We start from the raw sequence: 72,089 nt of genomic DNA on the forward strand, positions 1-72,089 counted from the left end.
TAAGCTTCACCAAACAATTCCTGGTTCTAATAATTCATTATCTATCTCATCCCCCACTATCTTCATGCAGTTCCCTATCATAACACTGTACAGAAGGGTCCCTATGCATTTTTAGGCATAAGAATCATTTAACCCACCACTGAAGTACAATCACCTCTGGGATGGATATTGGCAGCTGAGGGCACAGAAACAGCCCAACAGTTTTGCAGAAAAGCCACAAATCTCTTCCAGAAAAAATGTAGAAAGACCACAACTTAACATACAAACAAACCTATTGTAAATCCAGAATTTTTTTTAAAAAAACGCAATTAGTTTAAGAAAACGTAAAACATACAAACAAACAAACCCCAACACACCAGTAATATGTAGGGAAGTAATACATAGGGATCCAGAAAGGTTAGAAATAAGATCAGAAAGAATAAAACAAGATTCAGTTTGGAAAACTTCAGGCTAATATATCTGTGTTTGGGGAGTGGGAGTAGTCTAAAATACAGATCTTCCATGAGCAAGAGAAACCTGCAGAGCAGGGATGCTGGTGCAAGTATAGCTCTGTAGATAATAGCAGATAGTGGACAGCATGTAAACTCTGAGTTTGCAGTACAATCAGCAGTAAAAACAAAACAACCCTCCAATACTGCATTGGGTTGCACAGGCAGAAACATTGTATCCCGGGACAAGGCAGCAGTTCTGTAAGGGTCTGTAAGCAAAAGGACATTTTGTTTGTTTTTTAATTCTAGACAACCAAATAGCATTGCTACTTGTGGAGGGAGTTGAGAAAAGAACAGCAAAAAATAACTGGGGGTTGGTAGGATTGATTTGTGTGACGAGATTAAAGGAGCGAAGCGTGTGCTGTTTGGCTGAGAGGTGATCAGAAGGGAACATGAGAGCCTGTTGGGGTTGTAAACCCCCAGAAAGGAGAGGAGTCATTTCGGGTGATATCTCTGGGAGTAATGGGATAAAATGAGCTATGGCAAATGGAGAGGAGAAGCTGCTAGTATGGGATCTAATAGTCTGAGGGGATAGTTTGCAAAGAGAAGTGGTGGAAGTCCAGTTGGAAACGGGACATTTGAAAGTGAACAGGACAGGGCACTAGTGAGTATAGGGAACAACCCTTGATTATTTATATACTCACACAAAAGTGCAGGGCTCTTTTATGCTCATCTCCTCATCTTTCACTTCTTCTTTAGGTTTTTAAAAAGAAACCCTTGGTAATGCTGCTAGGAACCAGATTTAACCCTTCCATCACTTCCAAAGTTTCTTCAACCTTTCTGTAAAATGGTGGCTTCCAGAGTTCTATCCTCTATCCTTGTACTAAAGAAAGGCTTGTTCTCTTGTCCGTTTGCTCCAGACTGATTAAATTCAAGTGCATCAGGTTGCATGCGGAAGGCTAGAAGGCATTGGTATTAGAGGGAGTTTCAATAGTGTGGCCTATAGCACAGTACCAGCTAATGCCACACTGGGACAATTGCTCAGCACAGTCCGTGGGACCTGTGCCACCATGTGAAACAATATTACTTCCTTGCAGCCACTGAAATTAACTGCCCCAAACAAAATCTCTTTAGGCTATAGACATCCAGCAGCAATGAAAGCAGCCTGCAGGCACAAAACCACAAAATCTCTCTCTCTCTCTCTGCCTGCCTGCAATGTCAATAACAGCAGAGAAGCTGGAAACTGGCCATGTTTTATCTGAAACATTCCTTCTTTTTCCCTTTCGTCACCTTGCCCTCCACTCCCAAGTTAAGTGGGTGAGAAGAACGAAGCGGATGGAGGTTGATGGAGTTCAGGGGGAGGAGGCTGCTCAGACTCCTTCCTCCTGGTGTTCTCTCTCCTCTATATGGTAGCTCAGCTGCAGGAAGGCAGGATTAGACACATATATTGAGCATCTTTGGCATTGCTATCTCCCTTGTGGCAGACGTGCCCTACGCTCTTCTGGAGGGCAGGCTGCAGCAGCACCTCCTGTGGAAACACTCGGGTTTTCAAGATTTATAAATCCATTGTAGGGGGGGATCGGTTTTGGTCCAAGATGTGGCAGAAGAAGCCTTCAATCGGGATGCGGGAGCAATTGTTTTAATTGACTCGAATGCCAGATTGGCAGCATTCAAGGCTGAATTCTTTTATCTATCCACATAGCATCTACCGAACAGGCAGTGACACGAGACGCTTCCCCACCAGTCGCAGCCAGCGTGCCTGTACATTCATCTGAAAGGTTCGTCTCTGTGTATGAGAAGGGTGCTCAGTCTCCATCTCCCTTCAATCCTTGACCGTTTGCTTCAGACTGTCAATACTGCCAGTTAGTTCCCAGAAAGATGGTGTGTGCGTTGAGGGGGGGGGGGGCATTCTTTTGGTTTCATGGACAATTGTCCCCTTTGAAGGTGAGACCATCCAAATTCATAGTGAAGAATGGGCAGATGATGAGAATTTTGACCACCGTAGGGGTTTAAATGGTGACCTTGAGGCAAAAGACTGAGCATTGTCCAAACGTCTGTGAGAATCTTTCCGTTCACTTCACCGGGCTTCAGGTCCAACAGCATCACATTGTCAGTCTCATGAACCAACTTTCTTAATAGGCGTACTCTTAAAAAAACATGAGCAAACACAGGAATCAGTAAATAAAATGAATTAAAATTGGGTGTCAGGTGTGTATTTATACGCTGGAAAAGGTCCACACGAGCTCATCTGGTTTCTCACCTGCCTCACATGTGCTATAAAAGGAGATCTGAACATGTCTCTGGAAACAGTGGAGACAAGTGTGTCAACTAAAAGTCTAAATTTGTGTTTAACTCACCACTGAGGTTAAAATTATCCTGGCAAAATTTATGTTTATTCTGAACGCGAGAGTAGATCTCTTGCATAAACATTACTCATTTTACAAGTTTTTTTCTGTGAAAGGTTCTTTTCTTTTCTTTAAAACAGACAAAAAATACCCCAGGAAATTAAATTTTGAAAAGGGGTTTTTGGTCCAGTATTTTTAAGAGTCTGACTTCAGCAGACTAAGGTGAGAACAATTGAATGATCCAGCTCTGGCTTCCCTAAATTGAGGATCTAATTTCAGGATTTGGGTGGCAGAGGTGATTTTGGGTGGGTTGTTGATTTTGGGCCACAATCTTCAACTTCTTTTAAAGGTGGATTAATTATTATTATTATTATTATTTTCTTATTGTATTTATTTGGGCCACATGCAAATATCTCAAGATGGAAAACTTGAAATGAGGACACTGGGAATTCTGCTTTGTCTGTTGTAGTCCGGGCCAGCTCTAGCCAGTGTTAGACTGCAGCCTGAATTACTGAAACTCCTGGGGGCCCCTGATGGGAACAAGGCTTAAAGGCACAATGGGCCTGATCTAAAGCTAATTGAAATCCAGTTAGTCTTCCCATTGACTTCAGTGGACTTTGAATCAGAGCCTCAGATCCCACGATAGGCACCTTAGACCAATGCAAGTTACATTAGATAAGGAATGCGCGGTGGATGCAACCCCCCTTTGTGCCATGGAGCCTAACTCCACAGTTCCCTGTCCACTCTGCATGCTGAGGGCCTGATCCAAAGATTACTGAAGTCTTTGACTTTGATGGACTTTAGATCAGGTCCTGACAGAGGAAACGAGCCTGCAAAAATAGTAAATGTAACCATACAAGTAAAGTCTGCATAGTAGTAATGCATATATAAAAGGCGGGCAGAGTTAAGGTTGGGTGCCTACAAGAGTTAAGGTTGCATGTGCAACACTGAGTTAATGATTTCCTGGCTTTTGAGCACTTTACTTTGCAGCCATGACATTTTCTTAAAGGAGGTTCTCTTTGCATAGTGAATGTAATTTCTCAAAGCTTCAGCCGAGACAAACACTGTTCTTCAGTATAAGCTTTGTCCCTAATTGTCTCCCTCTTCCTCTGCTGGGGAGTGGCTGCGTCTGAATTTTGCCTGCATACAAGTCAAAATGGCAAAAAAATATTTACACTTCCTTTCCTTAGTATGAAGAATGTTGCAAAAGCAATATTAGTGCAGGCTGATGCACTGGGAGAGGGAAACTGACTCTCCCGTGCATGGTCAGCTGTCACATACAGGCAAAGTCAGTGATGCATGAATACACTCCTAAAGCCACGCTAGTACCACTTTCAATCCTCTGCCTTGTTGGGGGGTTTTTGGCACCCCCTCCCCTTCTGACCTTCAGCAAAGAAACCCTTTGGGCCTTATTTTTTGTGTTTAGATGATTTTGATTTTGATTTTTGGGGGAGAAGTTTGGAATAAATCAAATGAGCTGTGTCTGAGAGAAGGAAAGCTGAGAAAGGGAAGGCTGCTTCATTTTTGAACAAAAGTTTTCAGAGTTTTCTGGGTTTCTCCACTTTGCTTTTCAAAACCAGAGATGGGATCCAGACTGGAGTGCCAACTCCGCATCCCTCAAATGTAAGGAGACAAGTTGAATCCATTGGCTCCTGTGGCTTTGCTTCTGGATCAGATCTGGAATGGGAATGAGGGAGGGGGCCTCATCTTAGAACAAAATGGGAGAATTCTTGCAAGAACTGACATTGCGATTAATTATTTTGTATTGCAACCACAATCAGGGTCCCATTGTGCTAGGCACTGCACAAACATACACCAGGAGCCACGCCCTGCCCTGAAGAGTTTTTAGGGCTTGTCTGCAATGGGGAATTTGCCCAGAATCACTATTCCACACTAGCTGCCGATGTGCACACTCTTATTCCACATTAAGAGCACCTTTGTTTAGATTAGCCTAAACTGCTTTGGAAGTGATTAATCTAAACCACACAAAGGCAGTCTCAGTGCAGAGTAAGAGTGTTACTGGCACGTTAATACAAAATAGTAATTAAGCTTTAAATTCACACCTAGTTTATTTTGCAATAGCTTCCCCATTATACAACTCTTAGTCTAACTAGACAAAAGAAGTATTGCCCCTATTTTACAGATGAAACACAGAGAGATTAAGGGTATATCTACACTGAAATGTAAACCCAGGATTTGAACTCAGATCTAACTCCCCTTCTGTCTACACACAAATTATGCTAAACCAGGTCAAGCTGGGACCCAGGGGTCAAGCTCTATTGCTTTGCAGTGTAGACATAGCCCCATTAGACTCATGCTCTGGGAGTCTGCCGAAAGTATCCCACAATTCCAAAGGGCAACTTCCTTCGTCTTCTGGTCAGTCAAGTTTGGTGGACAGTCATGTTTTCCCACACTGTACCATGTACAAAGGGCTAGAGCGGCCACGTTGTGAGAGGGTGGTTGGGCTCGGGCCCTCATAATGCCATGTAGACACTGGCACCCCAGGTTGGGACCCAGGATTCAACAATTCCTAACCTGGGGTTACAAATGAGTGTAGACACTCAAACGATCTAGGTCAACAAACCCCAGGTCTGCAACTTGAATTCTATTAACCCATGGCTTACATTGCAATGTAATCATACTCTTAGTGAGTTGCCCAAAGTCATACAGAAAGATAGGTATTGAACTATGATCTTATTAACCAGAAGACCATCCTACCTCTCTAGGCCAGCTGTGAGATTTCTGAATCATCTCACCCTTCTCCTGGATTAACCAGGAACCCAGTCTCCAAAGGGCTTGTTTATATGCAGATACTCAGGGTATGGCTTCACTACAGAGCCTATGCCGTCATGGTTATGTTGGCATAGCTGTGTGAACATAGACCCCTGGAGTAGACCAAGCCAACACAAACAGAAGGCATTTTTCTGTCAGTGTGGGAACACCAGCTCCCTGAGTTGTGTTGGCTCTGTTGACAGAAATCCTTTTTTGTTGACATAGCTTCATGTATCCTGGGGAGTTTGTCGACATATCTATGTCAGTCACAGGTGTGGTTTTTTTCACATCCCTAACCACATCGCTATGCCAATATACCCTTTAAGTATGGATCAAGCCTCTGGAATATGAACCCAAATTAACTAAAAGTGTAAATTTAAAGTGGATTATTTAGTTATGAATAAGAGTGTGCACATGGGTTTAATGTGGTTTAACTAATTCACTTTAAATTCACTACTTTAGTTAATTCAGATTATTTTTTCTGAGCAACTTATGTAGACAAGCCCAATAGCAACTCTAGATCCAAACATGCTAGCTCAACTCATCTCTTAACAGTGTTGCCAACTCCCATGATTGTATTACGAACCTCACGATATTTGGTGTTTTCCACGAAGCCCTACTGGAGTAATGCGATTACATGAGCCTCTCAGCTTTCATTTATTAAAACGTACGTTTTAGCTCTGTTATCCTGAAAACGTGAACACCAAAAACCAGAAGGCAAATGAAGAAAGCCCAGCATGTATGATTTTTTGCAAAATCCCATGACTGCTTGGGGCTTATTTGTGATTTCTAAATGTTTGGGGTTAGCAGTTTCACACACCTCTCTTGTGCCAATTTTCTGTAAGTTCTACTCCTATGGGAATTAGAACACAGGGCAGATCACTGCAACTCAGTGATTTCACTGTAGATTTCTTTCTGTTGTAACCTCATTGGGCTGATGCCAGCAGAGTCCTGGACCTCTGTATTGGTGAGTGTTCTAAAATGGCACAAATTCCTAGAAGCAGACTCTAATCTCTGCATGCTGTTCTGCATGCAGTTAGCGCCTGTGGACTGGGTCTGGTTCTCAGTCCCTGGAGCAGAGCCTCACGCCCTAGGCAGGAGCAAAAACGAAGGAGTTCACCTATCCACACAGCCTGCTCATTGGTGAGGTAAGGAGCTAGTTCACATATGGAGCCCAGTCCTTTTTGGTAAGCAACAGGACTGCAGAGTAAGTGAAAGTGCAGAGTCTCTTAGTGTATGTCTAGGGTACATGCTCTGGGAGTGTGAACGTTTGATATAATACTGTAGGTTTCCTCCTCAAGCCCTCCAATCCCCTTGAGCTGCTAAGGCATAGAGTGGGAGACCGAGAGCAAAAGCCACAACAATATTCATTAGCAAACACATTTGTTGTGGAATATGATCCTGTAAAATACCTGTAGCTTCTGAACTGTCCTGTTACAGTGAAGGAGAACACTTGTCCTTACACTTATGCTCTTGCAACAAGCAAACTCATGTACCCCTGTACTTGCCGGTGAACTTTGGGAACACTTTTCAGTCTCTGAAACCCTATAATGTATTTGTTCAGCCCCAACCATAGGTGGCACCCAAAGCACCTTGCAAAGAGTAATTAATTTAGCTGCACAACTCCCTTTTGAAGTCTGTTGGCATTATTATCCCTGTTACACAAATGAGAGAAATGAAGCATGAGATTTTCAAAAGTGGCTGCCAATTTTAGGTGCCTGGTTTTGGGCCAGATGTTCAGAGGTGCTGAGTACTCACAATCTTCTTGGAACTTACTCGGAAAAGCAGGCCTATGTTGTCTCAAACTGAGGTGCCCAAAATCAGGGGTTGCTATTCAAAGCATTTTTACCCTGGGTACTTCCCTGAGACCAGACGGGAAGCCTGTAGGAGAGCCAGGAATAGAACGCGGGGGCCCTGACTACCAGCCCTAGCTGCATCACCATCCTTCCCTACCATCAGCACCCCTCTCATTTCCTTGTGATCTGAAATATCATTGAGTCCCCCAGTAAGTGTAATACAGTAACCTCTCATTTAACGTTGTATTTATGTTCCTGAAAAATGCGACTTTAAGCTAAACGATGTTAAGTGAATCCAATTTCCCCATAAGAATTAACGTAAATAGCGGGGGGGGGGTTAGGTTCCAGGGCAATTTTTTTCACAAGACAAAGGACTATATATATATGTATATACACACACATACACACACACAGTATAAGTCTTAAACAAACAATTTGATACTGGTACGCTGGGATGATGATTGTGAAGCTTGGTTGAGGTGGTGAAGTCAGAGGGTGGGATATTTCCCAGGGAAGGCCTTACTGCTAAATGATGAACTAGCAATTGGTGAGCCCTCAAAGGTTAACTCATTGTTAATGTGGCCTCACACGCTACAAGGCAGCACGAATGGAGGGAAGGGAGACAGCATGGCAGACAGAGACAGAGACGCACACCGCGTGTGTGTGAGAGAGAAGCATATTGCTCCTTTAAGTATGCTGACCCCACTCTAAGTACATTGTCTTTTTAAGCTAATCAGCAAGCTGAGATGGCAGCTGCTGCCAGGAAGCTCCCACTGTCCTGAGCCCTGTCGTGTGTCACCCCCCCCCCCCCCCCGCTCTATGGAAGATAGGGTAAGCGGGGTGCAGGGGGGAGGGGGACACCCTGACATTAGTCCTCCGTCTTCCCCCCTGCCCCCCACACAGCAAGCAGGAGGCTCCCGGGAGCAACTCCAAGGCAGAGGGCAGGAGCAGCACATGGCAGTGGGGGAAGGGACAGCTGAACCGCCGGCAATTGATAGCCTGCTGGGTGGCTACTGCACAGGGAACTTAGGGGAGTGGGGGGCTGATGGGGGGCTGCTGGCCCACCCTGGTTCCAAGCCCCCACCAGCTAGCTGCAATGGGCTGCTCTTCCTGGGAAAGCTGTGGACAAAGCAGGCGGCTGCCAAACGACACTATAAGGGAGCACTGCACAACTTTAAACGAGCATGTTCCCTAATTGGTCAGCAACGTAACACGAAACAACATTAACCAGGACAACTTTAAATGAGGAAAAAGAAAAGGAGTACTTGTGGTACTAATAAATTAGATAAATTTGCTAGTCTCTAAGTTTCCACAAGTACTGCTTTTCTTTTTGCGAATACAGACTAACACGGCTGCTACTCTGAAACCTGTCTTTAAGTGAGGAGCAGTGTAATAATAGAGCTGTTTGTGAAATGAAAAACTAGCTCAACGAAAACAATGAACTTTTGAAGTGTTGCTTTCCTTTTGAAGGGTTCAGAAGGGGGGGGTGTCACTTTTTGTTTTTTCTTAAAAAAAAAAAAAAACGTTCCTACCAATTTTTATTGGAAGCTCTTCATTACATTAAAAATTACAGTGAGGTTGGTTTTGATTTTTTCCCCCCCAAAAAATGTACAGGATGCATTATTTAAACAATGTCACTTTTCTCCCCCTCAAACAATTCAAAATTCCCACCACACGCTGACTACCGCAGATGTGCCAGTCTAAGCTTTAAATGTAAACCAGGCCTTCGTCTTTGTAGCCCAGCTCCTCAAACGCCGGCAGCTAACGCCCGTTGATTTCTGCCTGAGGCAAAGAGCAAAGCAAGCAAAAGTGTGGGGTCTTCCCCTGGTGGACACCCAATATCCCATGAAAACATTTTAGGTCGGGGCTGGCCCTATCCTCTTCTCTGACACTGATAGTAGAGGTAGGAAAAAATACCCCTCCAAAGCTCCTTAACCCTTTCAAAAGCGTTTCTAGAACAGAGCGCGCTTCTGGCCTGATTTCCGTCCCCCTTTCTGATTGCTTAGGACCTGTTATTTCTTGGGGCTTTGTAAATCATATGGTCCACTAACTTGTGGATGCGGTTGTATGTGTGTGTCCCTCTCGCTCCCTCTCCCTTTTGCCCTCTGCTTTCTTGATCGGTTATTCTTAGTTATAAATACTCTGTGTAACTGGCGGGTATCAAGATCAGTCTAAGGTGATGAGCTGATTTCGTGTGGTGTCTGCAAAGGGTAATTTAAAAGGGCCTTAGCTCCATAATCATTAAATCAACAGACAGTGATTCGATTTCTATAGGCCCCTGAGTCCTCCCTCTGGAGATACTGCTGTGAAACTTCTCAGAGTGCAAGTCCTAGACAGAAGGTGCAGCCAACTTTATTACTGTGGTTCTTGAGATGATCTGAAGCCAGGGAAGCCAGGGGGTGGGGAAAGCAAAACAGAAACTGAGTTGATGGGAACTCGAACATCTCTGACTGTGTTGTTTTTTTTTTTTTTCCTTTTGTGTGTCTGCAGATGGCAAGTGACTCTCTGTGATTGAAATGAGCATCAAGGTGCCTGTATCACCTGGGACCAAAGCCACAGGATGATCTTAATGGCCACATTAATGAAATAATTTTAAGGAAAAAGCAGCCTTCTTTTATCTAGCTCCTGTAGTTCAAGTTTTACTCCCATACAGGAAACCGAGTCTCAGACATTGATATTAATTACCTCTCAATCTTCCTGAATGGGGAAAGGAAATCATCATTATCAGTTTTGATTAAATGCTCAGTGGGAGAAATTAGCAGCTTCCAGGCGAGTTGAAGAGAGAGATCTGGGATCATTTTTAAAAGGGAAAGAAAAGGACAATCCAATTTTGCTGCTTTAAATCACTCCAGGGTAAAACGAAGCCTCTCCCCTTGCCAGTGAAGATAACTGAATTTCTTTGTTTGGCCTAAACATCTGATCATAGAAAAAGCCTGTGAACCTGTGACAACCTTTCTCTTTGCCTTACCACGGTCACTGAGTCACAGGCTGACAGCCAGGCTAAGGAACCCCAAAGGAAAGATGGTCGCCGTCAAGAAGAAAAATCTGAAAATGTTTACACTTGCCTTATTGTTTGTCATCACGATAACGTCGTTCTTGCTGAATTACACTAACAGTTCGGTGATGGTCACCTGGGATCCCAAGCAGATTGTCACGCAGTTAAAAAAACTAATGAAATACTCCCAGAGACCATGCAGCTGTAGTTCATGTGTTCCCGAGCTGGGACTTTCCTTCTGGTTCGACGAGAGGTTTAATCAGACTGTTCAACCTTTCCTGACCACTCGGAACACCTTCATTCCAGAGGAGAGCTACAAGTGGTGGCTGGTAAGTAGGGGTGCGTATGTGTGTGTAAAATTTGTAGTGTAATTATTGTTTGTATTTCTGTAATAATTAGAGACCTCAACTGGGCCTAGGCACTGTCTACTCGTGAGAGACAGTCCCTCCCGCAAAGAGTTTACAGTCTAAATAGACAAGACAGTCAAAGGGTGGGAGGAAGTTAGTAATATTGTTCTCATTTTCCAGATAAAGAATTGAAGCACATAGTGAGTTATCCAGGGTGATAACCGTCTGTGGAAGAGCTCAGCATTGAACCCAGAGCTCTCAAACACCAGTCCTGTGTTTTAACCGCAAAATTATTCCTCTTCTTCTCCCACCAAAAACGGCTAATTCAAAAGAGAAACTTCTTATACAATGGAATTAACCTGTGGAACTCATTGCCATGAGCTACTGAGTTTGAGAAAATAGCAGTATTTTTTTTTAAAAAATTAGAAATTCTGTCTGAATAAGAACTAGCACTGCTTTCTTTGATTGTATAATTACAGGATCTAAACTATCCACTTCATGACAGGTGCCATTTAGGAAGAAGCATCCCCTATGATTATTCCTCTGTGGCACGATAGCCTGATCCAGATCCCATTGAAATCAGTGAATGGATTCCAATTTATGTCAGTGGAAATTGGATTGGGTCCTATTTGACCATAATGCAGTTTTTTGTACTTGCATTTGGAACACTTAGGCCCCGATTTAGCAAAGAAATTAAGCATGTGCTTTAAGTCTGTGAGTAATCTCATACCTATTCAGCACACACTAACGTTATTTAAGCATGTGCTTTAGAGCTTTGCTGACTCAGGGCCCGAGTATGTGGTGTTGTTTGGGCGAATGTGGTCTAAGTTGTTAAACTGCAAAAGTATGTTTATCGGTTCCAGTGTGCTGGCAAAATTCCAGCGTGGGTGCTAATTACATTCTGTCTGCGTACAGAATATCCATTTTCCCCGCAATTTCACTTGAACATAGAAATCGTCTACCCTTCCTGTCCTAAACTCTTATGTTGTCCATCCTGTGTGCAGTGGGGAGGCCCCTCCCACCAATGCTTTATTTCAGACAGGGAGGATTCAGATTTGGGAGGGAGGTTTCAAACAGTTTGAGAGTGAGCTAATTAGCTACTGCAGTTAGCCAGCTTGATAGCCAATAGGAAATTCCCGTTGACTGTGAGAATTAATTGGCTATGGAGTAGAAATCCCTATTCTGAAATGAAGCCAGTCCCTTCCACTGTGCCTCATTCGTAGCCTCCAGCCCTGAAATATCTTTCAGCCAGCTCCTCAGATGTGTTTAGGTGTGTAACTCTTATTGAAATCAATGGGAGTTACGCTGCTTTCTGCCTTCCTGAGGCTTTATGTGTCACTATACCAGGGCGCTTGCTCTGGGTTCAGCCCACCCTACTTACTAAGGAATAGAATCAAAGAAGATTAGGGTTGGAAGAGACCTCAGGAGATCATCTAGTCCAACCCCCTGCTCAAAGCAGGACCAATCCCAACTAAATCAACCCAGCCAGGGCTTTGTCAAGCCAGGCCTTAAAAACTCTAAGGACAGAGATTCCACCACCTCCTTAGGTAACGCATTCCAGTGCTTCACCACCCTCCTAGTGAAATATTTTTTCCGAATATCCAACCTAGACCTCCCCCACTTCAACTTGAGACCATTGCTCCTTGTTCTGTCATCTGCCACCACTGAGAACAGCCTACCTCCATCCTCTTTGGAACCCCCCCTTCAGGTAGTTGAAGGCTGCTATCAAATCTCCCCTCACTCTTCTCTTCTACAGACTAAATAACCCCAATTCCCTCAGCCTCTCCTTGTAAGTCATGTGCCCCAGCCCCCTAATCATTTTTGTTGCCCTCTGCTGGACTCTCTCCAATTTGTCCACATCCTTTCTGTGGTGGGGGGTCCAAAACTGGACACAATACACCAGATGTGGCCTCACCAGTGCTGAGTAGAGGGGAATAATCACTTCCCTCAATCTGCTGGCAATGCTCCTACTAATGCAGCCGAATATGTCGTTAGTCTTCTTGGCAACAAGGGCACACTGTTGAATCATATCCAGCTTGTCATCCACTGTAATCTCCAGGTCCTTTTCTGCAGAACTGCTGTTAGCCAGTTGGTAGCCAGCTTTCTATCCACCTTATAGTCCATTCATCCAATCCATACTTTAATTTGATGGCAAGAATACTGTGGGAGACCATATCAAAAGCTTTTCTAAAGTCAAGAGATATCCCGTCCACTGCTTTCCCCATATCCACAGAGCCAGTTATCACAGAAGGCAATCAGGTTGGTCAGGTATGACTTTCCCTTGGTGAATCCATGTTGAATGTTCCCGATCACCTTCCTCTCCTCCAGGGGCTTCAAAGGGAGGCGGACCTGAGCAGGGATCAGCTCACTCTCCTAGAAGGAGTAACAGGAAGCTGCCCAGGAGGGATTCCCAGGGATACTGGAGTGGAGTAGAGAGGCTGCTGGGGAGCAAGTAATCTCCAGTAGAGAAACCTGCAGCATAGGGAATGAGGCTACAGGCAGGAAAGGCCTGGGAGGCTACAGGCAGGAAAGGCCTGACTTTTTCCTGTAATTGTGATTGAAACAATAGCTGCTGAGGGGACTGTGGCTTGCTAGCAGTGGCTTAAACTTGCTTTCAGGGGAACAGTGACAGCAGAGGGGCTGAGGTGTAACTGTTTTGTTGGCAGTGTAGTGTAGACCTTATTTTGACCGCAGTGGAGCTATTGTGTATCTGTGGAACTATACCATATTCCTGTTAAACACAGATGAGGGCTTGATACTGGGCAAGACACAAAGACAGCCTTGGCCCCCAAAGAGCTTACAGTCTAAAGGCCTGATCCTGCCGCCCTTACTCCCATGCATAATCATGTATTAGGACTGTAAGGATTATTCATGGAAATAAATGTTGTAGGATCAGACTGTCCAGTAGCATGAAAATGACGGCTGTTCTCAGAACATGTGAGCCAATATCTGAATGCCTCAGTTTCACCTGAGGCCTAGAGACAGGTGCAAAAGGGAGACGTCTTTTCCTGTTCTTGTCTCTGCGCATCACTTTCATACCCTTGCCCAGGTGATGCTCTCAACTACATCACTGTAAAAGGTGGGTCTCTCCAATACACCCATGAAAAATCAACAGCAGGATTTGGCCCAGTATCTAGAAATGTTCTTTACTCTTAGGTATAGACCCGGTCCTGCCCTTACTGAAGTCAATAGCAAAAGACCTGTTGTCAGGATTGGACCCTAAAAGAGTAAGAGTTGCATGTTGTAAATGATTGCTTGAGTTACACAGGATATAGGAAAAGGAGGACTTGTGGCATCTTAGAGACTAACAAATTTATTTGAGCATAAGCTTTCGTAAGCTACAGCTCACTTCATCAGATGCTGTAGCTCACGAAAGCTTATGCTCAAATAAATTTGTTAGTCTCTAAGGTGCCACAAGTCCTCCTTTTCTTTTTGCGAATACAGACAAACACGGCTGCTACTCTGAAACCAGATATAGGCTTATCACCCTTTTCCCCATGCAGACGGCATGTCAAGAATTACCCCATTGGGTCTTTGTTTTAAAAAGTGTGGTGAACTTGAAGATCCCATACCCCATTTTCCTTGCTTAGACCTCAGCAAGATGACCAAAATAATCCTTTTATATAAGGTGTGGCCCAGATTCTGCTTTCAGATCCAGCCCTGGACTCATTGTAACTCAGAGCAAAATTTGGCCCAACCCTCTGACATTGATCTTCTGAGCTATGGTTTGTGTTTTAGTTGTTTTTCTTTTTTAAGCTGAAGTGTTAGCCTCCTTGTGGTTAAAACGTGGCACAATATATTATATACATCCGATGAAGTGAGCTGTAGCTCACGAAAGCTTATGCTCAAATAAATTGGTTAGTCTCTAAGGTGCCACAAGTACTCCTTTTCTTTTTACAATATATTGTGTGAGGCAATGTTCTCTGTTTATCTCATTTTTGTTTTCCTCCTTCCTTAGCTGACTCACTTAGAATGTTATTTTCTCTGTGACACATACTGTGGCTACTTTTGCAGTATTTGGTCAGTTGAAATACAAGAAAGCAATAATGTAAGGTCAATGGGTTTAGACTGAAATATAATAATCTGGCACCCTAAAACCTACCTAGAAACTCAGTCACTGACCAATAAAAAGCTTATATTAACCTAGTGTTAGAGTTAGTATTTATTTAAAGTTTTCTTAGTGGGTGTTTGTTTGCTTGCTTGTCTTGTTTTTCTTTGTGTTTAAATGTCACTTAAGAGGTCAGACTCTGATCTCACTTATTCTGTTGTAAGTGCAGAGTAACTCCTCTGAAGTCAGTAAATTAAAACTGCTATAAGTAAAAATCACACTCCAACTCCCCCAGCTATCTTAACTAAAACACATCACTCATCCAACTACTATGAGAGCATGATTTTATGAGGAGTCTTGGGGTAGTTGGTGTTTTTCTTAATGCCACAGTTCCCAGGGTCATGTGATTGACTGAAACACTCCTCTTACATCTAAAATAAAAACTAAGTTTCTAACCCTCATGGCTGTAGAGAAAAGTTTGCAAATGTGAAAACTTACAGGCTTGAAAAACAGAAAGCAAAATAAAAAGACCTTTTCCCCAGTGTACTGGCTTTTTTGAATCTCGATATTTTTAAGGCCATCTAATGGTTGTTTGGGGACCTGACTCATGGTTTCTGAATGCTTGGACTGGAAATACTGCATAAATATGTATCTTTAGAAACCTTCTGGCAATCTGCCTCCTTTCAGCAGGGCCAAGATGGGTGAGGTAATATTTTTTATGGGATCAGCTTCTGCTGGTGAGAGAGACAAGCTATCAACTCCATGGAGGGGCAAACAGGTACAGTGTCCTCCTTTCAGTCTTGAGAACAAAACCCACCGGACATAATCCAAACCTCATTGAGACCAATAGAGAAAGACTTGTTATTTGTATTAAGATAGTGCCTTGCAGGCCAGTGGCCTCCTTGTACTAGGCATTACAAACACAGAGTGAGAGAGAGTCCCTGCCCTAAAGAGTTTACAGTCTGAAAAGACAAGACAGACTAAACCTGGGAGTGGAAGCAGAGAAACGGAGAGGTGAAGTGTCTTGCCCAAGGGTACACAGCAGTTCAGTGGCAGAGGCAGGAATGGTTGCCTTTCTACTGCTCTATCCTTTAGAATATGCTGCATCCCAGGGAATTCAATGGATTCTGGATTAGACTCACTGTCAATATTTAAGAAATACAAATGAAGGAGGAAAATACTAACTTCTGCATTTCATGATTTGATTTTAAGTGTGGAGTTTGTTGCATCAACATAGGGTTTTGCATTAATTTCTTTTTTAAAATTACTTAACTGTTTGTAAAAACAAAGAGGGAGAAAAGAGTAAATTGAAAATGCAGGTGCAGTATTTAAAGCTTTGTGAGAATGTTTTGCACAGCTGTTAATTACATCACTATGTTAATTCTATAGAATTAACATAAACACTTATATAGCATTTTTCATGTATAAAACATTATACAAACATTAATCCTGGCAGCAGCCATATGAGGCAAATTCAGGATTATCTGTATTTTGCCAGTTGAGATGGAGAGAGTTTAAAGGGAAACCATCAATTCTAATAATGACTTTTCTGCATGAAAATGTGTAATTATTATTATCTGAAAGAGATTAAGAGAAACAACTAGTCAGGGCATTTTTGAGGGCCTTTTGTTTTGACAGTTCCATATATAGTCAGTTTCATGAAGCCCATACTTTGTTGGTTTCCCTTTTCACATGTGTGGGTTACACAGCAACCGGAGAGAGGAAAAACATTAAAAACACTTTAAGAAAATGTAACTGTAAAACTGCAAAAATTGATTCAGAGCCAACTGTAGAATCAGAAACTACTTTTAACTTGGCTAGATTTCAGGTTTACTGTCCCTTAGCATTTTGCCTAGGGCTACAGGGGATCAGTCAGGTTTAGAACACAACATTAATTGAATCCCACTTCTTCTTCAAAGCTGTTGATCCATACCTCTCACGATACGCTCTTTTGGAGATACAGGAAAAGCCCAGCTGTGGGACTATGGCATGAGAACTCAAAAATCTCAGTCCTAAAATTGTGCATGGATGAAAATGAATTTTAATGGCTTATAATTTAGCTCATTAAAATAGATTTTTAAACAAACCAAGCAAATATTCTTCAGTAAGAAATGGCTGCACATAAAATTTTAACATTCACCCACTTTTGAGTTCAACTCTGCACCTTTTCTCTTAGCTCAAACAGCTGAATGTTGTTTGTGCTGACATTCCAAAACAATCAGCTTTGAGCTGAGATTAAGGAACAAAATTTAGTCCAAAAAGAGAATAGCTGAGAAAATTATAAGCAAGTGCAAACAGGACATTTACGGTGCACGCTGGGGCAAGGACTGCCTTCTCTTTTATATGTGAATAGCGCACAGTTGAATGCAGTCCTGGTCCTCTTTAGGAACTCTGGGTGATTTTGTAATGTAAACAGTAATGACCTCTATTATAGTTTTTATTATAATATAAAGCTAAGGGGAAATTGAAAATTAAAGTCCTGGTTTTCCTGATACCACTCTTTAATTAAATCAGTTTCAATGGTGTTCCTTCAGATTTACATTGGTGTAACAGAAATCAGAGTTTGACCCCAGAACTATATAAACAGATAACCCTATCCATAGCAATGTGCAGTTTGGCTTTTGACTCTTCAAGCCCATAAAAAGGTAATTCTGCTTTGATCTACTGATGTATAGTTATGGCTGAGAAGGCAATTTTATTGAAAGCCTTAGTACTTTCTAAAAATTACCTCTTGGCCTGAATTTTCTCAGGTATGTAATCAGCTCAAGGATGACTTTTTCTGGAAAGATTTGTGTATTTAAAAAATTGGTTTTGTGAGGCCTAAGAATGTATTTGATTGTACACACATAAGACATTACTCTATGTGTTCAGGTAACTCAAAACAAGCTGCATCTGAGACGGTCAGACGGGTTGTGGCTATATGGCCTGATCCAAATCAAAGCCCACAGAACCAATGGATACTCTCAGTGATTAGACTGGGCTCTGGATCAGTCCCTCTGTCCTTAAAGGCTGTTGCTATGCTTGAAAAAACTTGCTTTGAAAATATATTTTGGATTGGTTGGCTGTTCATAAACGACTTACAGAGTTTAGATCTATATGAGCACATATTTGCCTCATCACATGTGACATTTTATAATAATAATAAAATACTTAGCACTTAAAGAATTGTGCTTCCCATTGGGAGCCTGAGGCACACAGACATGATAGTGATTTGCCCAAGATGCATGGCAAATTAGTGACACCACAAAGAATGGAATCCAGGGATGAAATCCTGATTCTGCTGAAGTCAGTGGGAGCTTTAAAGTCCATTGACTTAAGTGAACCCAGGGTTTCAGTACAAGTTCTTGACTATCAGCCTGTGCTCCAATTGCTTGACTGCACACCCTGGACTGGGCAGACACTGTACTAATGTTGACTGATTTGGCTCCTTTCATCCTTACTCTTGGATTATTTTTGCCATGCTTATCCAGATGTACAGCCATTAGTGGTTTGAATGGGCTTTTACACAGTGCCACTCCTGAGAAAGGAAGAAAAGCAAGAGAGTGAGTTGTGCGGTTTACATTTTTTACACTGAAATACTGCAGGGAATATTAGTGTAGCCAGAGAGAAAATATGTCCAGGTGAAAACACAGAACGTGCCAGACTGGCTCAGACCAGTGGTCCAACTTAACCAGTATTGTATCTCTAACAGTGGTCAGTACCAGCTGCTGCAGAGAAAGGTATAAGAACACCAAATAATGGAATAACCTGCCCGCAGAGAAAGTTGCTTCCTGACCCCTCTTTATTTAGAGCTTGTCTGAGTGCCTGATGCATGAACATTTAGCTCCTTTCCAAAACACTTATTTTAATCTTTGCTGTAAGTGTGGAAATTCTAATTGTCCATATAAAAGTCTAATCTCTTTTGAGTACTCCTGCTAAACTCTTAGCCTCAATGATATCTTGTGGCTGTAAGTTCCTCAGACCAGTTCTGTGTTGTGCAAAAAGGTATTTCCTCTTATCAGTTATGAATTTGCCACCTTCATTACTTTGTGTAGCTTTATCAGATCCCCTCTTTCTCTGGTCCTCTAAAGTAAACAGTCCCAGTGGAGATGCAAAAACCCTGTCTAGATTTTCATTTCAGAATGCTGTATGGGCAGGGGAGTAAAATTTTGCCACGCATATTAAAGCAGCAAAGGTACATCTGTATATAGGATAGTAGCTCTCTAACAGCTCTGAGGGAAGCGGACGGTAACGTGTCAGAATCTGAACTGTGAACTTAGGCCATATCCCCAGGGCTGTGTGCAGGGCAGATGGGCAGGGAGAGGACTCCTGTTTTCAGCAGGTGCTGCCCAGATGCAGAGGGAAGGTAGCTCTGCAGCTCCAGGATTCTGGGTTGCTCTGGGGTCTGCTCTCACTGATGGTGGCTTCCCCCTCCCCCAGCTACCAGCTGGCTCCTCCACAGCCCAGCATAGCTGGAGATAGTGCCCTGGAAAGGTGCTGTTCTGCCCTCAACACAGCATGAGAGGGCTGTCAAGGGGCTATCGCAGAGGAAGGATTAGGCTCTGGGAAACCAGAGGCATGTGTGTCCTACTGAATTCAGTGCTGGAGGCATGAACTGAAGGGGATGTGCCATTGTCACATGTCACACTGTTGGCAGATGGAGAGGAAAGGGGTGGGGAGGCAAGTGAAAAGAGGGGGAAATCAGGTTAAAACGTGTGGGATGGGAGGTATCATCACTTGATTCCCCCTCCCCCCCAACCCAAACTGAGAACTGTTGCAGCACGTCTTGCCGGGAATGCCATCGGTGCTGTCAATGAGCACAGCCGAGCATCAGGAAGAAGTGAGCAACACCCCGCTTTGATAAAAGCCTTCTGTGTTCATGACCCGAGTGACCCTGTTCTTCCCAACAGAAATTGCAAGGAGAGGGCAATCCTAAAAATATCAATGACACTATCAAGGAATTGTTTGAGATCATTCCTGGAGATGGGGAGCAGCTGCTGGAGAGAGACGTCTCCCGGTGCAGAAGGTGTGCTGTCGTGGGGAACTCCGGGAACCTTAGGCAATCTCAATACGGCCAAGATATCGATGCCCACGACTTCGTGCTCAGGTGAGTACAGAAGAGACTCAGGGATCCTGAACCTCCTGATTGACTCAGTTATTTAACATTTGCCAGCATTTGTAGGGCCAAATTCTGCATTGCTGTGCATCCTGTGAGTCCACAGGGCTGCAGGGTGATTCATGTCAGAGCAGAATCCAGTGCTTGGGTCCTGAGTGAAATCCCACTGAAGTAATTGGTAATACTTATAGAATAATAGAGTATCAGGGTTGGAAGGGACCTCAGAAGGTCATCTAGTCCAACCCTCTGCTCAAAGCAGGACCAATCCCCAACTAAATCATCCCAGCCAGGGCTTTGTCAAACCTGACCTTAAAAACCTCTAAGGAAGGAGATTCCACCACCTCCCTAGGTAATGCATTCCAGTGTTTCACTACCCTCCTAGTGAAAAAGTTTTTCCTAATATCCAACCTAAACCTCCCCCACTGCAACTTGAGACCATTACTCCTCGTTCTGTCATCTGCTACCACTGAAAACAGTCTAGATCCATCCTCTTTGGAACCCCCTTTCAGGTAGTTGAAAGCAGCTAACAAATCCCCCCTCATTCTTCTCTTGAGCTGACTTTCATGTGAGTGGGACTGGACCCTTAGCAACTAGCACATTACTTCCCCCTCAAGATCAGAACTGGGAATTAGTGTCCCTCTCTGAACCAAACAGAGGAGCAAATCCTGCATTGATGCTGAACACCCTCAATTCCCAATGAAATCAATGGAGTTGAAAGTACTCTGCTCCTTGCAGGATCAGGCCCCCCAGCTGGTCAAATGCATCCTTAGCATCACTCCACTAGCATAACTGGGCTATTTTGACCAGGGTGGAATTTGGCTCCACGAGTTAACTGTCCTAACATGGCATTATGCCTGCTGTAAATGATGCCAGGCGCCTCATAATTGTGTGTCCGATTCTTCGTCTAAAAACCGGAGATTTTAAATAAATGTGATATTTGCTTTTACTGCAGATAGTTGGGCTCCCAACATGACTTTTACAAACTTAAACTGATATAAAAGGCCAAATTCTGCTAGCTTTTACTCTGGTGTACTCTACCCAGAAAGGGGGGGAGGGATAGCTCAGTGGTTTGAGCATTGGCCTGCTAAACCCAGGGTTGTGTGTTCAATCCTTGAGGGGGCCATTTAGGGATCTGGGGCAAAAATTGGGGATTGGTCCTGCTTTGAGCAGGGGGTTGGACTAGATGACCTCCTGAGGTCCCTTCCAACCCTGATATTCTATGATTTGCATAAAAAAATTCTCTATGAAATCACTTCACTCGCTACTGACATGCAGTGGAATGAAGTAGCTGTTCTACAGTGGACAGTAAACCCCAGGTAGGACAGGAAGCAACTAGACAACACCAGTTGTGTTACAGTGGGCAGCATCACTAGTCCTCTAAAGTAGCAAATGATGACCATCGTGTCCAGCTGAAATTGCAGGGGTTATTTTAATGAGGCAGAATGGAACTTCCCCAATTGGAATTTAGCCTGGATATATGGGTTGAATAACCTTATCTTTGCAGAACATGCAATGGGGGATTCAAATGCCACAGCGGTCAGAAGCTTTGTTTAAATCTCAACCAGCACAGTGAGTTCTCGCACTCTTCGGGGGCGCTGGTTCAATACCAGCTCAGATAAAAGAAAAGATCTAGAGACTTTTTAAATTATTTGTAGATAATTTTGACCGTGGTGTCAGAATTCATACAATGTAATTAACTAGCTTGGCCTTGAGACCACTGGGAAAGTGCTACTTTCAGGATGAAGAACTCCAAGCACGAGCAGAGCCCAGCTCACCTTGAGAGTTCCCTTCCAATCAGAATGATTGATTCGGCCCTGTTCTGTCCTTAGATATTCAAACAGCTCTTACTGCACTCAATGGGGGCTCTACGAATGGCTGGCTGAGGCTGACAGTGGCAGTTCCTTTAGATTTTTCTTTGGTTTCAATCCCAGTGGGTTTGTGCTGTGACCCCGGAGTCTGGCTGTGTTCTGGGTTCAAATGAAGCCCCAGACTGCCATTGAAACTGCTAGACCCTCCAACAGATCTGATTCACTCAAGGCTCAAACCGCCCTTTCTCTGAGCCCAGGTTGGTTATGAAGTTTGTGAAACAGCCTAAAGCCAGCTGAGCTTTATCTTGCTCGGGGCTTATTTTTGGTAACAGTAAAGGATCAGTGTGAAAGATGGAATGTCATGGTCAACATCCTCCATATCAGAGCTGTCATTTGTGTGTGTGAAGAGCTCAGTGGCATGCTCCATTGGTTAGCACACGTGACTGGGAGCTAGGGAACTTGGGTTTTAGTCCAAGCTCTGACATTTATTCACAGTGCAACTTTTGACATGTCCCTTAACCAATTTGAGCCTCAGTTTCCTCATCTGTAAAATTGAGATGAGAGTTGCCCTCCTCATGGGAGTGTCGTGGGAGCCACTCAATCAATAGCTGATCCTTGTGCATCGGTTACAACAGCGTCCCTGAGAGCAGGTTTCACTGCTGTAACAGACCGTGAAACCTGCTCTCATGGACTGCAATCACACCTTCCGATTGCAGAGCAGATGTACCCTTAATGGAGATGAGGACCCTGCCTAGTAATTGTATTCTCCACACACCCCAGCAAGTAAGTTTGGGAAACAATTTTCCTCTTGATTTTTTTTCTCTCTCTCCTTTCTCGGTTGCAGAATGAATCGTGCTCCAACCGCCGGGTTTGAATCGGACGTTGGAAGCAAAACCACTCACCACTTTGTTTACCCCGAGAGCTTCCGAGACCTGGCAGAAAATGTCAGCATGATTGTGATCCCCTTCAAAACGTTGGACCTGCGCTGGATTGTCAGCGCGCTCACCACGGGCACAATAAACTTGTAAGTAAAGCTGAGGTCTACAAGTGCTCAAGTTGAATGGGGGACATAGCAGCTGTGTCATCATTGTGATGCTTCCTTGGGGTGCCCAGGAGTGTGAGTCGCCTTGTTACCCCCAGCCTCCAGTGTGAGGGAGTCCTGGTGGTAGCTGGGTATCATCTCCCTGACAATTCCAAGCCTTTTGTCACTCAAGAACTCTCCTCAGGGCTCTGCCAGCCCTTACTTTGCCTGGGAGGTTCTCACTTGGTGCACCCCAGTCCTGGAACACCTCAGAAGCATCCCTCTGTGGTATCCGGCCCCTGACACTGGACACTCACAGGAATTGCCAGGTTCACTGTTCCCGAGGGAACAGTATACGCACCAGCTTGTTTGAATCAATGGAGGATTCACACTTCCTGCTCCAGCCCTAAGAAGTATTTATAATAAAAACAAAAATACATTTATCAACAAAGATTCAAGTGAATGGTGAGTAAGAATCTTGGAAGCAGAACTGGTTACATATATAAAACAAAACTTAAAACGCAGTTCTAGGTCTGCCCTTCCCAATGGTTATCTTTTCTTTTTCTAGAGTAGATTCTCTCCCAAGGATTCAGTCTTTGGCAGAGCTGCTGGTTGTCAGTCATAACCTGGATGCAGGTTTTCATGTATACCCCTACCCTTCAAAGGGTTTTCTCAGTAAATGGATAACACAGAGGTCCTCTGTCTTTTCTCTTATACTGCGAAGTTGTGTTTGCACCCCAGAGACAAGACAGCCACCTGTGGGTTTAGCCTCCAATGTCTTCCTGTGTTGACATCATATCCTTGTGTTGATTTGGAATGCCAGTGTAGATCCCATTGTGTCTAGCTGATGGTGCTTAACTTTCAGATGAACTGAGACAGGTGAATAAACATCCTACGTCTAACAGAGAACTTGTCTGCCAACTCTGCCTCTGAACATATCTTCAGCACATGTACATAACTCCTTAAATATCACCCCTAAATACATTACCCAGTGTGATGTAAGCTTCGATTAGCCACCTTACACAGCCCTTTGTGGATAAATACTATGAAAGCAGTGTGTTAGATGTAGTGAGTTTGTCAGACCTGATAGTTTCTGTTACAGAACATTGAAACCTTTGCCGTTTGGCACTGAGGGGTTCTCAGGGTCACAATAGTGTGTTATCACAAAGTGTAACCACAGCACAAGAGAGACAAGACCAGAAGCGCAGCACTGAGTTAAATTCCACTTCTACCTGTGTATCAGAAGATTCCAGTTCTGCAAGCACACTCAGGAGCAGAATTTGGCTCTTCTGCATTTGTTTTCTTGTAACAGTTTGACTTTTGGGCACATTGTTTGGTGTAGGAGTTCAGAAAAGACTCCTCTTTGTCCCGCGCACAGCAAAACTGGAGAAATAGTAAAAAATGTTTGCTGCTGCTCTAAATCACCAGTGTCATAGTCAGTTTCCACTTTGATTGTTGGCTTCTTGACCTGGTTCCTGGGACAATGACTCATTGTGGCTGCTCACCTCTCTTCTCTCAGGTGGAGTTTGGGAAGGAAATGAGTGGAACCTGTATTTTTTAGCCTTCAGATACACGAGGCTTCTATTGGTCATAGCTGAAGATAGAACTGGCTGGTTGGAGGGAACTCCAGTGGGTCCTTCATTATCCATTCTTCCTGCTTGGAGCTGACAAGTGGCATCTGGCTCCTAATCCCATCTGCGAGGCTCATGTACGGTGTGATCCATCCTGCTAAGCACTTCTGCAATCATTATTATCCCCATTTTACAGATGAGGAAACTGAGGCATAGAGAGGCTTGGGGACTTCGTCAAAGTCACACAGCACATCAACACCAGAGGCAGAAAAAGAACCAAAGCTACCTGGTACCTAATGAGGCCATTTGGTCAAGTCATTTAATTGGTCTACCTCAGTTTTCCCTGTCTGTAACCAAGGACAGTGATCTCTTAAGTAGCCTACTTCCTCCACAGGAGTCTGGGGAAGATTCATTGGTTTAATGCTTGTAGAGTTTGGAATAGATTTGCATGCATGTATCAGAGATCAGGTTATATCCCAAGTATCCGTATGTTTGAAAAGTTCAGCAATAATAATGAGGGAATGTCAGAGTAATTATAAAAGGGAGAGCTTCTTCACAATCTTTCTCTCTTCCCCCAACTCCCAACCCCTCAATTCTGTCCTCTCCTCTCCTCTCCTTCCATCAACAGATGGCTCAGGCAGTGGTGCTGTAAGGAGGGCTTTGGGATGTATGGCCACTGGGAAGCATTCATGGAGAGAGGACAGTTCTCTCGGGATGGACTTTACCTGAGTAGGGAGGGAAATAGATTTCTAGGATGGAGGCTGGCACAACTGATTAAGAGAGCTTTAAACTAGGAATCTGGGGGAGATGGTTGGGAGATGTCCAGGTAATCTCCACGCTGGATTTTAACATTGAGAGGGAAGAAAACAAAGTAAGAAAGGATACAGCCGTGGGTAGGAGAATGGACATAAGGAGGAAGGGTAGTGTAGATACCAGTCTAATAGGTGATACTGATGGTAGAATGTCTGTGCCTAATGGGGTAAAGAATGTGAGCGAAGCCAAACAGCAAAAATTAAGGTGTTTGTACACTAATGCGAGGAGCCTAGGTAACAAAATGGAGGAACTAGAGCTACTGGTGCAGGAAGTAAAACCAGAAATTATAGGGATAGCAGAAACATGGTGGAATATTAGTCGTGACTGGAGTATGGGTATTGAAGGGTATGTGCTCTTTAGGAAAGACAGAAATAAAGGTAAAGGTGGTGGAGTAGCATTGTATATCGATGATGAGGTTAGACTGTAAAGGAATAAGAAGCGATGGAATGGATAAGACAGAGTCTGTCTGGGCAAAAATCACACTGGGGAAGAAAGCTACTAGAGCCTCCCCTGGGATAGTGCTTGGGGTGTGCTATAGACCACCGGGATCTAATTTGGTTATGGATAGAAACCTCTTTAATGTTTTTAATGAAGTAAATACTAATGGGAATTGTGTGATCATGAGAGATTTTAACTTCCCAGATATAGACTGGAGGACAAGTGCTAGTAGTAATAATAGGGCTCAGATTTTCCTGAATGCAATAGCTGATGGATTCCTTCACCAAGTAGTTGCTGAACCAACGAGAGGGGATGCCATTTTAGATTTGGTTTTGGTGAGTAGTGAGGATTTCATAGAAGAAATGGTTGTAGGGGACAATCTTGGTTCAAGCGATCATGAGCTAATTCAGTTCAAACTAAATGGAAGGGTAAACAAAAATAGATCTGCGACTATGGGTTTTGATTTCAAAAGGGCTAACCGTAAAAAATTAAGGAAATTAGTTAGGGAAGTGGATTGGACTGAAGAACTTGTTGATCTAAAGGTGGAGGAGGCCTGGAATTACTTCCAGTCAAGGTTACAGAAACTATCAGAAGCCTGCATCCCAAGAAAGGGGAAAAAACTCATAGGCAGGAGTTGTAGACCTAGCTGCATGAGCAAGCATCTCAGAGAGGTGGTTAAGAAAAAGCAGAAAGCCTACAAGGAGTGGAAGATGGGAGGGATCAGCAAGGAAAGCTACCTTATTGAAGTCAGAACATGTAGGGATAAAGTGAGAAAGCCAAAAGCCATGTAGAGTTGGACTTTGCAAAGGGAATTAAAACCAATAGTAAAAGGTTCTATAGCCATATAAATAAGAAGAAAACAAAGAAAGAAGAAGTGGGCCTGCTAAACACTGAGGTTGGAGTAGAGATTAAGGATAATTTAGGCATGGCCCAATATCTAAAAAAATACTTTGCCTCAGTCTTTAATTAGGCTAATGAGGAGCTTAGGGATAATGGTAGGATGACCAATAGGAATGAGGATATTGAGGTAGATATTACTACATCCGAGGTAGAAGCCAAACTCGGACAGCTTAATGGGACTAAATCGGGGGGCCCAGATAATCTTCGTCCAAGACTATTCAAGGAACTGGCACATGAAATTGGAAGCCCATTAGCAAGAATTTTTAATGAAACTTTCAACTCAGGGGTTGTACCGTATGACTGGAGAATTGCTAACATAGTTCCTATTTTTAAGAAAGGGGAAAAAAGTGATCCGGGTAACCACAGGCCTGTAAGTTTGACGTCTGTAGTATGTAAGGTCTTGGAAAAAATTTTGAAGAAGAAAGTAGTTAAGGAAATTGAGGTCAATGGTAACTGGGACAAAATACAACATGGTTTTACAGAAGATAGATCGTGCCGAACCAACCTGATCTCTTTCTTTGAGAAGATAACAGATTTTTTAGACAAAGGAAATGCAGTGGATCTAATTTACCTCAATTTCAGTAAGGCATTTGATATGGTTGCACATGGGGAATTATTAGCTAAATTGGAAAAGATGGGGATCAATATGAAAATTGAAAGGTGGATAAGGAACTGGTTAAAGGGGAGACTACAAAGGGTCATACTTAAAGGTGAATTGTCAAGCTGGAAGGAGGTTACTAGTGGAGTTCCTCAGGGATCAGTTTGGGGACCAATCTTATTTAATCTTTTTATTACTGACCTCGGCACAAAAAGTGGGAATGTTCTAATAAAGTTTGCAGATGATACAAAGCTGGGAAGTACTGCCAATACAGAGAGAGACCGGGATATCATACAGGAAGATCTGGATGACCTTGTAAACTGGAGTAATAGTAATAGGATGAAATTTAATAGTGAAAAGTGCAAGGTCATGGATTTAGGGATTAATAACAAGAATTTTTATTATAAACTGGGGACGCATCACTTGGAAGTAACAGAGGAGGAGAAGGACCTTGGAGTAACTATGAACCGCCAATGTGATATGGCTGTGAAAAAAGCTAATGCGGTCTTGGGATGCATCAGGCGAGGTATTTCTAGTGGAGATAAGGAGGTGTTAGTACTATTATACAAGGCACTGGTGAGACCTCATCTGGAATACTGGGTGCAGTTCTGGTCTCCCATGTTTAAGAAGGATGAATTCAAACTGGAACCGATACAGAGAAGGGCTGCTAGGATGATCTGAGGAATGGAAAACCTGTGTTTTGAAAGGAGACTCAAAGAGCTTGGCTTGTTTAGCCTAACCAAAAGAAGACTGAGGGGAGATATGATTGGTCTCTATAAATATATCAGAAGGATACATACCAGGGAGGGAGAGGAATTATTCAAGATCAGTACCAATGTGGACACAAGAATAAATGGATACAAACTGGCCATCGGGAAGTTTAGACTTGAAATTAGACGACGGTTTCTAACCATCAAAGGAGTGAAGTTCTGGAACAGCCTTCCAAGGGGAGCCTTCCAAGGGGAGGCAAAAGACATATCTGGCTTCAAGACTAAGCTTGATATGTTTATGGAGGGGATGGTATGATGGGATAGCCTAATTTTGGCAATTAATTGATCTTTGACTATTAGTGGTAAATATGCCCAATGGCCTGTGGTGGGACACTAGATAGGGCTGGATCTGAGTTACTATGGAGAATTCTTTCCTGGGAGTCTGGCTGGTGAGTCTTGCCCACATGCTCAGGGTTTAGCTGATAGCCATATTTGGGGTCGGGAAGGAATTTTCCTCCTGGGCAGATTGGCAGAGGTCCGGTGGGGGGGTTCACCTTCCTCTGCAGCGTGGGGCAGGGGTCACTTGCTGGAGGATTCTCTGCACCTTGAAGTCTTTAAAACCACGATTTGAGGACTTCCATAGCTCAGACATAGGTCAGGGGTGTGTTACAGGAGTGGGTGGGTGAGATTCTATGGCCTGCATTGTGCCATATCAGACTAGACGGTCATAATGATCCTTTCTGACCTTAAAGTCTATGATTCTATGATTCCTTCCCTTCTCCCACCACATAAAGCAAACCCAGTGTTAGATTTCTTGTGTGATTTCATTTCCTGATGGGATATTGTCTCCTTTTCTGAAACAGTCTGACATCATCCCATGTCAGAGTCTACGTATATAGCAAACTGTTTGATCAAGATCTTGCTCGATTAGATCTATGACTGACTGCTGAAGGACCAAGAAGTTAGTCCCAGGGTGTGGAAAAGAGGATCGGTCTTGCCTCTGCTCAGAATTAATCTGTCTCCAGCTGTCTGACTCAGGCAGATCCCAGAGGTTAGATAAACAGAGCAGAGGAGAAGGGCTCAGAACCACCTTGTTTTCCTCCGTCCTGGTGAAAGCAGAGCTCCCAAGGGACCTGTTCCTCATAGCTCAGAAAGAAATCTGTGGCCCAAAGAGACTGGTGACCAGATGTGGGTAGGCAAAGATGCCTTGTCATGGTGCTGTCAGAGCAGACTTGCACTTGTGGGCTAAGCTCGTGGTGTAGCTTAAGCAAGAGAGGATGGACTGCCTTGGTCCCTGACTCCCCTGATGCTGTCTGCCAGGTGGCTCAGCTGTGTGTGGGTCACTTGGGAGCAGGCCCTGTAAGTGCATATGCTGAGTAGGACCTGAGCATTCCAGAGGAGACTCAGAGGAACAAAGCTCCGGTTGAGTCCACTGCAGGAAGGCTCCCGGGGAGTAGGTTAAAGACCCACATCCCCCATCACTTGGCTGGTCTGCTGGTCTGCTGAGAGGCATCAAGCAGACGCTTCAGAGTGGCTGTGTACATGGGCCTTCAGAAAAGAGCACAGGAACAATGAGAGAGGGGCAGTTCTCTCTTTCACGTGCTGGGAATCTCCTGCGAAGGGAATTGGAGATGAAACAGAAGGTACGTTCTGGGATCAGTCCTGTGGAGAGAGGAAAAATATTGTATCTTCTGGGCTCAACAGAGGAGACTAACTATGAGGAGAGAGTCAGGATTAGATGAGTTGACCCAGGAAGTATGAACCGTGTACCTAGCCTATGGCCATGAGCTGGTGAGGACACTTCCTGCTGGGACCAGGCCCTGCTAAAAGATCTGTTTTCTTCTTTGTTTGATAAACAAATGGGGAGGAAGAGATGCCAGGTGGGCAAAGCTGGACCATAACTTTGTGTACACCCGCACTGCTCCAGCAGCTACCTCTCACATTCCCCATCCACCTGTTGACCACTGCAGATGAGCTTGGCGAAGGGGCAAGGGCAGCCTCCGAACATCTGCTGAACTAACCCTGGGTGGAGGGGGAAATTCTTCACTGGAACAACAGTTAGTTGTTGAAAGCTGACGCATGAAAGAAGCTTGTGGTTGTACTGTATAGTGAAAAAAGAAAAGGAGTACTTGTGGCACCTTAGAGACTAACCAATTTATTTGAGCATAAGCTTTCATGAGCTACAGCTCACTTCATCGGATGCATACTGTGGAAAGTGTAGAAGATCTTTTATACACACAAAAGCATGAAAAAATACCTCCCCCCACCCCACTCTCCTGCTGGCAATAGCTTATCTAAAGTGATCACTCTCCTTACAATGTGTATGATAATCAAGTTGGGCCATTTCCAGCACAAATCCAGGGTTTAACAAGAACGTCGGGGGGGGGGAGGGGGGTTAGGAAAAAACAAGGGGAAATAGGTTACCTTGTATAATGACTTAGCCACTCCCAGTCTCTATTCAAGCCTAAGTTAATTGTATCCAATTTGCAAATGAATTCCAGTTCAACAGTTTCTCGCTGGAGAATTGGAATTCATTTGCAAATTGGATACAATTAACTTAGGCTTGAATAGAGACTGGGAGTGGCTAAGTCATTATGCAAGGTAACCTATTTCCCCTTGTTTTTTCCTACCCCCCCCCCCCCGACGTTCTTGTTAAACCCTGGATTTGTGCTGGAAATGGCCCACCTTGATTATCATACACATTGTAAGGAGAGTGGTCACTTTAGATAAGCTATTACCAGCAGGAGAGTGGGTTTGTGGGGGGGGGGGGTGAGAAAACCTGGATTTGTGCTGGAAATGGCCCAACTTGATTATCATACACATTGTAAGGAGAGTGATCACTTTAGATAAGCTTATCATAGAATCCTAGAAGATTAGGGTTGGAAAAGACCTCAGGAGGTCGTCTAGCCCAAACCCCTGCTCAAAGCTGGACCAACACCAACTCAATCATCCCAGCCAGGGCTTTGTCAAGCTGGGCCTTAAAAACCTCTAAGGATGGAGATTCCACCAGCTTCCTAGGTAACCCATTCCAGTGCTTCACCATGCTCCTAGTGAAATAGTATTTCCTAATATCCAACCTAGACCTCCCCCACTGCAACTTGAGACCATTGCTCCTTGTTCTGTCATCTGCCACCACTAGGAACAGCAGAGCTCCATCCTCTTTGGAACCCCGCTTCAGGTAGTTGAAGGCTGCTATCAAATCCCCCCTTACTCTTCTCTTCTGCAGACTAAACAAGCCCAGTTCCCTCAGCCTTGCCTTGTAAGCTGTGATTCATCACACAATGACTTGTAGTAAAAATTAGTCATTTCACAAACAGACGTTAAGGTGACAATTAAACTGTACTTCAGTGACTATTCTTTGTCAACGTTGAACTATGAATTCAAATAAAACTGGATTTTCTTTTGTTCATCAACTAGTATTTCCTGGCCCATCCCTGAGCATGGGTTTTTCTATCTAAGGAATTGTGTACTTCACATTTTTCTTAAGTAGGAAGTGATATCCTGGTTACAAATCATGACTTAGGGTGTTTGCCCCATAGCACCCATCATTGATGATGTCCCCGTGCACACAGAGAACAAGTCTAGGTCAAACTGTTTCACTTCTGGGGAAAGTGTTTTGAAATGTTTTAGCCCTTTGCTCAACTGCAGTGCCTAAAGCAGAGAAGAAAAGTGGAGATTTTCATGAATAATTTCACCTACTGATGATCAGAGCAGTTTGAAATGTTGCTAAGGAAAACTTTTTCTAAAAAATTCCAAAATCTGGCCTTTCGCAAAAAATGAAAGTCAGATTTTATTTTTTACAGAAACACTTTCAGTTTTCCCAGAGGATGTGGAAAAAGCTAATGTACTCAATGCTTTTTTGCCTCTGTCTTCAGGAACAAGGTCAGCTCCCAGACTACTGCACTGGGCAGCACAGCATGGGGAGGAGGTGACCAGCCCTCTGTGGAGAAAGAAGTGGTTCGGGACTATTTAGAAAAGCTGGACGTGCACAAGTCCATGGGGCCGGATGCGATGCATCCGAGAGTGCTAAAGGAGTTGGCGGATGTGATCGCAGAGCCATTGGCCATTATCTTTGAAAACTCATGGCGATCCAGGGAAGTCCCGGACGACTGGAAAAAGGTTAATGTAGTGCCCATCTTTAAAAAAGGGAAGAAGGAGAATCCTGGGAACTACAGGCCAGTCAGCCTCACCTCAGTCCCTGGAAAAATCATGGAACAGGTCCTCAAGGAATCAATTCTGAAGTACCTGGAGGAGAGGAAAGTGATTAGGAACAGTCAGCATGGATTCACCAAGGGCAAGTCATGCCTGACTAATCTATTTGCCTTCTATGACGAGATAACGGGCTCTGTGGATGAAGGGAAAGCAGTGGACATGTTATTCCTTGACTTTAGCAAAGCTTTTGACACGGTCTCCCACAGTATTCTTGCCAGCAAGTTAAAGAAGTATGGGCTGGATGAATGGACTATAAGGTGGATAGAAAGCTGGCTAGATTGTCAGGCTCAACGGGTAGTGATCAATGGCTCCAAGTCTAGTTGGCAGTTGGTATCAAGTGGAGTGCCCCAAGGGTCAGTCCTGGGGCCGGTTTTGTTCAATATCTTCATAAATGATCTGGAGGATGGTGTGGATTGCACCCTCAGCAAGTTTGCAGATGACACTAAACTGGGAGGAGAGGTAGATACGCTGGAGGGTAGGGATAGGATTCAGAGGGACCTAGACAAATTGGAGGATTGGGCCAAAAGAAATCTGATGAGGTTCAACAAGGAAAAGTGCAGAGTCCTGCACTTAGGACAGAAGAATCCAATGCACCGCTACAGACTAGGGACCGAATGGCTCGGCAGCAGTTCTGCAGAAAAGGACCTAGTGGTTACAGTGGACGAGAAGCTGGATATGAGTCAACAGTGTGCCCTTGTTGCCAAGAAGGCCAATGGCATTTTGAGATGTATAAGTAGGGGCATTGCCAGCAGATCGAGGGATGTGATCGTTCCCCTCTATTCGACACTAGTGAGGCCTCATCAGGAGTACTGTGTCCAGTTTTGGGCCCCACACTACAAGAAGGATGTGGAAAAATTGGAAAGAGTCCAGCGGAGGGCAACAAAAATGATTAGGGGACTGGAACACATGAGTTATGAGGATAGGCTGAGGGAACTGGGGATATTTAGTCTACAGAAGAGAAGAATGAGGGGGGATTTGATAGCTGCTTTCAACTACCTGAGAGGTGGTTCCAGAGAGGATGGTTCTAGACTATTCTCAGTGGTAGCAGATGACAGAACAAGGAGTAATGGTCTCAAATTGCAGTGGGGGAGATTTAGGTTGGATATTAGGAAAAACTTTTTCACTAGGAGGGTGGTGAAACACTGGAATGCGTTACCTAGGGAGGTGATGGAATCTCCTTCCTTAGAAGTTTTTAAGGTCAGGCTTGACAAAGCCCTGGCTGGGATGATTTAATTGGGGATCGGTCCTGCTTTGAGCAGGGGGTTGGACTAGATGACCTCCTGAGGTCCTTTCCAACCCTGATATTCTATGATTCTATGAATGTTTCCTATTTTATGATAATTTTTCCCCCTAATCCCACTCTTGCTTGGGAGACAATGTCACATGCTGGGGATTTTCAGAATCCAAATTTTTCAAAACTGGAAAATTTGTTTCAACAAAGGTGAGGGTGGACAACATAGCTTTTGAAAATTCTAATTGGTTTAAGCAAATTAATTAATTAAAAACTGCTGAAATTTTTTGGAAAACAAAAAATTGGTACATTTTGAAAAGAAGCAAGAACCTTGACTTTTTTCTCAGGTTCATTTCTTCCCCTCCCCCGCCGCCTCCCCCCGCCCCCCCCGCAACTAACTCAGTGGATGATAACAATCTGCAAGAAATTCTGCTCTGAAGTCCTGAACCCTCAGGAACAGTCAACAGGAATCTTTCAAGTAATTTAGATCAGGTTTTAGTTGCACCTATTTCAAATCAGTGGAGTCAAATCACTAGTGTTACTCCCGATTTACACCAGAGTGACTGAATTCACAGTCTGGCCCTCTGTCTGCAGCTTTGTACTGATTATTATAAAACACAATGGAATCCTCTAATCTGCCTTGTTAAATAGGCTTTGAAGGAGGAGTAAATCATTTATTGTTTATCCATTCATAAACTGTATCCCAGCGCTTTGCAGAACATTGTCAGCCAAACAAGCACTTATGGAATAATAAACCAAACAAAAGCAGCAACTGGAGGTGCCTTTGGTTGTGTTTTAAAACAGACGGGGCTCTGCTTTGCAGACAGACCGCAAGACCCGCTCTTGCTAACCTGCCTGTACATAGGGGCTGGCTGCAACATAGTGGGTATCAATCTCCCTGAGCTGCCCATCAGACTGAGGCTTCTGTGCAGCCACTGTGCCACTCGATGAAAATATGGTAAAGAGAATCAGTGGTAAGCTGCCCAGGTGGCTTTGTTTCAGCAGGCCCCAGCTCAGGGTCCACTGTCGGATTGTCAGGGCAGCACTTTTTGTGTCTCAGCAGGTCTAACTGGACCCCTGCTGCCTCCTGATTCCATTCCTCATTCCTCCCTCAAATCAGTTTATGCCTACTAGCTTGTGTGGTTCAGCCTGAAGGCTTTGCTACAGGCCAGGCACACTGGGGCTGGAAAAGCCCCATATTCAATTTGAATGCTCTCTCCTTCAAACCCAGCTTGTGCCCTCCTTTGGCAATTCATACCTTAGTCATGATTTGTCTCTCTCCCTTCTGTATTTTAGATGCTCTTGCTTTCCTTTCTACCAGGGTGCATATATTGTGCAAGATCTGGAGTATACGATAGGCCCTCGAAATGCAGGAACATATGACTAACACTAGTTCATGCCCATTGATCTTCCCCGTCTCCCGAAGTCCATTCTCTTCATTCGTCTGCCGACTCTTGTAACTCCTAGCTAGGGAGCACTCTTGCCTTCGCCGTCCCGAATATGACCTGAAACTGCCAAGACTTCCCCTGTTGACTCTGGTAACTGTCTACACTACGGGGATGATAGCAGCATAGAATCATAGAATATCAGGGTTGGAAGGGGCCTCAGGAGGTCATCTAGTCCAACCCCCTGCTCAAAGCAGGACCAATCCCCAACTAAATCATCCCAGCCAGGGCTTTGTCAAGCCTGACCTTAAAAACCTCAAAGGAAGGAGATTCCATCACCTCCCTAGGTAACGAGGTGGCACCATAACTATATCAGCATAACCCCGTAGGGTGAGTGCAGGCTACACCAATGGAAGGGGTGTTTCCATCATGGTAGGAGCAGCACCTCACCAAGCGATGGGTAGCCGGGTGGATGGAAGCACTGGATTTTTCACGCCCCTGAACGCCGAAGCTATGTTGATCTAAGTTTTGAGTATAAGAAGAAACAGCAACAAAGGATAATAGAGAAGGGCTAGATAAACAGATTAATATAGGCATGAGTTAAAACTAGGAATGAGTTAAAAATATACCTAATAATAAAAAAGAGTAAAAAATAAACTCTAAACATTTAGATCCAACCAATAGGAATCTTGCGGTGGTTTCCTTTCCCTCCTTGGTGGTTTATTCAGATGGTGAGCTCTTTAGAGTGAGGCTCTGTCTTGTTATGTTTTAAGGCAAGGATCTAGCATAATTTAGGGTGCATTCTGAACAACAAATGAAACCAAAGCGCCAGTGTGCTCTTTCTTCAAGAAAACTCACAGATACTTTACATGTATATGTGTTTTGGGATCCCTGCACACATGTGACCAGTAGTATTATACCAGAATGGCTTGTGCCTGTGATGCAGAGGAAATCAGGCTTTTCTTTCTGAACACAGGACTCTGGCCTTCGCCAACCCCAGGGACTTGCAAGCACAACTGTAAGATCTAGCCACCAAGATCTTTACATTAGCAGCTGCTGGCAACTTCTGATTCTTCCCAGCTGTTTGAGAGGGGAGGGACAATGTTCTGAGAGCATGTGGGATGGGGCCATATACCGTGAGTGATGGTGTGGACGGTAACTGCCTTTCTATTACTAACAACCAAATAATATCTCTACGCATCCGCTGAAAGTAACGAATCCTTATCCAGAACAATTAAGAGGGAGGGGGTCTCCCCCTAGTGGTGAAATGTATGCAAGCCATGCATTAGGCTGAAAACAAAACTCCACAGTTAAGGTGCAATTCTTTTCTGTGTGGTCATCTTTCAATGAGATGTTGAAATGGTAGCGTATTTTCCATGAATTTGTTATATTTGTTATTTTCAGTCACCATTATTCTTATTTTAACTTCTTCCTGATAAATTTTTTTAAGAATATACTCCTTTTTTTTTTTTTTACTTTAAAATGCACCTTTCATTTGACTTTTACTAATCTGGCTATATTTTTCTTGAACAGCACATATGTTCCGGTTCCACGTAAAATCAAAGTGAAAAGAGACAAGGTGAGTTGTGTCTGTTTGTTTACTCTGTTAATCATCCTGCGGAAATTGCTGCGACAAGATATTCTTGGGACAAAAAGCTTGGGAGGATCCAAAGAAGTGTGCAAGTAATTACGCAAGCAATAAAAATACCCACAGTTACATTTTTAGCTAGGGTAAAAATGTACAGCCTTGTGACTCAGCATTAACTAACTCAGGTTAGGAGGAAACTTGTGCCGTTTCTGCCCATTATTAAGGTTTTATAGCTTCCTCTGGTACTAATCAGAAACATCTGGCCTATTGGTCTGATCCAATCCAACGATTTCTGTGTTTCTGTTGACATAGACTAACATCTTAGAATAGCACCTATTTAAACACTGAACAAAATATACAATGTTTAGTTTTCAGTCAACAATTGTGCATGATTTTTTTTCTTTTTTTAATTAAATTGCTTGAACACAAGGGATGATTCTCATTTTCTAGGACAGGAGTTCTCAATCTTGTTTCCGTCACTCCCCCCAACTTATTTTTTAACTCGAAGCCCCTGTCTTATACCATGAGACTTTCCAATGTGCTCTAGATGGAGCTGGGGTCATTTAGTATATTGAGTCCAATAAAGGGGATTCTGCTTTAAATAAATCAGCCGTTTGAGTTGGCAGTCTAACGGTGCATAGGCCAGGAAACCTTTCAAAAGCACATACCTTATTATTCACAAAATTTTCAGGCAGTATTCTCAATTTCAGCACTGAAGAGTGCTAGTGGGGTTGTGACTCTGTGATCCAGTTTGCAATGCCACTCAGTGAAATTTGGCCCAGCTGCCCCGCCCCCCACCCCCACCATGACAGAGGGGCAGAGAGGCAAAATTTCAGTGAGTGGCATTGCAACCCCATGAGTGTGTAGGAAGGGTTGTCACCCTCTACCCCACCCCAGAAAGTTTGGTATGCCTCCCCAGGAGAGCACCCGCTCCTCACCCCCACCCCATTGAGAACTGCTCTTCTAAGGAACTCCTTTTTTGTACACACAAGAGGAAGACAGGTAAACTTTAAACAAATCAGAGGATGAAGTCAATGAAAAACTCCTAATGATTTCAATGGCCATTGGATGAGGCCTACAGAGCATAGTCAGCCGGGGAATTCACTTACCATAAAGAGGTCAAACAGATGTTTCATGCTTCGGGGAATACCTTGAATACTACATGATTTCACAGGTGAACGATGGGTCATTTCACCTACCTTTGATTTCAGACTACTGCTGGAGGAGGATTGATTTAGTCTGGTATTGTGTGTTCCAAATCCACTGTAGAAAAGCTTGGGTAGCGTGCAATGGGTATGGGGAGTAATTAAAGGCAGAGAGAATCAAACCTTTATTTTCAGATAGCCATTGCAAGCCTTTGGAGTCCTTTAAGCAGGAGACTTTCAGAAGCACCAAAGCAGTTTACGAGCACAAGTGCCATTGAAGGGAATAGAACTTGTGCTCCTAAACCCCTTAGGCACTTCTGAAAGTCTCTCCCTAAAACTACAAGTATGGTCTTGGAGTCTTAAAATTCCAGCTGCCCTAAGGGAATGGATGGGGTTTTGAAACAAACATTCCTTTCCTGCAAAGTAGGTGGAGATTGAATCTTCCAGTGTCGTGAACTGTCTCCTCCTTAGGCACTGTTCCTCAATATAGACAGAAGAGGATAGAGGTTCTTGAATTTGATCCCATGTATCTGTTTGATTTTTTTATCATATATTTAAATTAGAAAAATACAGTGAATCTATTTTAGGTATGCAAATAATTCATGGTCCCATCACTGCTAAAATGTAGGGCCCACCTTTAGAAACATGCCGGGAAGCATAATCTAGTGGTTAAAGCACTATGAGTCAGGAGACCTGGGAGCTGCCACAGACTTCAGTGTGATCTAAGGCAAATCCCTCTGCCTCAGTTCTCCCAATGTAAAAGAGGGGGAAATGATGCTACCGTAGGTCCCTATCTGTCATTAATGAATCTTCACATCTGTAAAGCTCTTTTGAGCTGCTCTAAGAGAAGGCATTAAGCTACCATTATTATAGAATACAGGCCCTGGGCGTAGCTGGAAAAATCAGAAGTCATCCCAAGTGGCTTTTAATTGATGTGCCAAGCTATCCAGCACCTTGGCATTGCTTAGCCATAATAGCCCAGTTCAGAGTTGCATCCTCCAAGACCATGGCGCGGAGCTGGGAAGGAAGTGACACGATTTCTTCAGCTCTTCTCTTTCCCTCTCCTATTTACACCATCCAAGGAAGGGGAAGACAGTGAGGGTTTCAGGTAAGGAATGACAAAGGGTGCTGAGGCAAATTAAGGCTGTGTGGTGGGTCCTGACAGAGAGAACAGCAGCAGCTCAGAGCATCAGTGTAGAAATAGGCGTCCTCCCCCACCATGGAAAATGTAAAACACCCAGTGGGAAGATATTACACAGAGATATCAGCAATTAACCCCTGACTCTCTGTAAAAAGGCAAACCTGAAGCTAACCAGATAACTTGCTGTCCCTCCCATCACAAACTCAGCATGGAAGGGCCAAGCGGGCTGGAATGGAAAACCCTAGCCTTAGCCAGCATTGCAAATGATGAAGGTGTGAGGAGTGGATGTTGCCTTTCCACTCTCTTCTGAATAGGGAGCAGCCCCACAGGGAAGGGGCACTGACTGTCCAGGGGCTGTTCTGGGCCTGAGTCTGCCAGTGCAGCCCGGGAATGGGGGATGATGGTCTGGAGGAGTTGCCAAGCACACCTCTGCCGAGACTCTGCCCTGAGGGAAGGATTTGGGGCAATGCATAGAACAGGAGCTATTACACTTGCTGCTCTTTGGAACTTTCTAGCCAGAAACCTCTATGTGCTCTGTACATATTAATCTGCCCCATAATTCCCCTGTGAGGCAGGTGAGTGTGACTGGAGCTGTACAAAAACAGAGGTTAAGGAACTTGCTTAGAACCACACAGTGAGACTGAAGCTGAGCCAGGAATAGAAGTCCAGGCCCAGATCCTCAGCTAGCGTAGGTGGGGAGAATAATTCACCCTAACTGTGCTGTTAGGGAACAGCCAGTGTTTCTTACGAACTATGAATGCAACTCTCCGATTCTCCACAGATCCTGGTCTATCACCCAGTTTTTATCAAATATGTTTATGACCACTGGCTGCAGCATCATGGAAGATACCCCTCGACAGGCATTCTGTCAGTGATATTTGCACTCCACCTATGTGATGAGGTAAAGACCAAACTGTTCCATTCCTTGCTTCAGTGTACACTGATACTATGTTGGGGTCAAGGGCTGTAATTATAGCAGATGCTAACATGAGATCCCTAGATCATTTGTTCATCTTTATCAGCCTCTTTCCATCTTCGCTTCCTCTGACTTCAAGTTTCCTTCAGCGTTTATGATTTCAGCTGTTAGACAAGATGTGTCTTTGACCCAGAGTCGGAAATAACATGGAGACAGTCGCAAATATAAGTGAATTCTCAGACAAAACAGAAAAACATGATTAAGCATTAGGGTTTGAAGTGCATTTCAGAGGAGTCCAATTAAACACAAGAAGTCCTCAGCCTGCTTGATCTCATGTAATCTATATGCCCCTTCTGTGTATGGCCGATGGCCAGTTTCCCAGTGCCTTTTGCTTTCTGGGCCTGGGAGTTTATACATTAGGGACAATTCCCTCCACTACAGGAATTACTGTGTGAAATTCTCTAGCCTGTATTATGCAGTTGGAAACACGCTGGGGGCTATGAGGGACACATTGTATAGGCTGGGGAAGGTTGTGCCTCCCCAAACTGCCCGGTGTGGCCCCACCCACACTTCTCTCCAAAGCCCTGCTTGCCCTTGGCCGCAGCCCAAGCTGATTGCTCCTCTTCAGGGAAGCAGAGTGCTAGGGCTAGGGCAGCCGGGACTTGGGGTGGCTACCACAATATCAATAATAAATAAAAACAATGTGGAAAAGGTTGAGAATCACCAGAGTTCCCTCAAAATGTCAATTAAGAACACACCAAGCTGAAGGCAAAGTCTTTCAGGATGTAACATTTTTCATTCTCTCTCTTGTTAGGTGGATGTGTATGGTTTTGGAGCAGACAGCAATGGCAACTGGCATCATTACTGGGAAAACAATGGTTCCGGGGGGGCTTTTCGGCGAACCATGGTCCATGATGGGGATTTCGAGTCCAATATCACTTTGACTCTTGCCTCTGTTGACAAAATACGTTTTTTCAAGGGCAGATGACCCTTACCACAGGCAGGGATTTGTGGCTGCAATTTCCAGCAGGGGGCAGTTACTGAAGTGTTTGAAGAGGTTTATCGAAGATTATCTTGGGAGCTGACCATATTTGACGATCAGACTCTGCAGCTGAGGAAGTGTGTCTCATTGAATGAAAGTAGCATGCGGTAGTGGTTCCATACTGCACTTGACTTCCTTATGTCAGAATTGGGGACCTAAGGATCAATTATGGGGAATAAATGATGTGCGGAATCACAGGGGATGTATGGACTTATTAAATCTTGAAATACTGGGAGAGATGTGCCTATTGCTGTTAGGGTAAACTAGGGGAATTTTCTAGGAATTACTGTATGTGTGTGTGCTTTACTTGCATAAGGCAGGAACGCCCTGAAGAGGAGAGGTGAAAACAGCTTCCTGAATGTCCCATCAACATGGCTGGCTGTGAACACTGTAGTAAGGATTACCTCAGAAGAACATGTTCACTTATTCTGCTGTTGATCTTTTCTTTAAACCATCTCTTCTCTTCACTGTGTCATTTCTGGTTCTGCATTGTATTATGGACAAAGGTGATGTACCTGACTTGCAGGGAGTAATGGCTACTTTTGGCAACATATCCACATCTAGAAATTCTGGATCAAATCCTTCATCACCAGTTAACTGCATATTTTAATGTAGCATCCTACACAGCCATAATGAGACAAAGAAAAACAAAATAAGATTGTGATTGAAAATGCCAGCAAAAATGCCCTTTTTAGCCACTGGTTTGTTTGGGTTTCTTTAAATATAATTTTATTTTATTTTCTGATAGGTACTCTGAATGCTAATTTTTGTTGAATACATTCAAGGTAGCGCAGTGGACATTTTTTTTTCTTTCAGTGGTTTACATGTGCCTTTTATATTTCTGCAACAGATGTAATTTTTTTTAAAGACGAAAATCCCTAAATTAAACTTTTTATAGGAAAAAAAAACAATTAACCAAAGCTTAGTCTCTACATGGTATCATTTTGTATTCTAAACTAATAATGACATCTCCTGTATTCTACTTGACAAGGGGAAAAAAACAAGGGTAGTTTTTAACAGTAACTTTCACCTTTAAAAAAAAAATCCAAAAGTTGATAGGAAATTTTTTACTCTATTTTTTACAACTTAGAAGGCGATATCTATTTAAATGTATTTAAGTGAAAGTATCAGGTATAAGGATGTGAGCTATAGGAGTGAACAGAACTGTATGGGCATCTACCAGGGCATATCCTCTATGTACAGATTCTGTGGTATGATCCAGACCTCGGAAAGATTTGTGTCTTTAGGCAAATGCATATGTTAACAGCATTACTTCTATGCAGCAAGGGGTGCATAAGAAATGTTGTACTGGGGACTTTGCACAGATTCTTCCTAAAATCTGTTTGACCTTCATTTCTGTTGTTCGTTGATATTTTAAACATGAGTTAAAGTATGAAATTGGGAGGGGAGGGCGATTTGAGGATGGTAGCCCTTGCTTCATAATATCATGAAGATGGGATTCAAGTAATCTATGAACCATATCCAGTGCCAGTCTCCCCACTGAACTTCAGTGGGCTCTGGAGCAGATCCTGAAAGAGCTGCTGGGTTGATATTTTTCTTGTTTGTTTTTTTTCCTTGTTTCTTTCTTTGTTTTTATTTTGTTTTGTGGCGACTGGAATCTGTGGTAATTAAACACGCACACACACCACTCTGAAGTCAATGGAGTTTTGCCACTGACTTCAATAAGGCCAGTTTTTCAGACCCCCATTTTTGCTCTGTCTGGTTTTTATGAGTGTGTTATCATGGCAACACTAACCCTAAGCCTTACAATGTCATGGCAAGATCAGTCCAATTCTCTCTATTTATGACCTCCATCATCCAACCACTTGCCAATGGGAGTAACTTTACACACACAAGCTGGCCCACTAGAGTCATAGAACATGAAGGACAAGCTTCACACACTTCATTTTCACACTAGCGGCCAACCTTTTCCATAACAGGACACTCCCCCACACACCCATGACTCTCCATCCATTTACCCATAACACCCTCCCTTTAGCAATAGGCAAGGTCAGAGTTCTCGAAATCCAACAACTGTTAGTAACCCTGACATTAAGAGCTGCTGTCCTAGAAAGATGGCCAAGAAAGCCACTCACATGCATGTTTCCAGGATAAGCGCATGATTCTGCAGTTGTAACAAAACTTGTTTTCTCTTCTAAAATCACTTTGTAGAAGAATGAACAATATCCACCTGAATCATATTTTTGATATTACCACTTTTTAATAATGATTATTATAATTCAGTGTTTCCCAGTCAGGTGACAAACTACCCTCTTTCCCTCAAAATGGTTGCTTTAAAAAAAAATACTCTGAGAATTTGATAACAGCAGTGTAATGTTTTCAGCCTGTGCTTGGGTGGCTGGGTTTTGCAGAAACTTGTACAACTTGAACACTGTTTTTGCATTTCTTTTATAAACGAGAGAGTTTGCTGATAAATTCCCTGTATATTTAAGTCATTTCTGGGGGAGACTTTCAAAGGCGCTCCTGGCAGTTCAGCAGCGAACTGCCATTGGGTTGTAATAGAAGTTGGCAGTTTGGAGTCAAACTCCAACTGAAAATCAGTGGGATCTGATTATCTAACTTCCAGTTTGCTCTGTTCATCCAGCTGGTTTCTAGGAGGCAGCAACAGAAGCCACTGGAGAATTCCATTCCCACCGCCAGTATTTTCAACTGACTTCCTGCTAGGAACTGAGAACGGTCTTTAAAAAAAAAAAAAAAAAAAGCTATAACATTAAATCTTGAACTGCATTTGCTACCAATGCAAAATTTCCAAAGCACTTCTTGATTGTGTGGTTTGTTTTTAACCAAACTGAATTTCTTGAACACTTTTTTTTTTTTTTTTTGGTCTCCAGATGCTTCTTCCTATTTCTCTTTCCTTGGAGCATAGTGATTATTATCGTCATTTCTGTCTGATTGAAGGGAGTCTGGGTCACTCATACTTTGACATTTTATTTATTGTTGAAGTTTTCAATTCAGTAAGAATCAAAATAAATTTTTTATTATAATCAATCAGATTGTCAAAGATATATCTATCTGTGCACCCTTGACTGCTATGTATCAGAGTGGTGTTGTCATGAATTCCTCAAGGTAGTCTCCTATAATGGTCACTGTAACTGGGTCTTACTCTGCCAGAGTTTCTTTCCTTCTCCCACTCAACCAAACCATCATAACTCAAGCCTGCTCTCCCCTTCAGTTTAACTCATATTTAGAATCATGAGAGCAGCCGTATTGGGTCAGACCAAAGGTCCATCTAGCCCAGTACCCTGTCTTCTGACAGTGGCTAATGCCCGGCACCCCAGAGGGAATGAACAGAACAGGTAATCAAGTGATCCATTCCCAGCTTCTTGCAAACAGATGCTAAGGACACCATCCCTGCCCATCCTGGCTACTAGCCATTGATGGACCTATTCTCCATGAATTTATCTAGTTCTTTTCTTAATCCTGTTAAAGTCTTGGCCTCTGCTTTCTCCAGACAATCCATTCCACCAGCAATCCATTCCACCCCTTATGGCCTCCTTAATTCTCTCTTGCTTCAGGTAGCTCCAGGCTTTTGCCTTTGGCTAGCAGGGAGAGCTTCTTCCCTGCCGTCTCTGGATCCCATGCAGAAGCATCTCTACAGGCAGTTAGGTTTACTCCCATTACCCTTATATCAGATCCCAGAACACTCTGAGCAGGGAAGCTCTGCCAAGCCCACTCTGAGTCTCTTTAGCAAACCCTCCCCTAGTCTCTGACGGAGCAGACACACCCTGTCCTTGAGCTACCATCATATGGACCATGTCTCATAGTATGTCAGCCAAAAAACTCCCAACTCCTTAGGTAATAAGGTTATATCCTCTAGGAGAGGTGGCCAGGCCAAACCTGAGTGATGCTACAGCCCTAAGCTCCACTCACTCAGATTTGGAAGGGATGGGCATATGGGCTCATGGGTCAGGCTGCTGGTGTGTAGTGGGGATGCCGAAGAGGTGAGTCAGGCAGGGGGTTGGGCAAACCTCCCTGAAATCAGTTTGAAAATGTTGGCCAGAATGGCTACCATCACATGACCCCTAATTGCCTGACCCAGCCCCATCACCTGGGATGTAGACAAATAGACAGGCCTGAGCCCAACTCTTCTTAAAGGGCCAGCCCAATTGTGACTGTTGCCTATTGTGATAGGCGCTGTCAGGACTGGCCTTTTGAACCCATTAAGGCTTTTTGTCTGCATTAAGCTTTACACAGGTTTGCCCACAAAGGGTTCCTTATTGGGTGTGACGTTCCCCTCTGATGTTATCCGGACTGGTGATCTGCTAGGTCACTCCAATCCTTGACTCTGGAAGCCAGCCTTACCCTATTCTGCTGTGAGAACCCCCACTCCTGGGCTGTTCATGCACAGCCTCTGGCATGTAAGCTGCCCCCAGCTACTTGCAAGCGAATGACACTAGCCAATATCTCCGGTCCCAGATACAACCCTAGGAACTTCCATCTTGCAATGTCCAGTTATGCCCGCTGGACACTGCAAGCTTATATGAGTTCATCAGTTTAACAAAGAAATTGATATGTACCAGGCTTGTTCTCCCAAGGGGAACCTCTGACACACTTCAAACCAAAAGCACTGCTTCAGGTAGACTAAACAGACACATTTATTAACTGTAAAGATAGATTTTCAGTGATTATAAGTCAAAGCATAACAAGGCAGATTTGGTCAAATGAAATAAAAGCAAAATGCATTCTAAGCTGATCTTAACCCTTTGAGTGCCCTTAAAGACTTAGATGCGTCTCACCACAGGCTGGCTGGTTGCTCTTCGGCCAGGCTCTCCCCTTTGATCAGCGCTTCAGTCGCTTGGTGGTGGTGATGTCTGTAGATTAGGAGGAAGATCATGGCAAACGTCCCTCCCTTTTATCATGTCCTTTCTTCCCTCTTGGCTTTGCCCCGTCCACCTTGAGAGTCAGGTGAGCATTACCTCATCACAGTCCCAAATTGACCAAAGGAACGGGAGGGTGATTCACTCAAGAGTCCAACAGATCCTTTTGTTGCTGCCTAGGCCAGCATCCTTTGTTCCTGTGTGGCTGGGCTGGGTTTGTCCCATACGTGCCCTGATGAGATGTGAACTGCCCCTCTGCTCTTGGAGAGTTTTGCCTGGGCCTGCTTTAAGCCATGAGGATACATTTTCAGCCTCATCACTATGTACATGAAAATTATAACCTATAACAACAATTACTATATCATTACTATAACAACAATGCTCAGTGCATCATGAGCCTTCCGAAGACATCCACCATGACAAACTTTGCATTGAGGCCACACAATCATTTTATAAAGATGAACATGGGGGTGTAGGGCGGTCCCCCGAAGGAAGAGAGTGTCACACTGGGGTATTAAACCTACAGCCAATTGCCCCTGAACTGCTGGGAACTTTTAAGTGAGATGTCTAAACTTGGCAGAGCTGAGCTGCGAAGAAGGGGCATTACAAGATCTGGTGTCTGGGGAGGTGAAGGAATTGCATAGGCTCACTTTTTAGTTTGGCTGGTTGTTTTCTGCTGTGGGAAGGTAGGAGCAGCTGCTACTGCTTTACTGTTGATTTGATTGTGACTTTAATTTCTGGCTCTCTCCTAAAGTCCAGGGCAGCTGGCTGTTTTGTTTGGGGTGACATTCTTATTCTACACCGGGATAAATGCCATTTTCAAATGGGTGGTAATGGGGCTTCAAAAGTGTACGTGTGTGTGTGCACATACACACATACACACATACACACACACACGTGCGGAGCGAGTGGATGATTTGCCTGTGCTTGCACTCTCATGGAGTAGAAATTTTGCCTGGGTGAATGGGACTGGGTAGATGCTGGTTCCTCCTCTGAAGAGAATCACAGAAATGTGGGGCTGGAAGGGACATTTAGTCCAGCCCCCTGCGCTGAGGCAGGACCAAATAAACCTAGACCATCCCAGACAGGTGTTTGTCTAACCTGTTCTTAAAAACCACCAATGATGGGGTTTCCACAACCTCCCTAGGAAGCCTATTCCAGTGTTTAACTAGCCATATAGTTAGAAAGGTTTTCCTAATATTTAACTTAAAGCTCCCTCGCTGCAGATTAAGCCCATTACTTCTTGTCCTAGCTTCAGTGGACATGGAGAACACTTGATCGCTTTCCTCTTTGTATCAGCCTTTAACATATTTGAAGACTATCTGGTTTGTCCCCGTCTGTCTCTTTTCTCAAGAGGAAACATCCCCAGCTTTTTAACCGTTCCTCATAGAACAGGTTTTCTAAAGTTTTTGTCATTTTTGTGGCTCTCCTCTGGCCTATCTCAAATTTGTCCATATCTTTCTTAAGGTGTGATGTTCAGAACGGGACACAGTAGCGCAGCTGAGGCCTCACCAATGCCAGGTAGAGCAGGACAATTACCTCCCATTCTTACATACCACACTTCAGCTAATACACCCCAGAATGAGATTAGCCTTTTTTTCAGCTGCGTCACATTGTTGACTCATATGCAAGTTGTGATCTCCTGTAACCCCCAGATCCTTTCCAACAGTGCTATCACCTAGCCAGTTAGTCCCCATTTTGTAGTTGTGCATTTGACTTTTCCGTCCTAAGTGAAGTATTTTGCATTTTGTCTTTACTGAATTGCATCATGTTAATATCAGACCAATTCTCTAATTTGTCAAGGGCATTTTGAATCCTAGTCCTGTCCTCCCAAGGGCTTGTAACCCCTCCCAGCTTGGTGTCATCTGTGAATTTTATGAGCACACTCCTCACTCCACTATCCAAGTCATTAATGAAAATATTGAATAGTAACTGACCCCCTGTGAGACCCCACTAGATTTGGCCTTGCTGTTTAACAGCAAACCATTGATAACTACTTTTTACAGGCTTTCAACAAGTTGTGCACCCACCTTGTAATAATTTCTTCAAGACCAGCAGTTCTCAAACTTTAGCATCCTGAGGACCCCCACTTCAATTTAAAAATTTTTCACAGACTCCCCAAGTCTACCAGTGTTCATGAAAAGTGCTATTATTAATAAAATTACCACTATCACTGCTATTTATTTCATTATTCTTTATTATTAGACAAAGATACATAAATATGTCTGGGTAGGGAGTATTCTTTATTTAATCTAAACAGCGAGAAAACTTAATTAAAAAAACAAATTTTGAGCACCCGTCCGAACCCTCCCTGCTGTGTGCCCGGACCCCAGCACTGGCTGCCCATGGTACATGGATTCACACCCAGCGCCTCTCTTGGAGCTAGCATCTGCATTGCTGTGAGAGGAGCAGGATTGGCCCACCCTAACTGGCAGGGCTGCATGCAGAATTCCCATGTGCTTTCAGATGCACCAGCCGGTTGGCAGGTGCTGCTTCACTTTGAGTCCTCCCGTGCTTTCCTCTGCTGCTGAATTTCACGGCTCCAGGCGATCCATGAGTCATGCTGACTCTATGTTCAGCCCCCAGGACCCGCCCCCAATTCCACAGCTGTTCCACAGCATGCAGTTGATCAGCGGGGCCAGTGGCCCCAGCCATGACTCATGGACCGCCTGGAGCCGGACATGACTCGTGGTCCCGCTAGAGTGCCCTCGCGGGCCCCCCCCAGGAGTCCGCGGACCCCACTTTGAGAATCACTGTTTTAGACCACACTTCCCTCATTCGCTCATGAGACTGTCTTGGGGACTATGTCAAAAGCCTTGCTTAAAATCAAGGCATATCACAACTCCAGGTTCCCCCCATCCTCTAGACCAAGTGGAGTTACGGGGAGCAAAGAACACAGCAGCCCAGGTTCCACAGCCCCTTCTTTCATTGGACTGTAGGATGATTTCTCCAAAGAGGGAGGGACAAGACAGGAAGTGAGCTGGCCCTGAGTAGCTATTTCTTTCAGAAAAGGTGAGTGAGGGTGAAAGAGGAGGAGCAGTTGTGAGGGTCTGGTAGGTGCCAGGATATCAGGGGCAGCTGCAGCAACCTGCAAAGAGGTACGGTCCCGTACAAACCTCTCTGGTGGTGGGGGAGAGTAAGGTGCCCACCCTGCACTAAGTTATTGGGAGGGTGAGCAGGTTAACTCACTGACCGGTCTAAGCAGGGGAATGGTTCCCACTAGTGTGGGCATGTTCCTGGCTTCTATACTACCCCAGTGGAATCGGATAGCGAAAGACTCTGAGTCCTTGCCCCAACTCCCTGATGGCCGCCTGATCTCGGGGATGCCTCTTCCAGTCTCCAATGCGGCAGAGTCCTCATAGCCCCCAATAAAGCTGGGTCTAGGGTTCCTGGGCGGCTTAACCCCCAGTCTCATCATGGGTCCCTCAGGCAGAGGCTAGGGTGTCCCCACACCAGGGTATTCTCACCTCACCGGCCACGTCCCTGACCCACTGATTGCTATGCTGAGTTTAAACCACATACAAATTATTAAACAGCAACTATAAACCAGGAACCTTGCGCCATGGGCATGGAGACACTGTCACCAATCGTCTCTGGGACTCAAGAAAATTTGCAGCCTGTTCCTTACATGTCCCAGGCCTCCCCCACCCCCGCCCCAGGCCCTGGATGTGCTGCAGTGATACAGCAGGCAAGACACCTGCTCTGGCGGCGGCAGGGCCGGCTCTAGATTTTTTGCCTCCCCAAGCAAAAAAATTTGCCACCCCCAAGCTCCAGCGGGGCTGGGGCTCGCAGGTGGCGCTGGAAGCGGAGGGAGTGAGGTCACCTTCTCCCAGCGCCTGCAGGAGCTGTTTTCCCCCTCAGCATACCGGGGCTGGGGCTTCCCCTTCCCGCCACGGCTGGCAGGGGGGCGGCGCCCTCGCCCCGTCGAAGTGGCACAGCTCCGAGAGCTCAACTGCCCCGAATAAAGAGGATGGCCGGAGCGCCACCCCTGGAAATGTGCCGTCCCCAAGCACGTGCTTGCTTTGCTGGTGCCCAGAGCCGGTCCTGGGCGGTGGCCACACCCCCTCAGGCTCTATGTGGCAGGAGCCTTCTCCCCAGTATCAGCCCTCCCATCAGGGTCGCTTCTCCCCTCCAAGGCTGACCTTCAAGGCTGTTCTGTCTGGCAACATCTCCCTGCACTGGGCCCTCTCTGCCCAAGGTCCCCCTCGTGGTCCCCAGCTACTCCCTTTGCTTAGCTATAGTGTTACTGCAGTGTTCACTCTCCTGGCTCTGGTCCTTCAGTGCCCCATTGCAGCTCAGCCCTGGCTCCCCCTCGGTGTGGCTGGTCACTGCTGCTCCAGCTTCTGGCGTGGGGCTGCTGCTCCCTCTTTGGCTCCGCTCCACTCGGCCCCTGGTAGCCCTAGAGCACACGGAGGACAGGCCTGCTGGGCTCTTCTTGACTCCCTCAATTGCAATAAGGAGCCAACAGCCCCCTTACACTGGCATGAAGGGGCTGCCCTGCATTATGAAGGCTGGGGGAGAGTCAAGGAGGGAGAAGACTGAATGCATTGATTGGGAAGCTTCCATCCCTGTATGCTGCCGGGGCAGAGGGGAATAAAGTGGGTAGTGCTAATTGATTTGGGGTAAAGGCGGCATTAGTTGGGGGTGCAGAGGTCACTCAGTGGGAGGCTGGGGTGTTCTGGGCCAGAGCGGCGGGAGGGAGACTAGGCAGGAGGGGCCTTGGCCCTGGGACAAGGTTTAATCTGAGTCCTGGGGCTAATAAGCCCTGGTTGGGTGAGGACAGGATCCTGGTACGATAGAAACAGGGTAAGAAATGGAGGCAGGGAAAAGGAAACAGTCCCCTGGCGCTGGATCAAGCCCTAAGCCAGAGGCCGCATAGGTGGGGTGGGGGAACTCAGCAAGCAATGGCAGCAAAGGGGGGTAGATGTGGCAGCTGGGCTCCTGACAAATTACTTGGTCTGTTAGAGATTGTAAGCTCTTTGGGGCAGGGAGGGTCTCCCATTCTCAGTCTGTACACTGCCTAGCATGGGGGGGCATGTTCCACTCCTGGGCCCTGTTAGGCCGATTTATACAAAAAAGTGAGAGGCCTGAGATGATTAATCTGAGCACAGCTTGACGGTCAGTTGGTTCTACTGGTATCTCTGGATTCTGTCGTTTGTAGGAGTGGAGAAGACGGAGGAAAAGACCCACAATTCTCCAGAATAAGTACTGGAGCGGGCTGACCAGCCCACAGGACACCAGTTGATTTGGACACTTACTCCAGATGCTCTCCACCAAGCAGAGTCCCCACCCGGAACAAAAGGGCGTCCCTGTGGGTGGAATCTGGTGCGGGGCTGAATTCCCTCCTCTTTATCTAAAACAATTCTTTCACTTTGGGCATAGGGTCGGGGGGGGGGGGGGGTGCCCTGAAATATCGTTCCCTGGAATTCCCATTTATATCTGTTAATGACAGGCTCAGCAGCAGGTAGTGCTGATCTGATCTGGGGCAAACCTTACCCTGCCTCAGATATGCCTGTTCTGTGACTGGATTTCAGCCTCAAATCAGCCTGGAGCTTCTCCATAGAATTACACTGAACCAAACGCACCGTTTCAGCCCGTAGCACCCTTTCATGGTAATGATATCTTTTCAAAATCTAAATTCAGTAAGGGCTGGATCAAAACTCATTGAGATCAATAGAAGGGTACTTGGTGACTTCAGAGGGTTTCAGATCAGTCCCTACTACTTCATGAAAAGTGAAGGGTTACATTCAAAGCACCCTTACCCAGTCCTGGTCTAGGGGCGGGTGCAATTGGGTTGTTTTTTGGTTTTTTGGAAGAGCTCATTGGGGTTTCCATAAGTGTATTTCCTTTCCTAAAATCTGCTTTCTTAATACTCTTCGCTAGCCTCGATTTTCATTTCCTTATGGCTGTTCCACTCACTAGCCTTCTTTTTAAAAAAAAAAAAAAAAAGAGCCAGGGGGCACAGATCCTGTCAGATATAAATGTAATTCAAAAGCAAAAGCCTATCCATTGAAATTCATCCAAGCAGACTGCTTACCACTAGAAATCTGAGACGTCGGTATGACAACGCAGCTGCAATTCATTTAAGATCAGACAGTACAATTCAGCTCGCTTTGCTCTTGGACTTAGACAGTGGTCTGACTGTTATTGGAGGGCCACTCTTTAGCCTGCCCTTCAGAGGCCATGTCCCTGAGAGCAAATTGACCCTTGCTTATCCATCCAGCACATAGTCTAATCAATGTTGCATCCATGACAAACTGACCAGGATCGGCTGATATCTTAACCCACATTAAACATGCTGAAAATATGAATGGCTGGTTAGTGTGACACAGCCAGGAAAAGCACTGTGGGTGTCGCAGTCATGTTAAGGGCCAACACTCAGGAAGGAAGTCAGCTGGTGATTAGCCCCACTTCTCTGTGGAAGGGGGCATCTTTCTCCCTTCCCCGGGTGGGTGGGTGGGTGTGTAGTCCAAGTTTCAAGCCTTCTATGGATGCAGAGTGTGGGCAGGGGAGGGAATGCTGCTGATTTAATCTGTGATAGCACCATGATTAAAAGCCAATGGCCTGAAGAGGCCCACATGTCCAGCAGCAGATCGGACTAGACAATCACTTTAGAACCTGCCTGATTCTTCAGCAGAGCGCATTGCAGAGGTGGGGGAGGGGCTTCTGTGAAAACTGGGGGGCAACAACATGCTATAAAATGAAAATCAGTGACTAAGAAGCAGCAGCCTTTGTTCTAGAGAAACCTGCCTTCAATCACTGTGATAACAATCCTGCTGCCCTGCAGGTGGGCACAGTGCCAGCTGGATCTGGTGGCAGATATTTATGGGAAAGAGAGAGCCGACTTAGGTCCTGAAACTGCCAAATCCAGATTAATGAATCACTAGATGTGCTACTGAAATGCAGCCACTTCTGGGGTTAAGCACTGCAGCTGTCTGAACAGCTCACAGCAGCACCACAGTAGATGTTAGGATAGGAAGTAAAAATAAATATTGCACCAGACTGAAAAGACAGGATATTTTGATTTCAGGTTGGCAGGATGTAAATATCCAAATGCGAATTTGGCCAGTAGAGTGTTATAAATGCTCCCTCTGGTCCAAACCTTCCCCCAGGATTTTTGATGCCCATGGTCTCCAGTTTCACGTGCTGTCCATAAACCCCACCTCCAAGAACAACAGCAGGCCCTATAGCCTCACAGGGGCATTGGGTCTGTTAACTACTAAAGGAGTTGGAAACCCTAATTAAGTCCTGTCAGGATTCCCTCCCCACACTGAACTCGAGGGTAAAGATGTGGGGAACCGCATGAAAGACCCCCTAAAAGCTTATTTTTACCAGCTTAGGTTAAACACTTTCCCAAGGCACAAACTTTGCCTTATTCTTGAACAGTATGCTGCCACCACCAAGTGATTTAGACAAAGAATAGGGAAAGGACCACTTGGAGTTCCTATTTCCCCAAAATATCCCCCCAAGCCCTTACACCCCTTTTCCTGGGGAGGCTTGAGAATAAACAAGATGAGCACAAACCAGCCTTGGATTTTTAAGACCCAAAAAACCCAATCAGATTCTTAAAAATCAGAACTTTATTAGAAGAACAAAAAAAATAAGACAACAACTCTGTAAGATCAGAATGGAAGATAATCTTACAGGCAGTCAGATTCAAAACATAGAGAATCCCTCTAGGCAGAACCTTAAGTTACAAAAAGACACAAAAACAAGAATACACATTTCCTCCAGCACAGCGAATTTCACAAGCGAAAACAAAGAAAACCTAACTCATTTTCTAGCTAAATTACTTACTAACTTTATAGGGGTTGGAGGGCTTGCATCCTTGATCTGTTCCCGGCAAAGGTATCACACAGACAGACAAAAGCCTTTCCCCCCTGCTCCAGATTTGAAAGTATCTTGTCCCCTCATTGGTCATTTTGGGTCAGGTGCCAGCCAAGTTACTTGAGCTTCTTAGTCTTTTAGAGGTAAAAGGACTTTTTCTCTGGCCAGGAGGGATTTCACAGCACTGTATACAGAAGGGTGGTTACCCTTCCCTTAATATTTATGACAAGTCCAGCTGCCCACACTGCAAGCCTGTCTCCCTCTCGCATCTATCATCGGTTAATAATTTATTCCGAAAAGACCAAAGAGGCAGGATTAGGTGCAAAACAAAGAACAATTTATTAAAGGATCCCCAACAGCTCTACCCAATAAGCAAACAGGAAAACCACTCGGGTGTTAACAATACAAACAGGCTTGAAGCAAAGGTCCCAAAACCATACAACACCAGGGGTGGGTAAGACAAGTGTTAACACATCACCATACTTGTTCTTTACACCATATTCTGGACACACTGGAGCTAAGGACACCATCAGGACCACAGGACATCAAGGGACAGGAGCCAGGAACACGAACAGCAGGATACTCAGGACAGGATCAGGTAAACCATCTTCTATCTTCTTCCTTCTCAGCTTGCCACGGCAACTCAGCAGGGAATAGATCTTAGCACTGGGCTGCCTCTATGGTGGACAGCAGCCACCACAGGGTGCTGTAACCTTTTATCGCCTTTAGTTGCCGGGCAGGATTCGCCAAGCCACCTGACCCTTTCCCGCCAAAATGTACAAAAAGGCGCCCATAGTTCCCACCAAAGTGCTGTTGCTAGGCAGATTATAGACAAAAGTGGGAAGAAGAAGGGGGACTACAATATGGAAGGTGAAGTACAACTCAAGGAACCCAAGATGGCGAACTGAAGTTTCCTTACAATTCAGTTCAGTGACAAGAGCACCCCATTCTGAATCACTACTCCTACATCCTGCAGCACCTTGGCATCCCTTAGGGGTCTCCTAGCCACGTGCTGCATAGGTCCCACTTGTATTTGTCTCTGTGACACCCAATCAGTGTGAGTGCCATGCTATTGTAGTGGCAATCACAGCCCCATCCCGACAATGGTCCCTGGGTCAACACTCCCCAGGGCAAGGTTGCCCTATAACTTTTTTCCCCCCAGAATGGCTTTCTGATGCTGACCCTTGGATTCTGCTAGAGCCAAACAGTTATACCCTTAAAATAGCTGTTTTGCACTGGCAGCAGCTTCGCTGTCCCTCAGCAGTTAGGCACCTTTTGCCTTTGTTATTGCTGTGGAAATGGCACCTCAGAACTAAACACAGGACCACTGAGAAGGTCAAAAGACCACAGACAGGCACCTCGCTCCCTCCCCCTTAACACAACACTGTGTCTGGCTTGGGTCTTTCCATAGCACCTCAATGCCAGCTCAGCACTCCCACTGATTATTGTAATCACAGGAAAACAGCTGCTCTATTTCACAGGCTAGCACCATGTCCCATCCCAGCACATTCCAGCCCCGCAGTCATTCCTCAGTCAGTCCTCCCTGGAAAACAGGTGGGGCTTGCAATGTGTCCTGATGCTCCGTGTCAAGGTTCCTCCCCCACTCTGAACTCTAGGGTACAGATGTGGGGACCTGCATGAAAACCTCCTAAGCTTACTTTTACCAGCTTAGGTTAAAACTTCCCCAAGGTACAAATTAATTTTATCCTTTGTCCTTGGAATATCCACTGCCACCACCAAACTTTAACTGGGTTTACTGGGAAACGTAGTTTGGACACATCTTTCCCCCCAAAATCCTCCCAATCCTTGCACCCCACTTCCTGGGAAAGGTTTGGTAAAAATCCCCACCAATTTGCATAGGTGACCACAGACCCAAACCCTTGGATCTGAGAACAATGAAAAAGCATTCAGTTTTCTTACAAGAAGACTTTTAATAGAAATAGAAGTAAAGGAATCACCCCTGTAAAATCAGGATGGTAGATACCTTACAGGGTAATTAGATTCAAAACATAGAGAATCCCTCTAGGCAAAACCTTAAGTTACAAAAAAGACACACAGACAGAAATAGTCATTCTATTCAGCACAATTCTTTTCTCAGCCATTTAAAGAAATCATAATCTAACACATACCTAGCTAGATTACTTACTAAAGTTCTAAGACTCCATTCCTGGTCTATCCCCGGCAAAAGCAGCAACAGACAGACCCTTTGTTTCTCTCCCTCCTCCCAGCTTTTGAAAGTATCTTGTCTCCTCACTGGTCATTTTGGTCAGGTGCCAGCGAGGTTACCTTTAGCTTCTTAACCCTTTACAGGTGAGAGGGTTTTTCCTCTGGCCAGGAGGGATTTTAAAGGGGTTTACCCTTCCCTTTATATTTATGACACTCCGCTAGGGCTAGATTTGGCTTATAGCCTTGGCTAGGGGGCAGCGCACTGGGGCACTATCCCTGGAGCAGTGCAGAGAAGGAATCATGCCTTAAAGAAGCACAAATCTTGCCCTCCCCATTCCTTGCTTTTAGGAAGTAGAAATTCGCTGCTGGTTCCTATCAGTAGCCAAGGATTCCTCTCCCTGTGCCAGCTCAGCACATTGTAGGGGCAGAGGCAGAACCAAGAACCCACTCACTACCTGCTCAGGGCAAGGCGGAGGAGTGGATGCACCATGCCCACTTACCCCTGCTGCCCAGACCCAAGATTCAAGAGGCCAAGCAGAGGGTAAGGGGGAGTCTTGCTCCCTCTTTAGGGTCTGTCCTCAATGGAGCTGGAAGCTGTAAATTCCAGCTGGAGTAGACATACCAGTGCAGCTGTGATTAAGTAAGTGCACTAGAAGTGTAGTCATGGAGATACAAGCAGTGGGAGGGGCTAGCTGCCCCAAGTATGTATCTCTGGTCTAGGACGGGATTGTAAGTGGGACAGGTAGCCCCTTGCATTGCCAGGGCTGCACCTCTATTTTTGGCACACTAACTCAATCAGAGCTAGTATGGGTATGTCTGCTCCAGCTGGAATGTGCACCTTCCAGCTCTGGGTGCAGACAGACCCTTACACTTGGTGCACAAAAAGAAAAGGAGTACTTGTGGCACCTTAGAGACTAACAAATTTATTTGAGCATAAGTCTCTAAGGTGCCACAAGTACTCCTTTTCTTTTTGCGGATATAGATTAACATGGCTGCTACTCTGAAACTTGGTGCACTGTGCATCCAAGAGACAATTGAACCCATAGGGCCAGATTGTGCTAACCTTACTCACACTGAATAGTGCCTTACTCCACTCATAAACTCCTAGGAATCCAGTTATTGGGTATGAGTAAGGGTGGCACAATGTGGGCCAAAGTAAGGGATTCTACAAGGACAACATAGGCAGTTTAACATCCACTTTGCAATGGGGTCCTGGTCCCTGATTGGGGCTCCCAGATGCCCTGGGAATACAAATATGTAATAAGAGCAGTATCTATAGAATCTATTCCTGAATGCCTCCTTGAAGTTAAACAGATCGATTCAATCACTGGGGCATGTTCAATTTTTGTCACTGTAGGCGCTGGAATTAATTTTGTAAGTACCAATTCCAACAGCTACAGAGATGATCAATGGCTGTCTCAGTTTCGCTTCTTCCTCAACCTTTGCCTCATCAAATGCACTTGCTTGGTATGTCTTTCCCCAGAGACCAGCACTTTCCTGCTAAGAGGCAACAGACCAAATTCTCAGCTGACGGAGATTGCTGTAGCTACATTGAAGCCAAGGGAGCTCTGTCAGTTTTCCCCAGCTGAAGGCCTGGCCCACAGATGTGTAATTTCATGGCTAAGTGGCGAGCTCGGGTAATAATTGCATAAATAACTGTAGCTGGAATAATGTTTTTATTTCCTGTAATAAGCAGAGAAATGGGAAAATGAGAATGCACACAGATTAATGGGTCTCTGGACAGTGAGAGAGCATTCACACATTTCAGCCAAGGCTGGGGAATCTACGCACCTCTTCATTGGCTTTATTAGAGGTGACACGTAATATCTGGTTAAGGTCTCACTTCAGTCAGTATCTGAAGTCTCTTCACGATCAGAAACAGCTTTCCACTGGACATTTGGGGGAAGAACCCATCTTCAAGACTTATACCACTTCCCACAGGAGACTGCTCCACAATCCAACAGATCTTTGCTGTCACTAAGTTCTCCCTGGTAGTCGTTTACATTTTCCCTTTCTTAATTTCAACCCATTACTCATAATGAACCCCACCCTAAATTAGCCTAAATAATCTTTCCTTCTCTCATAGTCATTACTTAGCCAACCTACACAAAATTAACACTTATAAAGCCAAATCTGCCTTATTCATGCAAATCATCGATCAAAAGTAATGAGTGTATTTGTAACCCTTTTGCCAGGTGGAGCCAGAAACAACCAGGGCCAGATTCAATATTTAGGGATTCCTTTTCAACAATACAACACAGAATTGGCTCAAGCCCCCACCCAGTAACCTGGGAAAATTACACACCAGCCCTGAACCTGTTATTATGCAAGGCACTGAATTTAGCCGTATGGAGTGGAAGTCTATCAACTTCATGTAAAAACTCGTACAGATACAGACAGACATCATCTTCTTTTCCAAATGCAAACACATGGACATCATACCAAAAGGAATGAAGGTAAAAAATCCATTACATCTACATACCACACAGACTATGCTGACAGCTTGTGCCACACGCTCTCAAAGAAACTGTGGAACCACCTGATCAACATCCTCTTCAGCAAACAGGGAAAGATTAAGAATGAGCTCTCAAAACTGGCTACTCTCATAAAAAACCAACCTTCCACACAAACTTCCTCATGGCCGGACTTTACAAAAACTAGACAAGCCATTTACGCCACTAGCCGTCACCTTCAGCCCCCAACTAAAACCTCTCCAATGCATCATCAAGGATCTACAACCTATCCTGAAGGACGACCCATTGCTCTCACAAATCTTGGGAGACAGGCCAGTCCTTGCCTACAGACAGCCCCCCCAACCTGAAGCAAATACTCACCAGCAACCACACACCACACAACAGAACCACTAACCCAGGAACCTATCCTTGCAACAAAGCCCGTTGCCAACTGTGTCCACATATCTATTCAGGAGACACCATCACAGGGCCTAATCACATCAGCCACACTATCAGAGGCTCGTTCACCTGCACATCCACCAATGTGATATATGCCATCATGTGCCAGCAATGCCCCTCTGCCATGTACATTGGTCAAACTGGACAGTCTCTACATAAAAGAATAAATGGACACAAATCAGATGTCAAGAATTATAACATTCATAAACCAGTTGGAGAACACTTCAATCTCTCTGGTCACTCGATTTCTGACCTAAAAGTGGCAATTCTTGTTTATTGTTTATTCTTATTGTTTATTGTTTATTCCTCCCCTCCACCCCCACCCCGCCCCGTTCCTCAGTCGTTCTTGTTAACTGCTGGAAATGGCCCATCTTGATTATCACTACAAAAGATTTTCTCCCCCCGCCCCACTCTCCTGCTGGTAATAGCTCATCTTAAGTGATCACTCTCCTTACAGTGTGCATGATAAACACCCATTTTTTCATGTTCTGTGTGTATATAAATCTCCTCACTGTATTTTCCACTGAATGCATCCGATGAAGTGAGCTGTAGCTCACGAAAGCTTATGCTCAAATAAATTGGTTAGTCTCTAAGGTGCCACAAGTCCTCCTTTTCTTTTTGCGAATACAGACTAACACGGCTGCTACTCTGAAAGAACTGACAAGAACATCTGGGGAATGGGGCGGAGTCTGTTTTTGAGACTGGGACTGGATGGGTCATTACACAAAGTTAAACTATTTCCCCATGTTTATTTCCCCCCCCACACACACACCCCACTGTTCCTCAGAGGTTCTTGTCAACTGCTGGAAATGGCCCACCTTGATTATCACTACAAAAGGTCCCCTCCACCCTGCTCTTCTGCTGATAATAGCTCACCTTATCTGATCACTCTCATTACAGCGTGTATGGTAACACCCATTGTTTCATGTTCTTTGTGTATATAAATCTCCCCACTGTATTTTCCACTGAATGCATCCGATGAAGTGAGCTGTAGCTCACGAAAGCTTATGCTCAAATAAATTGGTTAGTCTCTAAGGTGCCACAAGTCCTCCTTTTCTTTTTGCGGATACAGACTAACACGGGTGCTACTCTGAAACATGTAAATACAGTTTGCTCCTGAAGTCTCTCCCCTTCCCAACTAGCTGTCAGGGGAGAGTTCATTCAGATCCTGCTTACACATTTGCCGGAGAGGGGCAAATAGCGTTTGGCCGTTAATCTTGCCACTTCACTCATTTTTATTGCTCTTTTCTGAACTCCCTCCTTTTTGTCAATATCTTAATGGTAAAGAGGTGGCCAGGTCTGAATGCATTATTTCAGATGTGGTAGCATCATCACCAGTTTAAGAGACTCCAACCTCCCTACTCCATGACATGAAATTTCTCTGATACAAACGTCAAAATTCCATTGGTCTTTCTTATCACCACATTCCATTGTAAGCCCATGTCTAAATTGCTGCCCAGTAGCATTCCTAGGTAACTTGTCAATATTGCTGCTTCTCAGGTTTCTTTCTCCCTCCCTTTGAATGTCTGTGGTTTACAATATTTTACCCCCAAATCTGTAAGCTTGAGCAGGAAACAGTTCTCCATCTGAAGAGTTTACAATCCAAAGAAGAAACCTAGTTCTTGTATAGCCGGTTCTCTCAGTAGATCTAAAAACACTTTTATAAAGGAGATTATCGCCATTTTACAGACAGGGGATGGGAAAGCACAGGGTACAGTAATTGGGTTTAAAGAGTTTGTGTGCCCTAGAGGCATTCACTGTGTTCTGTGTTTCAGAAGCTGGCTAGACCAGGAGTGTGAATATGAACAAGGCTTAGCATGCTGCATCTGCTTAATGATTATGGTTATGTGATTCCCCACTGGACTGTGTGGTATCTTCAAACTATTTTTGTTGTGTAAAGGGCAAAAGACACAACAGCAGGATAGACCAATGATGGAAGAGAGGATGTTTTATCATCCCCATTTACACATGGGGACCTGAGGCAGAGAGACCATAAGTCCTGATTTTCAGAGATACTGAGTGCCCACAACTCCAGCTGGTGTGAATGGGGCTGGCAGGTGCCTAGCACTCTGAAAATCAAGTCCCAAGTGATTTGCCCAGGGTTACAGGGAAATTTTTGGAAGAACCTGGTATTGAATCCACCCCGATCTTCTGTGTCCCAGTCCAGTGTCTTAAACACCAGATCATAAATGTAAATTGCAGGACAGAAGTTATTGTATTCTGTGACAGTGTGATGCTTAAGGGTCCTTATGTAAAAGTCACGTAGCAGCACCGTTTTAAATAGTTCTGCAAATTCTACAATAAAGCTACAAACAGGTGTTTTCGTGTAACAAATTATTTGGCCACGAGAGGGTGCTACATTTCTATTCTTAATAGTTTGCCTCCTACCCTCTCAGGTACATGCCACTGTCCCATGCCAGCACAGAATTATAGGAATGTAGAGCTAGAAGGAAGCTGGAGAGGCCATTTAGTCCAGCCTCCCTCTGTCTCTGAGGCAGGACCAAGTAAACGTAAACCATCCCTGATAGATGTTCTTAAAAATAGTGATGGGGATCCCACAACCTGCCTAGGTAACCTCGTCCAGTGCTGAATTATCCTTCAAGTCGGAGAGTTTTCCCTAATACCTAACCTAAATGTCCCTTGCTGCCGATTAAGCTGATTACGTCTTGTCCTACCCCCAGTGGACATGGAGCATGCAGCCAACCTGCATCACCATGCTGCAGGAGCCAGGTGACCACACAATGGACGGGGTAGGTATGCTGTGGGAGTGGGCCAGGAGAAGCCCTGTAGAATTTAAAAGAGAGAAAGGTTCTATAGGAATTACCCTAAAATGTACAGAATGCAATAGACCTTCCTACAGGTGCTTTGAATTAAGCGAGAATTCTCTCCTCATTCTAGAATTTCACATGCTGGTTTAAAAATCCCAAGATGGTTCCCATCCTCCATTTTATTCTATTGGCCTTTCCCTGGAGTGCTGACTCAACCACTGAAAGCCACGGGAGTCATTCCTCCTTCCAGCCGGATCTTATACGGACTCAGAGTGTGTATCTGGCCCCAGATTCATACTAAATGCCATGCTTCCAGTGCTAACGCTGTCAGAGCCCGGTGTGAATGAATGAGAGGAGGCATCAGAGACCCCTGCGCTGGGCTGTAAGTTTGGTTCTAATTGGTTGTTGGCTTATTATTAATTAATTGCATAATGCCAGCAGTGCATGAAGCGCTGTTCAAACTCTCAGCATTATTTACTTCCCATTAGCAACCTCCTGGCCTTGTTCAGCAAGGACATTCCCAAATTCATTCCAATCGTGACTCAAGCCTTTTTTGTATCATACAGTTGCATTATCTCCTTGTGTGGAAGGCAGCATGGTCTTTTGTTTTAGCAGAGCTGTAAAATAGCCATAAAATTGTCCTGCCTATGTTAAGACTTTAGAGATTCTTGGATAAATGGTGCCCTGTAAATGCAAACTGTTACATTATACTATAATTTAATTAACTCACCATTTGTCTGTCAAAGTCCTTGCACGTGATTATGTCTCATGAGTCAGAGTTTGGCATATCTTCTGTAGTGGGAAGGATTCTTTGTCTACCATAATGGGGTCCTGCTCCTCGATGGGGCGCCTAGCTGCTACCACCATATAAATAAGTAATAACATCACAATTATGGACCTAAACTGTAACTCAGACGACCCTTCTACCACCAAGTTCAGTGTGCTGTTAAGTAAGTCACCTAGAGCTAGGTTGTGATTTGGAATACACAGCTGTTCAGGGGAGTAAGAATTCCATGGGTCCCAGCGGGCAGGAATCTGCAGGCGTTGTGTCGTCACTAACTCCTTCTGCCCCTAGAGAAAGTGGGCAGAGCCTTGCCATGGGTGTGCACGTATTTTAATGGGTGGCTGTAACTCACAACCCCCTGGGGTAAGAGGGAAGCAGGAAAGTAACTGTCCCTCAGAGCACTCTCTGTTACAACAGGGATGGGCAGCATTGTAAAACCCTTAAAGGGATGCTTCCACCAACCCTTGCTCAGGGCTGGGTCTAAGGGCACAAGCCAGGCCTTCCTTTCGCTCTCTCAATTCCCCTTTGGTAGACTGGGGATGAAAAGTAGAGCTGGTCGACATTTTGAATGAAAAGTTTTTTTCCTGTCAAAATTTTGTGCAGAAAAATACCCACTGCTGTTGGAAACCAGGTTTTTGGCAAAAGAGGGATTGTGATGAAAAACATTGCAGGAAACATGTTCAAAATTGGGCCACATTTGAGCCTTTCAAAATGGAAACAACCTTGACCTTTCTCATGACGTTTTAAAAATTTCAACCAGCTCTAACACTGACCTCTCTCCTGGGGGTGCTATGAGGTGAATCCACTCATGTTTGTGAGGTTCTCAGGTACAACAGAGATAGGGGTCAGATCCATAGCCCTGCCACACACCCCATTGAATCACACTATGCTCCGGTGACCCAAGTATTCTGTGGATGGATAATACTATCGTGACAATCTGGGAAATAGTTATAGGATGTTTTTATGACTATGCTGCAGGCAGACAAAGGTGTGTTTGGCTCCAGTGGGTTACTTGCTACGGAGATAGATCCAAAAGGAGTTGTTATTGGAACCAAGCAGAAAAGGTAAAACCGTGACCCAGATAACAGTACTGGAGGAAATAATGGAAAAGTGTTTACTACAGAATACCCCCTCCCTGTCTGCACGCAGGCTAGAATGGTTCACTCCTCCCCAGGCTAAAGCCTTGGATCAAAGAGAATCTTAAATCTAACAATGCTGGCCTCAAGAAGGGGGCTGCTGTCACATGGAAGCTGACACCCAGACTGATGGATTCAGAGCTCGAGGGAGTACGCTGCGACTCGGACTGGCTAACTGTCCCAACTCTGAGAGGCAAATAAACTGGACCTTCCTGAGCTAGCGGTAGAAAGTAGAGCTGTCGATTAATCGCAGTCAACTCACACGATTAACTCAAAAACATTAATCACAATTAATGCCAACTGAAATTTATTAAATGTTTCTGGATGTTTTTCTACATTTTCAAATATATTGATTTCAGTTACAATACAGAATATCAAGTGTGCAGTGATCACTTTATATTACTATCTTTATTACAAGTATTTGCACTGTAAAAATGATAAACAAAAGAAACAGTATTTCAATTCACCTCTTACAAGTACAGGTTGAACCTCTTTAGTCCGGCACCCTTGGGACCTGACGGGTGCCGAACCAGAGAATATGCCAAACCACAGGAAGTCAATGCAGAGTGCTAACGGGTCTCCACAGATGCAGGAAAGTAGGAGTTCAGGGGGTGCTGAAGCACCCCCAGACTTTGCACCCAACGTGGTCCCCCGCCCGTGGGCCCCACTGCCATCCAGGGTCCCAGCCGCCGGCCCCTCACCCGGGGTACCAGCCGCCGGCCCCAGGTCCTCCCCCTCCCTCCTGGAGCTTGAACGCTGCGAATCAGCTGTTCACGGCACTCCGGAAGCGCTGGGAGGGAGGAGAAGGAGTTGATAAGCGCAGGGCCGCCGGCGCACAAGAGGCATGAGGGGACGGGGGTGGAGGGGGGAGCTTGGCGCTGGTGGTGGATTTTTCCCTGTGAGTGCTCTGGCCCTGGAGTTGGTGCCTATGCCGGACCCCGGATGTTGCCGGACTAGGAAGTGCCGGATGAGAGAGGTTCAGTCTGTACCATAGTGCAATCTCTTTATTGTGAAAATGAAATTTACAAATGTAGATTTTTTTTTGTTACCTAACTGCACTCAAAACCAAAACAATGTAAAACTTTAGAGCCCACTCAGTCCTACTTCTTATTCAGCCAATCGCTAAGACAAACAAATTGCCAGCATTGCAAGGTATTTACATGCCAGGTATGCTAAACAATCATATGCCCCTTCATGCTTCAGCCACCATTCCAAATGAGATGCTTCAATGCTGATGCCACTTATTAAAAAAATAATACGCTAATTAAATTTGTGACTGAACTCCTTGGGGGAGAATTGTGTGTCTTCTGCTCTGTTTTACCTGCATTCTGCCATATATTGTGTGTTATAGCAGTCTCAGATAATGACCCAGCACATGTTGTTCAATTTAAGAACACTTTCACAATAGATCTGACAAAACGCAAAGAACATACCGATGTGAGATTTCTAAAGATAACTACAGCACTCGACTCAAAGTTTAAGAATCTGAAGTCCCTTCCAAAATTTGAGAGGGACAAAGTGTGGAGCATGTTTTCAGAAGTCTTAAAAGAGCAACATTCCGATGCGGAAACTACAGAATCCGAACCACAGAAAATCAACCTTCTGCTGGTGGCATCTGACTCAGATGATGAAAATGAACGTGCATCAGTCTGCACTGCTTTGGATCGTTATCGAGCAGAACCCATCATCAGCATGGATGCATGTCCTCTGGAAGGGTGGACGAAGTGTGAAGGGACATACGGATCTTTACTGCATCTGTCACGTAAATATCTTGCGATGCCGACTACAGCAGTGCCATGCGAACATCTGTTCTCATTTTCAGGTGACATTGTACATAAGAAGCAGGCAGCATTATCTCCCATAAATGAGCGATTGGCTGAACAAGAAATTGTACTTGTCGGCGCTAAAGTTTTACATTGTTTTATTTTTGAATGACGTTATGTTTTGTGCGTAATTCTCTATTTGTAAGTTGCACTTTCATGATAAAGAGATTGCACTACAGGACTTGTATTTAGTGAATTGAAAAAATAATACTATTTCTTTTGTTTCTTTTTTTACAGGGCAAATATTTGTAATAAAAAATAAATATAAAGTGAGCACTGTGCACTTTGTATTCTGTGTTGTAATTGAAATCAATAGATTTGAAAATGTAGAAAACATCCAAAATATTTAAACAAATGGTATTCTATTTTTGCTTAACAGAGCGATTAATCATGATTAATTTTTTTAATCGCTTGACAGCCCAAGTAGAAATATTAAGTTTATGTAAGGCAGTCTGTGTCTAGCCTGTTCCTTGTGTTAACCCATTTCCCTAAATACTTTCTAGGGATAAATGATGCTTTGCAGGGCTTCAATTCAGCCGGAGCTGTCCAGGCAGAGCTCTGGTAAATATTTTCAAATGCCTGGGGAGCCCCGGCACCTCCCACAGGGTGGAAGCCCCAAGTCTTGTTCCCCCCACCCCCACAGGGCTAAAGCCCCAAGACCACCTCCCTGCAGCTGAAGCCCGGCGCCCTGCCATTCCACAGGGCATAAGTCACTAGCCCCATCAGACTACAACAGGACAGAAGCCCTCAGCTCCAGTCCCCAGTCCAGCGATTGAAGCCCAGCACCCTAGGGCCTCCTCCTCCTCCCCTCGCTGGGCCCTAGATCTTTGGGAGAGGCGTGGGGGGCTCCGGAAAATAATCCATGAGAATTTAAGCCCCGATGCTTTTTTTGGAAGCTGTTATTTTGGCGTCACTGCCAATGTTTGCTGTCACAGGCTACCTTAGGAAACTCTGAGTGCCAAAATGGAGTTGGGTCTGTGTCATTAACGCAGCTGGCAACCAGGGGCCTGCAGCCCCGAGATCCAGTCTGAGAGTGGTTGGATTGCATGGTTCTACCCAAAGTGAGGTGCAGGAAGCTAGGCCTCTCTTTCTATATATATATACACACACACACACAGAACATATCCTCTCTGGAACGGCTGCTGTACTCTTGGTTGTATGTTTCTTGCTTTGTGCATTAACATTTTAAAAACACACTTTCTTCCTTTAGTTGTTGTAATTCCGCCTCAGAAACATTAATTCCAGCAACCTGAACAGGAACAAATACCCTGGACTGCTGGACATGTGGCTGAGGTAATGTTTGTTTGGGCAGGAATTTAAATGGCCTTCACCATGGCAGACTGAGGGGTCCTTTGTGGTGCAGAAAGGCACTCACTGAGTTATAGCAGTAACTGCTTATTGGGTTACTTGGATGGATAGCTTGTGAGTCTTGTGTCTGTTTGCTCTCAATTATGGGACAGCACTCAGATGCTAAATGAGCACCAAGGAAACTGGAAAAAGAAATCAATGCTGTAAATTAACAACCTGACCTCAGTGAAAACAGAAGCTCTGCTAAATTGGAAATGTGGAATTTTTAAGAGGTGTGAACTATTATTTATATTACAAGAGCATCAGGAGTCCTGGACTGATATAAGAGCTAAATGAGAGGCAGTGTGGCCTCGTAGATAGAGCACTTGATTGGCACTCAGGAGAGCTGGATTTTATTCCTTGCTCTGACACTGGCCTGCTGGGTAGCCATGGGCAAGTCACTTCACTGCTCCGTGCCTCAGTTTCCCCATCTGTACAATGTTATTTTCACTACAGCTTTTTGAAAATTTTCTCACAACTTATTTTTTTAATTTGAAACTAGGGTTTCATTCAAAATAATATTTTTCATGGAAAAGTTTCATTTTCCTTTGTAAAGGGCCCTGCAATCGACTGATGGAAAGAGTGAAGCATTATTTGTATTGTGCTAGGTGGTGTACTTGCCCCAAAGAGCTTACAAGCTGAATAGAACAGTCAGAAAAATGGTGGGAGAAAAAGTAATAGCCACATTCAACAGATGGGCTATTATCTGATACAGCAATAATCAAAACTACCACTGTTTGCTGTTGCCTTAGTGAGGTATTTTGGCCATTTCAATAGTACACTCTAGTATTTTATTAGCTCAGTAATCTGCACTACAAAGGTTCTAAAACTCCCCTAGCTCATCAGTGCCTAGAGCAGCATTTCTCCAATGCAGCCACTGTGGCTGCATGCGGCCACCAGGAGCTTTTCTAGCAGCCACAGCCTCCTGGGCAGTAACTGGGGACTGTGCAGGGGAAGCAGCAGGCCTCCTCCAGGGCCTCCGGAAGTGGTTGGGCCCTGCCCCCCGCGGGAGACACAAAAGCTGGAAAAGCAGGCAGCAGGTGTGAGTTCCCCACCTTCTCAGGGACGGTGGGGTCAGGCTTCAGCCCTCGGGTGGCTGGTGGCAGGCTCCAGCCACAGGGCTTCGAGCTCCATTCCCTGGCCGCGAGGTGGTGAGTTCTGGTCCCAAGCTCACTCCCCACTAACACTCCTGGCGCCTGCTGCCTCCCCTCGGTGCTCCATCACCCTTGGCCCCTGCTGTCTCCGTACCCACATCCCCATCCAGGTCTTAATTTGTCCCCGGGCTTGCCAGGGCTGAGTAAGTCTGCTATGAAAAGTAATATTTGTATGTTTGTGTCATAAATATAAAGGGAAGGGTAAACACCTTTAAATCCCTCCTGGCCAGAGACAAAACCCTTTCACCTGTAAAGGGTTAAGAAGCTAGGATAACCTCGCTGGCACCTGACCAAAATGACCAATGAGGCGACAAGATATTTTCAAAGCTGGGGGGAGGGAGAAACAAAGCCTCTCTCTCTGTGTCTGGGTGATGCTTTTGCCAGGGACAGAACAGGAATGGAGTCTTAGAACTTAGTAAGTAATCTAGCTAGATATGTGTTAGATTCTGATTTCTTTAAATGGCTGAGAAAATAAGCTGCGCTGAATGGAATGGATATTCCTGTTTTTGTGTCTTTTTGTAACTTAAGGTTTTGCCTAGAGGGATTCTCTATGTTTTGAATCTAATTACCCTGTAAGGTATTTACCATCCTGATTTTACAGAGGTGATTCTTTTACTTTTTCTTCTATTAAAATTCTTCTTTTAAGAACCTGATTGCTTTTTCATTGTTCTTAAGGTCCAAGGGTTTGGGTCTGTGTTCACCTATGCAAATTGGTGAGGATTTTTATCAAACCTTCCCCAGGAAAGGGGGTGTAAAATTTGGGAGGATTTTGGGGGGAAAGACATTTCTAAACGGGCTCTTTCTCGGTTATATATCTGTTAGACTCTTGGTGGTGGCAGCAATAAATAGTTTGAACCTTGGGGAAGTTTTAACCTAAGCTGGTAAAAATAAGCTTAGGAGGTTTTCATGCAGGTCCCCACTTCTGTACCCTAGAGTTCAGAGTGGGGAAGGAAACTTGACAGTTTGTTAATATCACTTTTCACAGCAGACTGAGTAACCAGCAAGTTTTTTTTTAAAAAAAGCAACCAAAAAAGCAAAAGAAACAACAAGAGAAAAAGACAAGAACATCCAAAGCACCTTATTTGTGTTTCTATTCTGTTTAGGTCCAACAAGGAATAGAGATAACTGTACATTATTTTTATTATTGGGTCTGCCAAAAAAAATCCTAAATAAATAAATTACAATGATTTGGACATGTATATGTGCATATTTATTGGTTTATCCTATTAATTAATTATTTTAGGGAAAATGTCAAAATGACCACCAGCAAGAGTTGGTGGCCGCATGCTGAGGCCACCAAAAAATGTGTTTGTAAGAACCCCTGGTAGAGAGACATTTGTAATCATATGAACAGAATGGTTTTTGATGCATCAGCTTCTAGAACAAAGCTGAAGAAACCTACAGTAACATATCTGAGAGTCAATTCTTATCTGTGTAACTATGCTACACATCAAAGGCCCCACATACAGTGCAAAACCCCTCTCAGTGTAGTTGTCCCCATACTGTCAATGCACAGCTGTTTGGTAGTGTAGGTGGGACCCTAACTATGTCCCTGAACAATGGTTACAACTTCCAAGAAACACAAATACTGGAAGCGAAGTCTCAATTCATATACGCCTGTTTCCAAAACAGCCCAGAATAATATACTACGGAAGTACGGCATTCTTATCACTAGAGGGCAATCGTTGGCTAAATATCAACATTTTGAGCACTACTTTTTTGTAACATACTCCTCGATGTGCTCTGTGATTTTTGTGAAGAATGTAGCATTACATGCTCCAATCCAGTCTGGGTGATGATCTCACGCTCCCAAAACACAGACACAAACCGTACTGGAGCAGATTCTTACTGGGCCCTCTTCATTTATTGTTTTCGGTAGAGATGATAGAAATCAGTTGCATGACGCCAACGAAGAAAGAATGTGGTGGGGATGAAGGGTGTGTTCTACTTGTTCTGGTGCTCCTTGGAACAACGTATGGAGATGAGCCAACATAAAACACTGATGTAGGGCCTGAACCTGTCAAGGGTCCAACAGTCTCAGTTCCTGTTGACTTTAGGGGATATATAAAACGGCACTGCCCTGAGATGGAATGCAGGTTCACAGAGGTCAAGGGGAAATTTAGGTGGAAGGGGGTGAGGGAGTAGTGGAGAGGCTAACGCATCCGATACCAGTAGCTATGAACTAGAGCTCCTTCCCCTACTGAAAGAAAAGGGTGCTGGCTCCTGGCTTGTGGGGAGAGGGGTCCAGAGCTAGATAAGGTTCATTAGGTACCTGGGCCTTATGAAGAGCTGAGGGAACTCAGTAGGGGATAGAGTTCAGAGGAGACAGGAGCTTCCTGTGGAGAGAATCCCACAGAGAGCTGGTCAGCCTAAGAGAGGCAGAAGAGAGAAAGGAGAAGCTGGGAGGATCTAGGGAGAGGCCAGAAGCCTGGGAACCAAAGGGAAGCTGTATGAAGCACAGGCTGAGGGAAGGGGCACAAGGGGGATTAGAGGTAGGAAGCAGCCCAGGGAAACAGCAGCATGTCTGAAGAAGCAGACGTAGTTGCTTACTACAAGGTCCCTGGGCCAGAAGCCAGGATGGAAGATGGGCCTGGGATCCCCTACCAGTACTCAGGGGCACACAAGCCCAATGGAAGGAATACTGAGCCCAGGGTGGGGCTGAAGAATGACCCCAAAGGATGGGCCATGGAAAGGCCCAAGGCAGGGGGAGACAAAAGGGTCTTTTGTGTTGGGACCGTTTGTGAACTTTCAAGCTGGACCTTTTTGTTATCCCAGAAGGGGGCTGAAATTTTGTGATTTGGCTGCAGGGCTGAGCCCCAGAAGTGAGCCCTGGTGGTGAGTACACTACTGTACATCCCTCTGTACCTAATCTCTGGGTGATCTCACCCACAGCCCCAAATTAAGCTACCTTGTCTATACTGTCAACTCACAGATCTACCTCTCTACTCCAGAGCTGTCTCCTTGTGTCCAAACTAAAATCTCAGCTCTGTCTCTCTGACATCTTCTCCTGGATGTCTAGCTGTCCACTCCAGTGCAACATGTCTAAAACTGAGCTCCTAATCTTCCCCCCAGAAACCCTCCTCCACTCCCTTTCTCAATCACTGGGAACAACACTATTCCTGCCTGTCACTCAGGCCCATAACCTGGATGTCATCTTCAATTCAGATATCTCTCTAGGCTCCTCACATCCAGGCTACATCTAAATCTTGCAGATTCTTTCTCCATAACGTCCCTAAGATACGGCCTCTCTTACCTATCCATCCATCCAGCTAAAACTCTCATCATCTCACATCTCAATTACTGAAACGTCTTTCTTTCTGGCCTCAACAAATGCCGTCTTGCTCAGCTCAGACCCATTGAGAATACTGCCGCAAAGATTATTTCCCCAGTCTATCATTGTAACCATGTCATCCCGTCTCTGCATTTCTCCACTAGCTTCCCTTTCCCAGTTGCACCAAACCTAGTCCACTTGTCTTTGCTTTCAAGGCCCTTTACAGTCTAGTCCCATCCTACCTATCATCCCTCGTTCGCTATTGAGATGTTGACTGTGACCATCGATCAGCCAATGCTACCAGCCTCCATCTTCCACTAGTAAAATTGTCAGACAACCGCCTTTGTGCGTTTTCCTGCGATGCCGTTTATTTTTGGGAGGAGCTCCCCATAAAATTTGCAAAGCTACCGGGTGATCCTCCTCCAAAACCATCCTCAAAACTCTCCTTTGACCTGATGCCTAAAAAAAACTAAACAACATTTAGGCTGCTGTTGTGCTGAGACCACAGCCAATCATGGGGTTTGTTTTTCTTGTACAGCGCCTAGCACAATGGGGTCCTGGTCCATGACTAGGGGTTCTTGGTGCTACAGTGATCCAAATAATAAATAATATTAGTAAGAAATCTTAGGGTAAACCAGATCTGGATCAACACATGGCCTCCCTGGCTCATCTTTAATGCCAGCCCTGATATCTCCATCCACTGACCTGCTCAGGTCACAGGTCTCTTGACTGGTACTTGCTGGCAGGGGGCATGTGATAAGCTGGAGAGTCATGGACTGAATTTAGTTGTTCATGCATCCATCTGGTTGTTTGCATGAGGTGGGACTACTGGGTGGGCACAGCAGCTCTCTGTGAGTAGAATGGCTTTGGCAAGCTGACTGTGATTGCAGAGTTTGGAATGGAAGGCACAGAGATTTTCTGAAACCCACCAGTAAAGAGTTCCTAGCATTCAGCTGTTTACAGAGTGACTGTATTTTACAGGAAGGGTGAACATGTTAATACACTGAGGGTTTGCACCAAGCTTGGTACAGAACAGCTTAGCATGCAGACCATGTTACACTGTTACTTTGGGCCAGATCCTCAGCTGGCGTAGCTGGCATAACTCCATTGAAGTTGCATCAGTTTACTCCAGTCAAAGATCTGGCCCATAAATTCAGGCACAGAAGTAGGGGCTATTTTAACATCAGCTGATTTCTGCCCCCTCTTTAATTTAACTTCCTGGATACAATAGCATTTGTAGAAATACCAGCGCCCTTGTTCTCCTCCCCGTGAAGGGATCCACACCCTCCTGTTACATCTTTTCCCTGTTTAGATTGCGAGCTCTTTGTGGCAGGGCCTGTATTTCGGTACATCTATCCTTACAGTGTCATGCATAGCACAGACATTGCACATCCAGCGAGCATGGGTATAAATAGCAGTGAGGTACATGGGAGCAGAGCAGAATGCCTTACATGGCTGAACCATAGGAGCCAACTTCTGCTTGCACCGGTGGGTGCTCAACCCCCCTCTGCCCCTGGCCCCGCCCTGACTCCACCTCTGCCCCGCCCCCATTCCAACCCCTTCCCCACAGTCCCCACCCCAACTCCACCCCCTCCCTGCCCCTATTCCAAGTCCTTTCCCAAATCCCCGCCCCAGCCCTGCCTCTTCCCCTGAGCGCGCCATGTTCCCGGTCCTCCCTCCTGGAGCTTGCTATAGCTGTTTGGCGGCGGCCAGCGCTG

General features: G+C 44.8%; 1 protein-coding gene across 1 annotated transcript; it reads left to right on the forward strand.

Moving 5' to 3' along the window:
- The first annotated feature begins 10,362 nt into the window (after positions 1 to 10,362).
- On the forward strand, positions 10,363 to 40,291 carry ST3GAL1 (ST3 beta-galactoside alpha-2,3-sialyltransferase 1). The gene is made up of 6 exons (XM_077808829.1): positions 10,363 to 10,665; positions 19,621 to 19,817; positions 22,479 to 22,658; positions 36,047 to 36,092; positions 39,169 to 39,288; positions 40,118 to 40,291. Exons 1-6 carry the CDS (start codon positions 10,363 to 10,365, stop codon positions 40,289 to 40,291), a joined length of 1,020 nt encoding a protein of 339 aa, XP_077664955.1.
- The last annotated feature ends 31,798 nt before the right edge of the window (positions 40,292 to 72,089 follow it).

This window comes from Eretmochelys imbricata, chromosome 2 (assembly GCF_965152235.1).
Source record: "Eretmochelys imbricata isolate rEreImb1 chromosome 2, rEreImb1.hap1, whole genome shotgun sequence".
Classification (NCBI taxonomy): domain Eukaryota; kingdom Metazoa; phylum Chordata; order Testudines; family Cheloniidae; genus Eretmochelys; species Eretmochelys imbricata.

Coding starts and splice junctions, on each gene's coding strand:
- ST3GAL1 (XM_077808829.1), top strand. CDS start 10,363: ATGGTCGCCGTCAAGAAGAAAAATCTGAAAATGTTTACACTTGCCTTA. Junction 19,818..22,478: donor GCCCACGACTTCGTGCTCAG/GTGAGTACAGAA, acceptor TCTCGGTTGCAG/AATGAATCGTGCTCCAACCG. Junction 22,659..36,046: donor ACCACGGGCACAATAAACTT/GTAAGTAAAGCT, acceptor TTTCTTGAACAG/CACATATGTTCCGGTTCCAC.